Source organism: Eucalyptus grandis, chromosome 7 (genome assembly GCF_016545825.1).
Source record: "Eucalyptus grandis isolate ANBG69807.140 chromosome 7, ASM1654582v1, whole genome shotgun sequence".
Lineage (NCBI taxonomy): Eukaryota > Viridiplantae > Streptophyta > Magnoliopsida > Myrtales > Myrtaceae > Eucalyptus > Eucalyptus grandis.
This window is the reverse complement of record NC_052618.1, coordinates 8,935,410-9,007,498: the sequence shown is the minus strand read 5'-3', so window position 1 is coordinate 9,007,498 and position 72,089 is coordinate 8,935,410. Positions and strand designations below refer to the sequence as shown.

At 38.0% G+C, this 72,089-nt stretch overlaps 4 protein-coding genes and 3 pseudogenes across 4 annotated transcripts; 4 read left to right on the top strand and 3 right to left on the bottom strand.

Moving 5' to 3' along the window:
• Positions 1-21,417: 21,417 nt before the first annotated feature.
• LOC120295809 (ethylene-responsive transcription factor 13-like) lies at positions 21,418-22,044 on the top strand. Its single transcript, XM_039317386.1, has one exon. It carries the CDS (start codon positions 21,418-21,420, stop codon positions 22,042-22,044), a length of 627 nt encoding a protein of 208 aa, XP_039173320.1.
• A 2,549-nt stretch (positions 22,045-24,593) lies between these two features.
• LOC120295808 lies at positions 24,594-25,806 on the bottom strand (annotated as a pseudogene).
• A 9,539-nt stretch (positions 25,807-35,345) lies between these two features.
• LOC104454897 lies at positions 35,346-36,200 on the top strand (annotated as a pseudogene).
• Positions 36,201-44,830: 8,630 nt separating this feature from the next.
• Positions 44,831-45,685, top strand: LOC104454896 (ethylene-responsive transcription factor 13-like). The gene has a single exon (XM_018877069.2). It carries the CDS (start codon positions 44,831-44,833, stop codon positions 45,683-45,685), a length of 855 nt encoding a protein of 284 aa, XP_018732614.2.
• Positions 45,686-46,985: 1,300 nt separating this feature from the next.
• On the top strand, positions 46,986-47,834 carry LOC120286028 (ethylene-responsive transcription factor 13-like). The gene has a single exon (XM_018877475.2). The coding sequence runs from the start codon at positions 46,986-46,988 to the stop codon at positions 47,832-47,834; it is 849 nt and encodes a 282-aa protein (XP_018733020.2).
• Positions 47,835-50,521: 2,687 nt separating this feature from the next.
• Positions 50,522-52,432, bottom strand: LOC104452606 (annotated as a pseudogene).
• Positions 52,433-52,687: 255 nt separating this feature from the next.
• On the bottom strand, positions 52,688-54,255 carry LOC120295807 (ethylene-responsive transcription factor 13-like). Its single transcript, XM_039317384.1, has 3 exons — positions 53,914-54,255; positions 52,923-52,952; positions 52,688-52,738 (listed from the first exon to the last, which is right to left on the bottom strand). The coding sequence occupies exons 1-3, from the start codon at positions 54,253-54,255 to the stop codon at positions 52,688-52,690; spliced, it is 423 nt and encodes a 140-aa protein (XP_039173318.1).
• Positions 54,256-72,089: the final 17,834 nt, after the last annotated feature.

Here is a 72,089-nt window from a genome sequence, read left to right as displayed (position 1 = left end):
CATCCGCTCTAGGTCTTCTCGGGAAGGTGCAATATCCATGTTGAATTTGTATTGCTTGAGAAATGTGTCAGCCACTTCATTCCAAGTGTTGAGAAGGTTCACATTCTTCATGACATACCAATTCAGTGCAGGCCCAGTCAAACTTGCATGGAATGATTGGATCATAAGAGGCTCGTTCTTGACATATTGAGCCATGCGTACGTGGTAGATCTGCAAATGAGCTTTTGGGCAGGAAGTGCCATCGTATTTCTCAAAATCCGGCATTTTGAATTTCTTTGGCATCTTGACTTTCTCGTACACAGACAAGTCAAACGGGAGTGAACTTTGTGACTCCTGCAATTGTTTCACTTTCTCCTCCAGCTTTGCAACACGCTCATCCTGATCTGTCTTGGGAATATTGTCTAGCTTGGCCTTCCCAACAAGGACCACGTCATCTTCCAACTCAGGCATTTCATCATCATTCATTTGGGCCCTATTTGCTTGCCCCGGGACTACTATCTCAGGGAGAGCAGGTGGAGGAACCGGATTCACTTGGAGGGATTGAAGTTGAGCTGTTATAAGCTCCATAGAGGCAGCTAATTGTTGGAGTCGGCCTTCCACGGAGGACATGCGATCGCGCATCTCGCTTTGGTCGGCCATTCTTGCTCTTAATCGCGTGATAATAGGCGAGCGTGGAGAATCCGTTATCACCTAATTTAAATGGATGAAAATGCATAAGTATGAGGTGAATCAATCCATGACAATGATCTATCAACTTTTTTCTTTTTTTCTTTTTATGAAAAGTTCTTACAAGAAGAGAATTTCTAAAGAGAGCTAGAAAAGTGGATACCTTAGCAGGATCAATTTTTCTAGACATGAATTGAAAACAAATTCTCCAAAGTTTTTTATTTTCCAAATGATTTATTGCATGGCAATTTTCTCATTTCATCTCTAAAGTTAGATTAATGATTGACCTGAATTGTCATGGACTGACCAAAACATTACAAAATAAATTGCATGGTATAAGAATAGAAGACTTACTTCACCAAGGTAAAACGACGGCAGTCACATAGACAAGCGCATGAAGTGTGAGGTTCGATTTCTAACTAGAAAGGCTAAACAAGGTGGAGTTAAAAGGGTGGGATGACTTAGTTGCAGCCTCGCATACTAAGTCAAGTCCTCCTAACTCCGGCTCAGTCAAGAATGATACCCCAATGCGACGCAGCCTCGCGGGCAGAGGTAAACATTCTTGACACCAAGAAAAACTTTCGGGATTGAGTTGGGCAACCTCTACTACGCGGCCTCGCGGTCGAAGTCGTATCCAACTCAATACCATCCTAAGTGTCCTATTGCGGCCCAGGTCCGGCGGCGGGTTGTGTGTGCAAAAGTGTAGTGAAAAATGCAAAGCATGCACAACAATTTAGATCAACCATCACTTCAATAACTTGAATTTAAAACATTCATCCCCAACTCCAACCTGCAAGACAAATGTTAGCAATCACTACTCCCCTTATACCTCCCAATCTGCAAAAACATTTAACACCTAAATGTTAGGGACATACCTGGAATCCTTGCTGCCAAACAAAAACATTTTTCAAAAAGAAGAAAATTGGCCTAAGTCCACTAAGTGTTTTAACACAAGTCCCCAGCGGAGTCGCCAAGCTGTCGCGACCTATTTTTTCGGGGTTTGAACCACCTAGGGTTTTGGCTAATGGATTGTTAAGCTTAGACTTAACTCGGGCTCTCCCAAGCCCATACCAATTCGCGACTTAGGTTCAAGTTCTTAACATGCAAATGATTTTCAGTCAGGGTCGCCACTAATCTATTTTTGGTGGGTCGATTAGAAACCCAAGTAAAGTAACGGGAGTTTCACTTTACTCCTACGAACCAGAAATTTTGGGTACGGGGACTTGGTTACAATAGATTTCTCTAATGCCCTTTCGGTACCATTTCTTTTTAATTTTCAAAAAAATGTTTTTGCAGACAGTTCGGATTGATTTTAAATCTATTTTCTAACATGTGAGGTGATCATACGGGTGCGCAAACCACTAATTTAACACCCAAGAAAACAATGAAATAATAATAAAAAATGCGGGGACTTACCTTATAGCAACGAAAGCATCTGCATGGTTAGATTAAAAATTCACATCATCAATCTTAGATATGATTTCTAATTAACACGCAATTTCTTTTATTTATTTTTTTCACTTAATTAATGAGAATCAGGCAATAAGCAATGCAATATTAACTAAATGACCTAATTCTAATGTCATGCAATTTCTAATTAAATGGATCTAATAACAATTCCTAAATGGCGTGCATTGTATGAAACTAATTCTATATGACGTGCACGTGATTTTTATTTTCCTAATAAGCATGCAATCTATTTAGGAGAAATTATCTAAACCTATAATATGCAATCTTAACATGCAATGACGTGCCAAGAATGCCCTAATTCTACATGACATATGCATAATGACTTTTTTTTTTTTGTGTTTTTCCTTTTTTCCCTTTTTTTTAAATTAATAATTGCCATATAATTAAACATGCAATTAAAATCTAGCAACCTAAATTGATTTATTTGAATTTGGATTTTTTTTTATTTTTCTCAAATTTGAAATAAAATTCCTATTCTAAACATGTAAACCCTAAGACATGCAATATTCTAACTCAAATATATCTCGAGATAAACAAGGCAATTAAAACGAGACGATTCATTCAAAATCATCAAAAATCGCACATCATTCGGATCAAGAGATAATATTTCGCTAATAAAATCGATAAATTGATCTTAAGCCTTAAAGATCAAATTATCAATTTTACTCCCACTTGATTAATTATTTCATCTAAAGCCTTATAGATGAAATAAAAAACCACAGCGCGGTTGCGAATCGGATGATATATTGGGATTTTCAATTATGCATAGATAGATATTCCAACCAAAGAAAACAACATATAAACAAATAATAATAAACAAATAAACAAAACCTAAACTTGCCTAATAAAGTAAAGTAAATCTACCTAATTTGATTTTTTTTTTTTAATAAAAGAAAATCTTGACCACCGGTTAGGGACTCGGCGAAGGGTTCCGGCGAGGGAGAGCTCGTCGGCTAGGGTTCCGGCGAGGGCAAACCGGTGGCGGAAGAGCTCCGGCAACAAGAGCAGGCGGAGACCGGCGTGGGGACTCGCGGGTCTGGGTGCGGGTGTCGCGGGCGAGGGACTCCGAGCGCGGGCTGGGCTTTCTGGCGTCGGGGCGGTGAGGCAGCAAGGAGCGTCGCGGGTGGCACGGCGAGAACGGGCGGGAGACCTCGAACGCGGGCAGAGGCAAAGGCGGCGTCGGGCTGCGTCGGGCGGCGCAGCGAGACCGGCGGGCGGCGTCACGAGCGGAGCGGGGAGGCTTCGGCGTTCCGGCGAGGCAACGTCGGATCCGGGCGATCTGAGCAACGGCGTCGGGGGCAACTCCGGTGCAGCGGATTGAGGTTGATGCGGCAAATCAGCGACGGCGGGGGGCAGCGAAACGTCGGATCGTCGCGGGATCTGGAGTTGCGGGCGACGGGACCCGATCTGCTTGGGTCTTCGGGCGCCGGGGCTCGCGGATGAAGATGCGGCGGAGGAACGTCGGGGGCGGCTCGGGCGCGGGCGGCGTCGCGGCCGGGCGGACTGGCGCGAGCACTCGCGGACGGAGGCGGCGGCGGTGAGCGGCAGCGGCGCCGGCTGCTCTTGGGAAGATGAACGGTGAGCCGATTAGGGTTTCGGCTACTTTTTTTTTTTTACTTTTTCCTCTCTCCACTCACTTTTTACCTTTTTCTCTCTTTTTTTCCAACGGAAAAGCACCCCCCTTTTCCACCGTACGCAACTCCTTTTATACCTCAAAAAAATTGTATATTCGTGATATATTTTACTGCCAATTTTGCTCGCGTAAAATTTCATCGAATATATTATTTCACCCCGCGCAATATTTTTTGCATATTCGATCAAAAAATTCCCCTTTTTGCGCAAAAACACATCCGAGTGTATATTACCTAAAATCTTAACGGAATATAAAACTTGCCTAAACTATATGCCATGTGATTTAATTTTTTTTTTAAAATATTATTTAGCAAAAATTAACCCCAAAAATTTAGGTGTCAACAGGTTTCCTTCAAAAGGATTAGTGGCTAGCCTTTGACCGTTCCACTGTTATTCTGCATTGGACGGTCATGCTAGCCAACCCCAGAAAAGAATATGTCACTTGCAGTAACAGATAAAATCTCGGAAAATGATATTTGATGAATCATGAAGGAAGCAACCAATGACATACAAAGGACACCGGGCTGTCTTCGGATCGAACAAAAAATAGGCGTCATCTCACCTATATTTCTCTGCGACATCTCGTCAGACGTGAGCAATATCGAGCGAGGGTTCTGTTTGCAACGTTATAGTAATGTTTGGATCTGACACCATATCATCGATGGCCCAGGCAAAACCATGAACAAAAGCTTCAATATCAGTCAGATTTCCTGCGAACATTACCATGACGTTATTTATTTTATTTTATTTAGATCAAAGATGAACCGAGATAACAAGTGTTTGGGTCGCACCTGTTCTTTTGCTCGCATCTCCATCTTCTTCGGACGCCACAAAGAGAGAGAGAGAGAGAGAGAGAGAGATGAGCTCTTCCGTTTTTGGGGAGGCTTCGAGGACTATGGTCATTTGAACTTGGATAAGATAGGTTTCTCTGTTGAGATTTCGTGGGTCAAAGAAGAAAGAATCTCGGATATGGCTGCGCCAACTGTCACGGGCTGAAGACTAAATTGGACCGAACTAACGCCCCCGCCCCCTTCTTTTTAATGTATGCTCTATTAATCTACAAAAATTCAGATGTTAATAGTAATTTTTGTTTTTTGGTCGAAAGATGTTAATAGTAATTTGTTGAGCACTAATGTTGAGGATAAATGCTGTGGGTTTAGGTGTAAGTTATAGGGCTGTGAAATACTTGATCGTGAGTGACTGTAACTTTGAGATTCTCTAATTTATCAATAGATTTTTTTGTTGGTTTTCCCGTGGATGAAACCTTTTTTTGTTGATTTTCCCGTGAATGTAGGTTTCGATGTTCGGATTGAGGCACATGTAAATTTCTTGTGTCCTTTTCATTATTCCTCATTTTATTTTTATGTCAATTTTTATAGCTTCTGATTTAATTGCAGAGTTGCGATTGCTGTGTCGCCAAATCACAATGCAAAGAAATAAGCAGCGATGTTGCCGGAGATTTTAGAAAGAAAGAAAGAATAATTGTGTTGTTTCTTGATGATGCGTGGAAGCATTTTAGACTCCAGGATGTGGGAATTCGTGACGGAGCTGGACTCAAAGGTGGTCCTAACAACTCGTTTCTCTAAAGAATGCTCTCCAATGGATCGTGAAGAGATTAAAATCCAACCTTTAGATAAAGGAAGAAGCGCGGAAATTTCTCGTCGAGGAACTTGGGCCTAAACCGCTAGCCAATACACGAGCTGAAAAAGGTTGCACGAAAATCGCGAATAGATGTGGAGGTTCGCCACTCGTAATTGACACAATGTAAAGGAGCATGAGGGGAGAGAGAATGTTTTTCTATGGCAAGACACATTGAATAAAGTGGAGAGATTCCATAGAAAAAAATACAAAAGAGATGGGAGATAAAGTCTTGCTGGCGTTAACACTCAACCTCGTCAAACCCAAACCCTTAAGTTTTCTTTTTTGGTCAAAAAAGAGGATATATTTCTATTCAAGTTGGGAAATAAGAAGAACCCATTAGTAAGGCTTCATTACAAAGCATGTCTAGCATAACTTGAGGTGGATTAGTAGCCCAATTTGGTGAGAGGGATCCATGTCCATGGGCCTTCGCAGCCCAGTTGGCTAGGGCATTTGCATCTCTTCGACAGTGCTGCAGCTTGAGGTTTTGGAAACAAGATAGCATAGCTTCAGTTTCGGCGAAAAGTGCGCAGCATTCCCATGGTGGCACACAGTCCTGGTTGATGACTTCAATGAGAATGAGGGTATCGGTCTTCAACAACAGGTGGGAGCAAGTTTTTCGTTGTTTTGAGAGGTCCTTGAGGGTGCATAACAGTACTTGAATCTCTGTCTCGAGTGTAGATGTTGCTAGAACACTCTGGGTGAAGCCTTTGATCATTCAGCCTGTATGATCTCAAGCAATACTGGTGATCGCGCCTATTTGATTGGCTATAGGAAAGGCTCCGTCAAGATTTACCTTGATGATACCTTGTTGCGGTGGGATCCAGGTGCGATTAGGGTTTGGCCAAGGACGTTTACTTGATTGTTGTTGCTGAGTTCTAAGATGGAGTTGAGCAGAAGCGAGAGCTGTTTCAACAAGCTGGTTGGGGTGGGTTTGTTGATGGCAAAAGACAAAGTGATTTTGGGCTTTCCATATCTGCCACAATAGTACTGCAATTGTCTCAAAATCAGGTACGTTGACTTTCTGTGCTATTAAATCAGCTAGCCAAGCGTCGATGCGATGTGTGCTATAATCTGAGATGTTAATCTGCACTTAGGGGTGGTTCCAGATATATTAGGTCCCGGGGTAGAACAAAAATAGATGCTCTGTGGTTTCAGGTAAGTGAGAAGAACAAAGTGTACATAATGGGTCGGGGGTAATGCTTCGTCGGAATAGATTAGCTTTGGTAGGTAAGGTGTTTTGACATATGGACCCAGAGAAAAGTGCGTATTTTTGAGTTTGATGACATGTAAGATTTGACTAGTGTAATAATATGAGATTTTACTCTTCTTTTGTTGTAGTTGTGTTAGTTTTGTATTTTGTTATATTAATCTAATTTAAAGGATGATATATTTGTCACCAAGATACCAATTTTGGTTTTGGTACTCAAAAAGTTAGTTTGGAGTAAATTTGTTATAACTGTACTAGTTTATAGTTTTTTTTTTTATAGTCATTTAGGTTAAATTTATCAATGACGTATTAGTTTAGGGTTTTTTGTGGTTAAAATTAATTTTGGGTAAATTTGTCAAAAATGTATTAGTTTTGGGTTTTTTGTGATATTAATATTTTTTTTCTTTGGGTTTTTGGACTTTTTCCTGGCCATATATAGAGAGGGGCGTGACTCGCCTAGGGTTGGCAAAGTTCAGCTGACCCTCACTTGTGGCTGGCAAAATTGAAAGGTTTTGAACTAAATTAACAAAATAGTAATAGGTTTATGACTTTTTGAACAATTTTCCCGACATGTTTGTCAAAAAACATTTCGGTACATAAAAATAATCAGCAATACCTCGATTTATACTCGTAATGCCTAAAGTAGGTGTAATTCCAACATGTAAATCTTGGTCTTTGCAACACAATTTTTGAATGAAGCAAAAAAGTTGGCACACCAAAAAAAATAATCACGGTGTAATTCCAACATGTAAATCTTGGTCTTAGCAACACAATTTTTGAATGAAGCAAAAAAGTTGGCACACCAAAAAAAATAATCACAAAGACAACCCGTATGACAACTGCAATTCCAACCTTTTCATATGTCGCCTTCATTATACCATGTGGGGTTAATACCAATATTGGTACCGTGTAAGTCACCGCCGCGAAAATTATAGCTACCCAGATTATTAATATGCAAATTTTGTACATATCGCGTTAACGACATGCCGCTAATGAGAAGCAGAATTGTTGTAAATGATGATAGGATACAAATGGTATTGTATGACACAAAAAAATGTATGCTCATCATAATACTAGTAAACCATTATGGCGATGCCCGCGTTGTAATGTTTTTCGGCTACGGAATCCTCCTGCCATACGCCTCCAAGAGGACTCATTGCCGCTTGAAATGCCATGGTGGCAAGTAAGATTGCGACGACCATCATAGGCTACATACCTTTCTACTAATTTATGTTTTCTTTGCCTCTTATTTGGTTGTGCTACACGCGGACGATATTCCCCCTTGGAGGTGGCCATATCCTCCATAAATAAAAATTACCTGTTTGTGAACTTCTAAAGAGGAATAACCTTTCTTTATCATTTCACAAAAAAATGTAACTTTTATTTTTGTGGAGACATAGCCACCTCTAGAGGGAATACCGTTTTTGTGTTAGACAACTAAATGAGAGGCAATAAAACAATTGTCCATAGAAAGGTATGTAGTTTTTTATGGTCGTCGCAATTTTACTTGCCACCATAGCTTCTCAAGGAGCAGTGTGTCATCCGGGAAGAATTTGGTAAGCGGACCTCATGGCCGAAAAGCATTACACAACGCATATTGCCATAATGGCTAACAAGCATCATGATTAGCATACATTTTTTGTGTCATGCAATACTATTTGTTTCCTATCGTCATTTACAATAATTCTGCTTCTCATTAGCGGTGTGTCGTGATGTGCACAAAACTTGCCTATTAATAATCTAAGTTGCCATAATTTTCGCGGCGGTGACTTACATAGTACCAATATTGGTATTAACCCCGCATGGTTGAATGTGACATATTAAAAAACTAGAACTATAATTATGATATGAGTGTCTTTATGATTATTCTTTTGATTTGCCAACTTTTCCGCATCACACCTATTTCTAACACGCCCCCCTTTGCAATTCGCAGTCACAATGTAGAATGTCCAATGGATAGATACTACACACATCCAATGCACGACTTCTTTATATTGCGTTGACTATTGTGTTGATCGGTTTCATAATATTACTAGTTTTCGCCATCTACCTTTGCCTACTTATTAGGTCTGAATACCCCATATTGAAAGTCGTTGGATTGACTGTGTCCAATCTCATAGTCAATACATCCACCAAGGGCGATTGGAAAGCTGCCCTCTTGGTGGAAAAACTAGAGACCTACGAGAGCAACACTTGGCATTGGCATCAACGGAGCCATCCGTGCTATGGGCTGCTGGTAGGATTATTATAAAGGCGAATATGATGGAGAGGCCTGAAGAGGCAGTGTTTTAGGACATGGATTAAGAGTGGAGGTTTGTGAGGATAGTGGCTATCGAATTGGGTATGAGGATGCAAAGCATTTACGTGCTTGGGTCATGGTGGAAGAAGTACTACTGCCTCATTAAAGCACACCATGACAACTTGAGGGTAGCTTTTGCAAAATTTAAAGGGGAGGAAAGCTTAGTCATTGGTGATAATCTTTCGTCCAATAATTTTTCGTCGTGCTTTTATATCAATGTTGATTCGATCCATCCACGACCCCTACTCTTAGTTGTTGCTATTGATGTCAAGGTTTATGAGATCGGCGTGTACTATTTTTGCCCATAGAGATATTTTTCTTTTCCATCTATAATTTAGTGTTTATGATTTTTTTTTCACTTCTACTTTATTGTTAAACGATTGTGTGGCATTTATAAAATGCAGTGAATATTCTAAGACAAAGTCCAATGTTATATAAAATTGTTAATTATGGAAGATGAGTATCCGTTGCGTGAAGTGCATCACGCTTACCAAATTTAACATTTGTCTGATGTATATCAATGAATTAAGATTTGAAATATTATTTAAATCGCTAGTATTTTGCCCGATATATAACTTAATTAATTTTTTAAAGTAAAATTTAGTACTTGTGAATCTCAACAGATGAGATAGCTTGCAAGTTACAACCTGGTCCCATTTTGATATATATATTTAGTACTTGCAAATTTCTTATATCATTCAAAAATCACGGATCACTAAATTATATGAAAAATAAAAAGAACATTATGGCCAATAAGAATTCAAAGGTGGGCTCGTAAATGTTACTATCAATAGCAGCTCCTAAGCTGGGTCTGTGGATGGATTCAATCAAAATTGTTATAAGAGCACGACGGAAGATTATAGCCAACGACTAAATTATTGCTGGAAACTAAAGCTTCACTCCCCCGTAACTTTGCAAAAACAACCTTCATGTTGTCACAATGAGCTTCAATGCCATCATAGCCCTTCTTTCACAGCCCAAACACGTATGTGCCTCGCCTCCTCAGACCCACCCTGACAACCACTATCCCTATGGACTTCCACTCATAATCCACCTCCGACACCACTGCCTCCTTAGGCCTCTCTATTGTCATCTTCGCCTTTATCAAGGCCTGTTGGCCAACCGTAGCACGATTGGCTCTAATGCCAAGGATTGCACTGGATCCCGATGATAGTAGATGAAACACTCGACTTCACGGAAATACAGGTTTTCGTAAATCTCTGATTTCACCACCAAGAGGGCGGCATTTCAATTAGTCCTGATGGATGCAATGACTGATATTGAACATAGTCAGCCCCACGACTTTCAATATGGGGTAATTAGGTCCATTAGGGAGGTAGAGGAAGATGGCAAAAACAAGTAACACTATGAACTAGGTTAATATGACAATCAATGTGCAACAAAGAATCCATGCGTCGGATGTGTCTGGCATCATTTGTCGGACATTTTACTTGTGTAATAGTACTGTTGCTTTCGCCGAGTAACAATAGAATTTGAATTCTTCTTCTTCTTTAATGACTAGAGCCTAGATACTTACTTCTTGTAGAAAATGATTACTTTTGCGTGAGTGCAACATTTAAAGAAATAAACCCAACGACATTATTCAGAAAAATAAAGTTGTAGGGTAATTAACTGCAAATTTTAGATGGTGAAATATAAGTTCTAAATAAAATAAATAAAATTTAAGAGTCCATAACTAGAGAAAATTACATATCCAATATGTAAATTATCTACATATATATTAGACTTTTTTTCAAAGTTTTTTTATATTAGGTAAGGTATACTGGAAAATCAAGTGTATTTGACACAACACCTTCTCCACTGAGGAAAGGGATAGATTTAGAGGTAATGTCAAGTTAGGACCAACAATCCTTGTTCAGTGCAAGTTCTCCCAAATTCTTACCTCGCACAATGTTGAGATATTAAATTTTGATTTACCCAACTAAAATTTTATATTAGGAGTTGAGATCAACAAGAAACCAAGTTAGATATTGGAGTACACATCACTTTCTACATAACTAGAAATCTAGAGTCTTAGACTTGATTACACTTCTTTACTAACTAGTGCCATTCCAAAACTTGATTATTTGTTAACTATGTATCACATGCAGTTTTTTTTTTTTTGTTCAATCATTACTCTTAAAGTTTATGTCCAATAAGTGTCCTATGTAATGTTTTTATATTTATTATGGCCCTAAATGTAATCTAATCATTCAATTAAAACAGGAAAATCACAATAAAAAAAATAATATACAAGAATTACAATCGATTCACTCAAAGATAGTAGTGAAAGGATAGCCAACGAATGAAGTGCAATAAAAAAGCCCGATAAGAAATGGGCAAAGAATTTAACAGTCTTGTTATGATGAGCTTAGTTCGAATTGATTTCAATTTCTTTTCTAAAGGATTGACCTTCTAAAACTAAACTATATCAAATGTGTCTACTAAAACCCTGAACCATGTGTACACTAACTAAATGAAACTTCTAATTTTCTTTATTAATTTATTTATTTTATTTTATTTTATTATTTATTATTTATTTCTAGATATGGGCCACGGATACAAGTTAGGGCTCTCATATCAAGCCCCCTCAATCTAATTAACCCATATCCCTAAAATTCAAATTCAGCCCAAATATATTTTAATGAAGTTAAGCCCAAACTTTCCGACACCGTTCAAGCCCAAAATTCATTATTGAACCTTAATCGAGCCTATCTTGAAGGACGACTGCTCCAAGAACGCACTCTAATTCTGTTTTCCAATATAAAACCCATCCTCTTATTCTCCCCCGCCCCCCTTTTTTTTTTTTATGGTTTTATCATGCAGTTGCTATTATTATCGTCCATCGTTTTAGTATCATTACCAAGAAACATTGATTACTCATTTTTCAATCTCAGACAATTAAAATTTCAACAATACTTCATATCGGACTGGAAATTGCAAAATTTATCAATGGCCACTGCCAATCTCTGAAACATGATTATCAACCACCCCCATGTGTTGCCAAATAATCGCCGCACTCGTTGGTCAGCATCATCCACCCATCTCGATTTTCTATTAACTCAATGATATCTCATTGATAGAACTCGAAATGTACAGCTAATGTGTAGAGAGACATACCCGCGCAAACGAGATCGGAGCACAGAAATCGGACCGTAATGATTGAATCGTTTCCTCCGGACGCCCACCGCAGAACCACGACAGCAGGCAAACCATCCGGAAATAAAAAAAAAGAATATGTCAGTTGCAGTCAACAGATAAAATCTCAGAAAATCGTATTTGATGAATCATGAGGCAACCGATGACATACAAAACAACATCGGGCTGTCTTCGGATCGAACGAAAAATAGGCGTCATCTCGCTTATATTTCTCTGCGACATCTCCTCAGACGTAATCAATATCGAGCGAGGGTTCTGGACGGAACGTTATAGTAGTGTTTGGATCTGACACTATCGCATCAACGCGGATTTCAGGTCAAACCACGAACAAAAGCTTCAATATCAGTCAGATTTCCTGCGAACATTACCATGACGTTATTTTTTTTTATATTGTTTCAGATCAAAGATTGAACCGAGATGAGGAGTACTTGGATCTCACCTGTTCTTTTGCTCGCATCTTCATCTTCTTCGGACGCCAGGGAGAGCGAGAGAAAGCGAGAGTTAGCCACACAGAGAGAGAGAGAGAGAGAGATGAGCTCTTCCGTTTTTGAGGGGGCTTCAAGGACTCTGGTCATTTGAACTTTGATAAGATGGATTTCTCTGTTGAGACTTCGTGGGTTTGAATGGGTCAAAGAAGCGAGAATCTCGGATATGGCAGCGCTAACCGTCGCCGGCTGAAGACTAATCGGACTGACTTAACAACTCTATTTCTTCTTCTTCTTACTTTTTTCTTTTTTTTTAATGAATGCTTAACTGATCGACACAAATTTAGGTGACAATGATAATTTATTGTGTAATAGTATTGAGGCTAAACATTGTGCAATTCGGGTATAAGTTACAGGACTAGGAAACACTTGAGATGAGGGAGGAGTCTTTAATCTTTGAACTCGAAACTTTTAGGCTGATTCAGGTTTTTTTTTTTTTTTTTTTTTTTTTTTTATCCAAGACCTTGTACTTAAGTAAGTATCAAATACATTTCATAGTTGACTTAATAAGTGTCGGTCCAATTTGTGTAATTGACTAATCGTCGAAAAATAAACTAATGAACCAAAACTCATCAACTTAACATTATTTTTATCTTTAAAATATCCCCAATTAAAAAATACGTGGTTTTTTTAGAAACCTTAGTTTCACTTTGGTTGTTTGCTAAATAAAATTTCTTTAAAGTACAAAAGCTTTTTTTTTTTTTTTGGTCGAAAAGTACAAAAGCTAAATCAAAATTAGGAAATAAAACTAAGTTAAGGATAAGCATGTGTGTTTCGAATTAAAGTTTTCGTTCTTTTATTGTAGTGTCTAAAATTTAGTGAATATCAAGGGAAGCTTATTCAAGGAATAAATTAAGTTATCCTTGAAATTATCTTGATCTAATTTTGAATTTAACTGAAAAATAATGCATTAATCACATTATTAACCAGAGTTATATTTCAAAATCTGAGTATCATTCATGTATTAATATATATATATATATATATTTTTCTTGTTTTGACTTCATCACAAACTACACGGATAAACCAATATATTTGAAGTTCCTTCATTTTTAGAGAATAAAACCCCAAATTATACTCATTATAACATATTTACCATAATTTTTTTTTTTGTGTGATACAATAAATCCTAAACTTATACCCATGGGATACATTTACCCCTCGTCAAGATTTCACAAATAAACACCACTAAAATCTGCCTTGACATTGCCCTCATGTGGCTTCATGACGTCTTTTTGGCTGAAAAATCAAATATGTCCTAAGGGCAGAAGTTTGGAGTTTTTGATGTTACAAGATAAATTTGGGATAGATGTGCTCCATTGGGCATAGAATGAGGTGTTTTCTGTTATTTTTTTTCCTTATTTTTATATGGTTTTTACAAATTTAAAATCAATGAGATGAATTCAAAGATACAAGTGTTTTAGAAGGATTATAGAAATTTATTTCAAAATATTTTATCCTGATCTTTATCAATATTATTGATCAAATACATTTAAAGATGATTTTCTTTATTTATTTTCAGTTTTAATTTTAAATCTAAAAAGTGATAGATGTGTAAGCATGACAAGTCACTAAACTAATCATACTTGGTTGAATAAGTAAATAGTGCTCAAAATAACTCAAAAAGGAATAATGAATAATAAATAAATAAAGATATATAACGAATAAAAAATAACAAAAAGGGCAATTCGATCTTGGTCCAACTCGCACAGTCGACATCCGCGTGCTTAAGGATATGATTTTCTATGCACAAAAAACATAAGAATTGAGCAAAAATCCTCTTTCTGGTTCCCTCTCCTTTGCCGATCACCCCCGGTCACCAGCTCTGACAGCCACAACCTTATCATCGATCGTCGCTCACACAATGGAGAGAGACCCATTGAGACATTCCAGAGAGTATTTTTTGAGTGACATCACCAAAAATTTCTTTCAGAGGGTTGACATCCAAAAGAGTTCTTTCTCATTTTTGATTCATCTTCGTGCCCAAGGTGACTTAGCCATCATCGGACCGCTACTCCGGAGAAGCACCTGTTCTTCTCTGTCTTCTTTGTCATGAATATCCAAAGAGCTTGGATCCGTGTCCAAAGCCTTTGTTTGGGCGCCAATCACTGTTGACGAAGTCTCACAGGTTACGGTTGCTAATTCGTTCACCATTCGCGACCTGTGATCACATCTTAGCCATTGCGGATCAAATGGCTGAAAATCGTGAAATACTCAACTTAGATTTTCAAAGTCTTTCACCACCGATTGTTGCCACCGACGTGTTTGGGACCTCCTCTTGTCAGTTCAACAGTCAATCGAGCTTGGCCGGGTGAGGTCTGAATCCTAAGCATAAGGTTTGGAATCTGAGTCTTACCGCAAAGATCCCAAGTTAGACTCCACGGATCTCGATTGTGACCTCGAAGTCTTGGTTCGAGCACTAGAGTGCTAGGTCCGCCCAGCAAAGTTCTAAGCTGGGTTCTAGGGTCCTATGTTTATGCTCCGGACAATGACGATAATCATGTTGGTGGGGAGGTCAAGTTGGGATTTTAAATATTGAAAATTCCAATCCTTAGGAGACGTAAATTACCATCGTAAATCCTTTATGGTAATTTACGTCTTGTTATATTTTTTTTGTAGATTCAGAAAGGAAAAAAAAAAATTCCAGTCCATCTTTTTACTTTCAAAAGATATCAAAAAGAAAAAAAAAAATGGAGAAACATTTTCGATAACCGGATTATATGAGAAACAAAGTAAAATGACGTTTTTTAAAATATTATGTCACTACTACAATCCTCAAAGCACTCGAGTCATCTCCTATACTTTGTTTGTAATTTTTTCATGATCAGCACTTCTCGTTTTCTTCTTTCGTTCTGCCGCTACATAATGTACGTTTCCGTGCCACCAAAGTTTTCTTTCTTCTCAAGCGTCAGTCATTGGATCCATGAAGCAACCCTTCAGATCGAAAGAGCCACTATCCTCGCCCCCTAAAAAAGGAGGAACGTGCCCTTGCTTTGGCTTTTCAATTCAGAAAAGGATAAGAATAAAGTATATCAGTTTCTGTCTCTCCTGGATAAAGAAGTCTAATTCTGCATTTGAAACATGTGTTGAGAATCTCATCAGTCATCAGTCATCAGTCATATGTCATCGATGACTACATGGCACTTTCTCAGAAGCTCCATCCAAAATATAGCTCGACCTATATAAAGCTCTCTCTCTCTCATGGTCTTTTCAATTTCACTGCTTCAGAAACCAAATCATCCTTTCAATCTTCCACATCCAGTGACCTCAAAGCTGCAAATTCTAGCCCAAAGCGAAAATGCTTCAGAAAATCTTCAGTCCCTTTGAGACCGATCCATGCGATGCTTTGAAATCCATCTGTCAGCATCTTCTTGAAGAAGATGATGATGACCATGCGGTCAACGTATCATTTTCTACACAAACTCCAGCAAACATGTGCAGGAGGTGTTCAGGCTTCAGCAATCTATTACTGATGGAGAGTTGGAACGAGCTGCCCCTAAACGTCGATGACTCGGAGGACATGGTGGTGTACAGCGCTTTGTGCGATGCGCTCAATTCCAGGTGGACAGTGCCTCAGGCTTCGACCCAAGAACTGGATTTCGAACGGACGACCATTGATTGTAACAGCGTTGGTCTGGCGACAGAGGAGAAACAGGAGACAGTGGAGCGTGAGGTAGAAGTGCCGGTTAAGAAGACGCATTATAGAGGAGTGAGGAGGCGGCCGTGGGGAAAATACGCAGCAGAAATGAGGGACCCCAAGAAAAATGGAACAAGGATTTGGCTCGGCACTTATGAGACGCCCGAGGATGCGGCATTAGCCTATGACCGGGCAGCTTTTAAGATGAGGGGGTGCAAGGCCAAGCTCAACTTCCCTCACCTCATCGACTCCACTGACTACGAGCCCATCAGGGTCAGCCCGAAACGTCGATCCGCCGAGCCTAGCTCGCCGTCCACGTCTAGCAGTGAAAGCTATCTGACAGGGACGAAGAGGAGAAAGAGAGGTTAATGTAGATGCTAAGGTGGATTTTCAAAGTCCAATCCCCTTTCCCATTCTAGATGTGGGCTTGTTGAGTGTGGATGAACAATTTTGGTTTTGATTGTGGAAACTACAATTTAGTGTTCTTATCCCATTCCATTAGGGTTTGTACACAGGAAAAGAGAAGGAAAACTTCTTTGCAATAGATTAATCGACAATTACCCTTTTTATTGGAGAAGTTCCAAACCCGGCTATGGTTTAAGCCAAAACGATGTCATTTTAGACATTAATTCTCATTCAAGTTAAAATTAAAAAAATTTCGAAAGAAAAAGTAATAAAAATCCCCACTAGTATTTTCCCTTGATTAAATTGAATGGAGTTAATAGGGATATTTTTTTTTTACCAAAAAAAATAGAGATTTTCTCGTATCAACTGTAAGTTTTAAAACTGAATTTGTGTATTTCGGATGTTTAAGAACTCAACCATATTTTTGGATAATTTTTAAAATTTTTGGTACACTTATCCTTAAATTTTTCAATAACCTTTGGACAGCCACTTACCCTTACTGAAACTTAATAGCACTTAAAAAAAAAAAAAATCTGTACATTTGAAGACAGAATAATACAGCTCTACAGTTTTCTTTTTATCACATGCGCATGTGATTGGACCTGTACGGCACGACACATCAGATCTAAAAATGTTACTTTATATACAAAAGCATGCGCACATTATTGTCCTTCCCCAATAAAATAAAAAGGAGCGCGTCCCATGCTTTGGTTTTTTTAATTTAAAATGAATAATAAAAAAATTAATTCATGTCTTTCGTGAATAAAAAGTCTTATTGAGCATTTTAAACATGCCCTTTCTCAGAAACTTGATCTAAAATAAATGGGAGCTAAGAATTAAATCATTTATGTTGAAATCACCACTAGCCAAGCAGTCAATCTCAACCTACCTATAGCTCCCACTTTGCTGATCTTTTCAACTCTTCACTTTTCCAAAACCAAAACATCCCTTCAATCTTCCAAAATCAGTGACCACAAAGCTACAAATTTTAGCCAAAACGAGAATGCTTCAAGAGGGACTAATCATTCCGATGTTTTGCAATCCATTTGTGAGTATCTTCTTGAAGACGATGATGATAGTGTCAATGCAACATCTTCTGCAGCAACTCCTACAGACACATACACAAGCAATTTGAGCTTCGACAATCTATTATTAATGGAGAGTTGGAACGAACTACCCTAAAAGTTGACGACTCAGAGGACATGATGGTGTACGGAGCTTTGTGCAACGTGCTTAATTCCAGGTGGACAATGCCTTTGGCTTAAAATCAAGAACTTGTTTTGGAAGTGACGACTGTTGACTATAACAGCATTGGTCGGGCTTCAAACCAAGAACTTGATTTCAAAGTGATGATCATTGATTATAACAGCATTGGTCTGGCAACAGAGAAGAAACCACAGACGGTGGAGCATGAGGTACAAGCACTAGTTGAGAGAACCCGTTACAAGGGAGTGATGAGACGATCATGGGGAAATTATGCGATGGAGATAAGGGACCGCAAGAAGAACGGGGTGAGGATTTGGCTTGGGACTTACGAGACACCTAAGGATGCAGCATTGGCCTATAGTCAGGCTACTTTTAAGATGAGGGGGTCCAAGGCCAAAGCTCAAGAGCCCTCGCCTCGTTGGCTTAGCCAAGTACAAGCCTATCAAGGTCAGCTGAATGTCTGGTCCGCTGAGCCTAGCTCGCCATCCACATCCAGCGGTGGTGAAGAGGAGAAAGAGAGAGGTGAATTTGGAAGTCTAATGCCCTTTCCTGCATTGGATATTGTCTTGTTGAGCGTGGACGAACACTTTTTGTCTTGATTGTGCAAATTGCAAAGACATTTAAAAGTCAATCCGCAATTTATCTCGCAGAAAGATCAATTGGTACCTTTATTCCATTTCCATAGAGTTTGTCAAAAAAAAAAACCAAAGGCCTATTCAGTCACTAACTCCATCATAAAAAGACCCTTATTTCGTACACATGAAGAGACTGAAAAACTGACCTTCACATCGTATAAACCTCACTAATTACATAATAATATTACTGATGATAGATCAACCAACGGCTTACTATTTAGGTAACAATATTTCTAATGATAGATCATTAGCTCTTATGTTAGCATACTTGAGAGATGAAACATGTCTAGGAGAATTTTCCCAAAAATCCTAAACCTATTGTACTTTTGTCAATTTAATTATAAACCTTTCAACTTTGCCATTTAAATCCTAAACTTTTTCACATTCTATTAATTTAGTCCATTCAACCAATTTTTGCCAGAAATTACTAACCTAGATGGCTAGTTCTAATATGGACATTGTTTTTTTTTTTTTTTTTTTAATAATCTTTTAATTTTTTTAATTTTTTTAATTTTTTTCTTTTGTTTTGATTTTTTTTAGAGCCAATGAGCATGGCTGGCCAACCCTCATTGGCCTTGGGTGATAGAGGTTGCGCCCCTCCCACGGCTAGGAGAGGGGCGCGACTCGCCCAAGGCCGATAAAGGTCAACTAGCCCTTGCTTGTGGTTGGCAAGGGTTGTCAACCCTTACCTATGGCCGATGAGGGTAAGCTGGCCACCTTCGCTAGCCCTAACTCCAAAACCAAAAAAATAAAAAAAATAAAAAAAAAAAATAAAAATTCAAAATATCATGTCGATCAATAATTTCCAGTCATAATTGGCTGGATGAATTCAACTGGTGAAAAGGTAAAAAAGTTTAGAACTTAATTGACAAAATTAAAAAATTTAAGACTAAATTGGCAAAAATAGAATAGGTTTATGACTTTTTGGATAATTTTCCCTGCATGCCTATCAATTTTGGTACATGAAAATAGTCAACGATACTTGGATTAGTCCCCATAATGCCCAAAATTGGTGTGATGCCAACACGTACATCTTGGTCTTATCGACACTATTTCATTAAGTACTTTTAGGAAAAATGAAGTAATCTCGGTTGGACTTTTCCAATAAGGTAGAACTCTTTTTCTTCTTTTCATTTAGATACTAGAAAACTTTAGACAAGCTTTTTGAACGATACACCATATTTAAATGCACAATGACAAGAGCCTCTAGACTCAGGACTAGTGCTTGAATTTAGGACAATGCCTGGATTTGGGATACTAAGGGTTGAGCCTAGGACCGAAGGTTGGATCTAGAGGTCCTAATCCTCGACCTTGGAAGTTTACCCAAGGATTTACAAGGGTTTGAAATGACCCAACAACTAGATCCATGAGATTACGACTTGAACATGGCACCTAGGCACCTAGAGTTGAAACTAGGATCTTGATGCCAAAACTGTAACCTCAGAGACTTGATGGAGGACAGTGACCCTGTACAAAATCCATGTTTAAGGGGCTAGAATTCGATTCATAATCCTCATTGTCTCAAGTCGGGTGTCAAAGTCTAGAACTACCAGAGGTTCATAGGTATACACTCAAGTATTTGAGCTCCATCGCTGGGGTCAAGTACTGAGCCTAGGTCTCGAGTCTTGGCCCCCAGGGCCAAGGTGTATGGCTTGTGGTCCTAGGTTTGATGCTCAGTTCCGGAGTCCATGTGTTGAGGTCATGTATCCGGGCATCAAAGATTTGCGTGATTCAAACTGCTAAAGCTCAATAAGGAAGCCGATCGATGGATCCATTTCTGGAGGTCACGGTTTCGATCCTGGAGTCTTGGATCCAAGCACTAGGGTGCTAGGTCGCCTATCAAGGTTCGGGGAGTGGACGTAGAGGCCGAGGTTGAGGCCTCCCGTTTGGGCGCTACGGTCTTTAGGTCACAGGCTCTGGCAATGAGACCCTTGCGGCGGCTGGAGAGAGGTCAAGGTAGAGTTTGAAAATTGAATTTCGTTTTTATAAAAGCGTAAATCATTTTCTTTTTCTAATTTATGGGTAGATAAAATTTTTGTTGATGGTGAATCTGTTTTTTCTTGACGCATCTTCAAACGATTCCATGGATGATACGGACCAAAAATTATATTGAACGTCCGGTTATACATGCAAAACAAATTAAAACGAAGTTTCTCGTAAAAAAAATATCACGCCATCATTATGAATTCTAATAAAAGTTATAATTGCATATAAGTACCTATAGGTTACAATAAACTTTTCATAATATAGTTGCCTGTAAATAATTTTTTTATTACAAATATCTCTTCAATCTCTTCAACACTCACTTACAATTACCGAAATATACTAACGCGAAAAAAAAAAAAATCCTTATACTTGAACCTGCAACAATACAATCCTGCAATTATTTTTTATCACGTGGATATGAGATTCGATTTATAGGAACAACCATCAGATCTAAAAACCTTAATTTAGATACAAAATGTATGCAAACATCGTTGTCCTTGCCCAATAAAAAAGGCGGAGAGTGACCCATGCTTGGTTTTTTTTTTTTTTTTAATTCAAACGGATAATAAAAAAATATCAATTTATTCCTTTCACGATAAAAAAAAAAAAAGTCTAATTGAGCATTTGAAGCATGTGTTGAGAATCTCATTAGTCTTCACCAAATGCACTTTCTCAGAAGCTCCATCCAAAATCATCCCTTCGATCTTCTGCCAATAAAGCAGTCAAGCTCAACCTGTATATATAGCTCCATCTTTCATGGTCTTTTCAGCTCCACTCTTACTCCAGAAACCATCTCATCCCTTCGATTTCAGTGCTCCCAAAGCTTTAAACTCTAGCCAGAAACCAAAATGCTTCAAGAAATTTTCAGTCCTTTTGAGACAGATCGATTTGATACTTTTAAATCCAGTTGTGAGCATCTCCTTGGAGATGATGATGGTGGTATCGACGCAACAATTTATGCACCAATTCATGCACTGACTACTGCCAGCATGTGCTCAAGGAATTCAAGCTTCAGCAATCTTTTACTGGAGGAGAGTTGGAGTGAACTGCCCCTAAAAGTCAACGATTCAGAGGACATGTTGGTGTACGGTGCTCTGTGCGATGCCCTCAATTCCGGGTGGACCATGCCTTCATCTTTGAATCGAGAACTTGATTTTGAAGCAACCACCAGTGATTTCAACAGCATTGGTCTGGCGACAAAGGAGAAACGGGAGATGGTGGAGTGCGAAGTACAACTGCCGGTTGAGAAGAAACACTATAGAGGGGTAAGGAGGCGGCCATGGGGAAAATACGCGGCGGAGATGAGGGACCCCAAGAAGAATGGGGCAAGGATTTGGCTCGGGACATATGAAACGCCCGAGGATGCAGCATTGGCCTATGACCGGGCCGCTTTTAAGATGAGGGGGTCCAAGGCCAAGCTCAACTTCCCTCATCTCATTGGCTTGGCCGAGTATGACCCTGTCAGGGTCAGATCCAAGCGTCAGTCCACCAAGCCTAGCTCGCTGTCCATGTCCAGCGATGATGACTCAACGACAAGAACGAAGAGGAGAAGGAGAGAGGTCGACATGAACGACAAGAACGAAGAGGAGAAAGAGAGAGGTCGACATGGATGCTGAGGTGGATTTCGGAAGTCCTATATCCTTTCCCATATTGGATATGGATTGGTTGGGTGGGGATGAACGGTTGATATTGTGATTGTGCAAACTGCAAAGATATTGTATTGATCAATGTAAAGTCAATCAGGTAACTCATCTTCTATAAACTATCAGTTTAGTGTTTAAGCTTGAGCAATCTTTCACCGACGGAGAAATCCAGCCTGCGGTGCGACGTGCAATCAATGTTACTGCTGAAGAAATCCTAGTCATGAGGTATAGTCAGAGAAATGTAAAGAAAAGCTCAAGTCACAGGCGATATGGTCTTGATTATTCTCAAGCCCTAACCGCATTCATAAAACCCTTTTCCATTCACTGTTTTCTGCTCTGGCTATTGTTGGGTCAAAGATTGTACATTCATAATTGCTTCAAGACATCAAGTTACATATCCTTTATCAATTCAAACAAACTTGGCCTTAGTCAAGCATTGCCATCATAAAAAGAAAAGTCGATATAGACTGAGGAGTTGGCTCGTGGTAGTTTACTTTCTTTATAAAGTACAGTTTTGCACTCAAAGAAGACTTTCCATCAATTGCATTGGTTACATGGTCCAAGATTATTATCTAAAACCAACAAGAATGTGACAGAGCTGTTGGTTTCTAAATTCGTACAATATATATAAAATTGACCCGGAAAGAAAAGAGTGCAATTTCAAGAGTTGAGTCCTTCATTGCGGCCAGAGAGAAAGTGCGAAGTGTAATAGTCTAGGGAGTTGACCAGTCAAAGAGTCAAGGGTCAAAATAAAGAAAGAAAGAAAGAAAACAGGCGGCATCAGTTAAAAAGGACGACCGAGAACTGCATTAAAGGAAGAAGGGCTTCGCCCTTTGAAGAGGAAAAGCGAGAAAATGAAGGCAAAAGGGAGAAAAAAGTAAAGGCTTGTGCATGTAGACGATGCCGTATCAACGGCGAATTGTGGTGCTTCATAGGTGTCCAAGCCTATTTTTCGTCTGTCCAGAATAATATTCGAAGCTAGGACACAAATTCAAAGTTATGTCAATTTTGAGTTGTGACGTTAGACTAAGGAGCTATTGAGTTTTAGAATTATATGGAAATGATAATTATGTGTGTTGTGGAGTTGTGGGGTTTGACAAAATTTGATTTTGAAATACAATTTGATTGAAACGAATTTATGAAGCTTTGTGTTCGAGTTATGCGTAGTAGATAATACAATTAAGGTAATAGATGAATGTTTGCTATAAATAAATTTCTTTCTTAGCACATTAGTGTCGTTTTATTGGCTAATAAGCATATCTTAGCCGAGCTATTAGTTGGAATAATGCATTCCTCAGTTTTTTTTTTTATATGACTTTTCAATTACTTATAGAAATTTGAGTGTGTCGGCTCGAGTAACTATCATAAATTAGTTTTTGGCTTTTCCTAAGTAAGTGATACTATCTCTTTTTTTTAGTTTGTACCATTCATATTCTAAAAGTAATATAGATTATGCATAGTATGAATTATGAAATGGCATTATTATTACATAAAAAGTCATAATAATTATTGGTTATTTATGAATGTTCTAGAAAAATGTGTTATGCAAGGTAATGTGGAAGTTTATATATACGTATAATGTTGCAAACTAGTTTATCAAAAAATTTCTAAATGATATGAGAAATGCTTTACAGAGGATATTTCTGGCGGATTAGCTATGTTGCGAAAATGTTATTTATTTGGTTTGTAAAATATATATTGGATTGGATTTCTGATAATAGAGGATGATCATTTGATACTTAATATGATTGTGAACTTAGTGAAGGGTTCGTGGGTTGCATATCAATTTAGGATATCCTTTTAGGCCTATGATGTTGTGTCATCAATGGATGGATTACTGACATATGATTTGATAAAGCCTAATCAATGGACTTAACCATTGATATTGGAGTTATGATGGTAGATTTAAATGAGTATTTTTTATTTGTACAAAGCTTTGTTGGAGTGGAACAACTCATATGTAATTTGATATATATTTTATACTTTGAGTTTGGATTATGAGTTTCTAGTATCACATCATATACATGCATAGTAGTTGCTTGATTATTTAGAAGAGATGAACTATGATTGCTCACTGCTCTTTAACTATGGTATGATGAACTATGGTTGCTCGCTACTCTTGAATTATGGTAGCTTACCCATAGCGGTCAAAAGAGCGAAAGTGACATGAATTGGGATTTCCGGGAGTTGAAAATAGCGTCTTTCGGGTGGAAAAACGGCAGTATCACCCCATGCTTGTAGAGTTGGGGGTGTGACAAAAAGTGGGTCAAATTGTTTATTATGGAAACCATGTGCTTAAAATATTATCTAATCACCCATGAAATTTCTCCGAACTGCCAAAATAACAAATTAAAAAATAATCCTTCGTGGAGTAGTTTAATCCCTTTATTACCCTAGTCCAAGTGACAGATGTTCAACGAAGAACATGATTCGGTGACAATCATCCGCTTTGATGTCAGCTCTTACGAGGGGTGGAAAAAAGTCATTATAATAGACAAATTCGAATAAATTTGGAAAAATAATTAGTAGCGATTGCCGGCGTTGCAGTCGGTGCGGACCTCGCCTTCGTCGCCGGTGAGCACCTGGACGTTGCCGAGCTTGGCCATGGAGACACTGAACTGGTAGTTGAAGACGTCGCGCCGGGTGGCGAGCGCCGCCACGAGCGGCCCCATCCGGGAGTCGGAGTAGAGGTACTGGTCGGTGGAGAGGAGGCCGGTCTTCCTCTGCAGGTTCTTGTAGTACGCGTTGTCGAAGGCTCTCGGCGTCGTCCTGTCGAGGTCCACGTACTCCGATGCCCACCGGCACTTCCGCTTCAGGTACTTGACATACGACGGTCAGGTCGGGTCGGGTCGGGCTTTCCGTGGACTAGTAGTTGTAGAGCCGTGATTGGACGGGCCTGCAGGCTCTTCGCCCTATCGTGTGCGCGCCTACACCGAATTTGTAACAGTTTTTACGACTTTATTGTGAAATGCAAAAATCAAGAAGAAAGAAAAAATAATGATAAAAATGTACCGCAAAATTTCATAAATTATTCCTTACATCCATTCGAAAATCACCCTTGAGACTAACGTTGCAATATAAATGATAAATAATCAAATTTCATCTCACTTTCATCTGTGAGTAAATGGAACATAGTGTTTTAGATTTTATTATATATTTTTTTATTTATTCTTTTGATTTTTGAAAATAGAAGCAATAAAAGAAGTTCACCTGAGAGAACAACCAAGTCAAGGACATTTAATCCTTGGGATTGGAAGAGCTGGAGGAGCGACGTGATGTTCTCGTGGCCCATCGGCACCTTGTCGGCCTCCCTGGCGACGGAGACTCTCCCGTCCTTGCATCCATACGGCACCATCCAGTATGGCCCGCCGGCTGACACGGTGGCGTCCCTCACGGCTGTAGCCAGACTGTCGACGCACGATGCTGTCCTCAGGCAGCTCTTCTCGAGCTCCGTCTTTATGTCGTCGATTATTTCGAACCCCCTAAGGGTCTTGCTCACTTCAGCGCTCCTCTCGCTTCCCTCATGGTTCAACAATATCGACGCGTTACATCCCTATACAAATTAATCATAATAACCAAGTTAAATGAAGTCTGGAAAAATTCAATCATTCACTTTCTTGATAGCAATCAAAATAAATAGCAGCTGGACAAACTATGTACCCTAACGACGCAGTCAAGGAAATGCAACCTCATTAGGGCAGGCGCTAATGTATAGTCCTTGATCCATTCCTTCATCATTGATCCATTCCTTCACCTTCCTGCCCACGAAGGCCTCGAATTGGGGGCAACTCTGCTGGTATTACTGGAACGACAGCCCGTACTCTTCTATCGGCACCGTCCCGAGCAGCCCTCCAGCTTGGACCGCGGCTGAAACCAAGTGAAGAGCGACCAGAAACAGCACTGATGATGCGAGAACTTCCATGATTCGACGCGATTGAGACTGACGATCGTGTGAATGTCGACCAATCGACGAGAGATCGATCGATCGATATTCGATGCTGCAGATGGTGCCTGCCTCAGGGATTTATATACGATCCCACGTTTCTTTTCAATTGAATTAGTTGGATGAGGTGTTCGAGAATCAAAGTACGTGACATCCACTCCCGGCGGTGCTGGTATGACATGCCGGCATGCAGAGTTTTGGAGTAGAATTGTAGGTTTTTCTCTTCTATCTATTTATCAAATTAGTTTATTTATTTATCGATTTAGTATTGTGCGTAGAGGATTAAATAATTAAAATCAATATGAGAATACGGGTGTGGCCAACCAAATTGACCAATGCCGTATTGGGGGACCACTACTCAGGATGAAAGCTCAATCGACGGTTTTCTAGCAAAAATGGAATAAAACAGAGAAAAAAGAAATAATTCAATCGATGGTTATTTGGACATCTTTGAGACAAACTGACACAACATAAAAAAGCAAATTATGTACATAAATCTATTTACTCCACGTTTGAATTTAATAAATCTAGTAAATTTTTTGCATTACCACGACAATATTTTTTCACCATTTTTTCCTAGATAACAATAAGAAAGACAACCCTTTTGCTACCCAACATTATCCAAAGTCGCTAATGAAATGCCTAACATATTGAGGTGGGGTTTTCAAATTTAGAGCTTCCTTCACCAAGTCTCTCCTCATCATCAACAATCTAATCCGTTCCTCAAGAAGGGGAAAAAAGGCATTCTCACTGTCGTTTGGAAGTTGGAGATGTTCTCTTTATTATATAGAAGAAAACAGTCTATGAAAGTGAATACATGTGGCATCCTCATTAAGCAAAAAAAAATCATATATCAATATGTGGAGAAAAAAAAAGTCATAAACTTATTATATTTGTGTCAATTCAGTCATAAATCTTTCAATTTGACTAATTTAATTATAAACCTTTTTAAGTTTGGCCAATTTAGTTGTAAACCTTTCGCAGGTTTGCCAATTTAGTCCGAACATTTTCACATATTTGCAAATATAGTCCTATACCTTTTGATAATTTGTCAATTTAGTCATTTTAGCTAATCTTGATGAGAAATTGCTAACAAAATGGTCTAGTGACACCGACTATTTCATGTAACATGGCCGACACTAACGTGAACAATTTTTGCAATTTTTTTAATTGCTAAATTTTGGAAGGAAATAGCAAAAATTGTCTATGTTAGCGTAGATCACAACGTTAATGATTCTCAGTTAAAATTATCTAGAATGACTAAATTGACAAATCATTAAAATGTTTAGAGTTAAATTGACAAATTGTCAAACAGTTTAAAGCTAAAGTGGCATAGTCAAAAGGTCTAAGATTAACTTGGCAAGTTGTTAAAAAGGTTTATGACTAAATTAGCTCAATTGAAATATTTATGATTGAATTGGCCGCTAACTAATAAGTTCAAGACTTTTTGAATTATTTTCCTTATGTAAGAGAGAGAATAACAAAGAAAAGCCCATAAGCATTTTTTGTTAGCATGACTCGAGGGAATTAATAGAGGCACTTGATTGATAGAATTTTGCCGGTTCCAATATTTGAAAATTTGAAAACTTAATTGCAATTTGGTGATAAAATTTATGACTTCTAATGTATGCATTCCTCTTTCTTACTGATAGTTTTTTTACGCTTACCAAGACTTAAGACACTAACATGCACAAAAAAAAAAAAATCATATATTTGAATTCAAACAGTACAATTCTGCAATTTTCTAGTTATCACATGCATATGTGATCGGATATTTCTGGCACCCACACAGCAGATCTAAAAACCTTAATTTATATATGAAAGCATCCGCAAACGTCATTGTCCTTCCCAAACAGGATAAAACGGATCGTGCCTCACGTCTCGTCATGACTAAAGCAGACAAACTAAGCATTTGAAACGTGTAGAGAATTTCATCAGTCGTCACCAAAATGCAGTTTCTCTTAGGTTCCATCCCTGATCATCCCTTCAATCTTCCACATTCAGTCATCTCAAAGCTACAGATTCTAGCCAGAAACCAAAATGCTTCAGGAAATCATCAGTCCCTTTGAGACTGATCGATTTGATGTTTTGAAATCCATTTGTGAGCATCTTTTTGAACATGATGACGATGGTGTCAACGCAACGTTTTGGGCACTAACTCCTGCGAGCATATACTCAAGGAGTTCAAGCTTCAACAGTCTTTTCCTGACGGAGAGTTGGAGCGAATTGTCCTCAAAATCAATGACTCAGAGGACATGTTTGTGTACGGCGCTTTGCGAGATGCACTCGATTTCGGGTGGACGATGTCTTCTGCTTCGAATCAATTACTTGATTTTGAAGTGACGACCATTGATTACAATGGTATTGGTCAAGTGACGGGGCAGAAACCAGAGACAGTAGAGCGTGAGGTACAAGTGGTGGTCGAGAAGATGCACTATAGAGGGTTGAGGAGGTGGCAGTTGGGAAAATAAGCAAATGAGATTGGGGACCCTAAAAAGAACGGAACAAGGATTTGGCTCGGGACATACGAGATGCCGGGGGATGCGGCATTGACCTACGACCGGGCTGCTTTTAAGATGAGGGGGTCCAAGGCCAAGCTCAACTTCCCTCACCTCATTGGCTTGGTTGAGTACGATCCCGTCCGAGTCAGACCCAAACGTAGGTACGCTGAGCCTAGCTTGCTGTCCACGTCCAGCGATGACGACTCGATGATGAGAATGAAGAGGAGAAAGAGGAAGGTTGACGTGGCTGTTGAGGTGGAGTCCGATCCCCTTTCCCAATTAGATATGGATTTATTGAGTGGGGACCAGCGGTACTTATTTTGATAATGCAAACTACAAAGACATTGTCTTGATCAGTGAAAACTCAATCAGGCCATTTATCTTTATCCTTACTCTGTTTTTTTCTGGTTGAAATTTTTATCCTAACTTAAGGAACAACAAAGATAGATAAGAGATGGAAAAGGAGTTAATTTCATAAACATTTTTTTCATTCACTGGTCTCTCCGCTGGCCAGTGTTGGGTCAACATATATCACTGACCCACACATGTTGCGTCTATTTACAGCAGCAGTTTGCTGAAGAACTTGGAATTTCTCTTGTAAAGACAGGTTCCATGTTTCTCCTGCGGTTTCTGTGTGTGATGTAAACATAATAATAGCCATAAGAATTCACATACCAGTTCATATGATGAACGTTCTATTTCCAATCAAATAGTCTCTTCGTGTGCTCACAAAGCGAACTTCTAGAAAGCGTAAAAGGACTGAAGCAAATAAGGCAACGACGTAAGAGAAAAAAAGGAGAAAAAGTTTCTCCATAACAGTCTAGTGAAAGAACTGCTTGATCGCGACAATTACCGTGCAAACGGCGGCAACCACTCACATCAGAGTGGACTCCAATGTCCTCTCTTCTCCTCCTGGCTTCATTCTCTTGCTTTCAATGCCTCGATGAGTCTTAATCATGCATTGATCTAAGGAAATGAGATCCCCATCAATGGTTGAGTTTTGTCAAGATACCGAAAGAAACAGTGTAGGGTAGGGAATAAAGACCATCATAATTGGCGGCAGATTACACGTACATGGTTCATCGGCTACGGCTATGTCCAGACAGTCAAGATTTGATGTACAAATTCGTTGCTCTCAAACAATCTAAGAGTTTAGAACACAATTCATCGGATGCTCAACTTGAATTCAATATCAGAGTAAAAGACCTACAGTTGGATCTCGTGCATCCTTTTGGCATGGGGTGATTCACTCGAGCGGGCATAGATCTCGTGTTTTGAGAGTACCTAAGAACTTCCTGATTCGACAACAATTTCTTTTGGAGCACCTCTTCCGCTTGTAAATTTGTAATTGCTTTAAAATATCAAATGACATATTCTTTATCAATTCAAACAAACTTGATCTTACTCAAGCATTGTTACCATAAAAATAAAAATAAAAAAGTTGGTATAAACCAAGGTGCTAATTCATCGTACTTAGCTTTCTTTATAAAATACTGGTCAAAGAAAAATACAGTAGCTGTAAAGAACATGACAGAGTTGATGGTTTCCAAATTTGTAAAATATATGTAGAATTGACCCAGAACGAAAAGAGTGGAATTCCAAGAGTAGAGTTGTTCATAGCAGCCAGACAGAAAGTAAGCAAGTGGGTCAAATTATTTATCATGGAAAACATGTGCTTAAAATAATATCTAGTCACCCATGAAATTTCTCCTATCTGCTAAAATAGCATACCAAATAATCCTCTGTGGAGTAGTTTAATGCCTTTATTCGCCTAGTCCAAGCGACAGATCGTCAACAACCTAAAGGCCAAAGCTTAAGCAGTCCCCTGCTGACCTATTGAATGGAAGAATCAAATAACAATAAGTAAAACGACCCTTTTGCTTCACAACATTATCCAAAATTGCCATTCGGTCGTTTGATAGCGATCGCATACATACGGTCGAGAGATGTATAAAATGCCTCACTCAAATTATGACGCCAAATTGCAGATATCGATATAGTGTAATAGTTGCGTATAATACTGTGAGAAGAGTATTTGCTAGTTAACTCGCAATATGTGAGGTTATTAAATATTATATGAATTCTCTGTAAGATTAATAGATCTATTAGAGATATGGAGAATATCTCTTAAATATCTAAGCGGTATTCTCCATATCTCTTCTTTTGATTGTGCATAGTCATATCTCCCTTTGATTGTCACAACCTTGATTGATCTTTTGACCTTAAATAGTCATTTGGTGAAGCCTTATGAATTCTTCTTTATAATATAAACACAGTAATATACATGTTTTTTCACATGTTTCTTATTTAGATCAACGTAAAAAGATAAAAGGAGATAACTAAAAGGAAATAGAAAGACATGACACCAAAAGATCTAACAAAGTCCATTTTCGAGAAAATTATTCAAAAAAGTCTTAAACCAATTATAGTTTAGTCAATTTGGTAATAAACTTTCCAATTTTATAAATTTAGTACTCAACCTTTTGACAATCTTTCAATGTAATCTTTTTGGCCAATTTTGATTTCAAAATTACAAAATTGGTGATCTAATCAATGTCAGCCACACCACATCACTAACTGTTTTCTTTGTAGGTTTAAGTAGTCCCGTAACGACTTTAAGGATACACTTTCCGGCATGTCAATTTAGTTCATTCGTGTATTTGATTCTATACTGTTTATATATAAAACCCCAAGCCAAATTCGAGGCCCCTACTCTTCTTGGGGTATCTTATCTCCACCGTGTATTTGCCCCACGACCTCCTCCTCAGTCCCTCTCTTCCGCCTTATTCGTAGGCCCCTTCTACGCCATTATCAACCTGTACTGCCATCTCGAAACCAAGCTGTTGATAAAGGGACCCACCTTAAGTATAGTGTGTCTCGCACTGAACTATCCGCAATCACCTAAAATATCATAAATTTACGTGATTCGATCCAAAATATCTATATCTACTACATAGTAGAGCCAACATCAAATAATATATTGTAATTGAAGGATCAAAGTTTCAATCATTTACAAGCTTAAATGTTCTACTCAGCTAAATTAAGTCAAAATCCACAGAATTTATAATTAAACAATTCAATTTGAATGTCAAGTTGACGGCCCAAAATCCACGCGTCCAAGCACATCCGCACCCGCACGGCCAAAGAAAGGGAACTCCGGAGCTTCTATACTTTTTTAACCCAAAAAGCAAAACTTTTCTTTTTACTCCTTTCTGGACACTTTTTGGCCCTGTACTTAAAATAGATACTATAGGATTTGTGATCTCTTCCTTTTGTACGGTTAAAGGAGTCCACGTGGAGCACTTTGTCAAATTCCTCTTCTTGGGTCAAACCTTGAAGGATTATCTCCCAAAAAAAAAAAAAAAACGCCCAAGAAAATCCAAATTTAATATAGATAAATGGGCATATTGAACCAAAATCCTCTAAAATCTCATACACGGCTCAAATTTGAAACACAATTCAGCAAAATTAGCAAAGCTCGAGCTCTGACGGTATATGTTACTGTCAATGTTGATGTCATATTCAAGAAGATGATAGTGAATGGAATCCAGAATGTCAAAATGAAAATGGGGGTCTTCTGAAAAATTAATTTCCGCAGGCATTTTCTTCCCCGTTCCTTGTGTGTTGTTTTCTTGAGCGCGTGTTTGGTTGCATAATTTCGGTAGGTGACCATGAGTGGACGGAGCAAGAGAAGTACATATGATATAGGTTGAGGACGTGGATCAAAGCAACCATAAAATGTACTTTTTCTTAATTTATTTATTTTGGAGTTTTCAAGAAGCTTCACACTGGAACACATGTTTCAAATGTTGATATTCTAGTTATTTTATATGACATATTATCAGCTATAAATCAATGTAGTCTAATTCTTAATTATCCTATGCAAAAATAAAAAGAGAAGTGATGGGTGACGTTCCTTTATTTTGAACAAGGACCATAAAGTACAGGCATGCGTTATTACATAAAAATAGTATAATATCAAATATCAAGATCCTCGTATCTGGTGGGTGCCGTTAATGTGATGAAATTTTTGGTTAATATACAATCATGCAAAACATAAGGTGGAAAAAATATTTAGAATAAATACATATTTTGATAACGTAAATCTATACAATAATTTCTTTATACAATAACTTTTTCCGATGAATCATAACTAAAAATTACAGTGAATTGTAACGATGTGACATTGAATGAGCAACAAAACCGTAATCAAGAGAAAATTTAAAGATCTGAACCTTTACAATATTTTTCTAAATCTGTCGCACCTTTTCTATGGTCCTAGATTGAGAATTTTCCAAATAAAAAGTTATGATTTATAATGACAATTTCTTGGATCATTGTGAAGCGATAAGACAGCATGCGAAGTCTAAGCTCTGATTGCAAATACTGCTTTATGCATGCTTTCTACATGAAAGTTTACAGCCCTGCAACTCTAGTTTGGTCGATAAACTTGACTCACGAGGGCTTTAAATATGTCTAAGTATGAAATGAGTACAGAATCAATCCACAAACTACATATTTCAGATGCATGTTTTTGCATATATGCATAAGTATCAATAAACGACGCGGGTCAAACGTTGCCACGCATCGCACACGAGGTTGACTTTGTGCCTGCGAGTCGTGTCTTAGACTAAGGATTAGATGGAGAGGAGCAAAGCCAGAAGAAGGTGTTCTTCGTGTGTCCTTGAACGAGGCTCCGACCATCTAGAAACACGTACAATTGGACTTCAATCGTCTTGATGGGGTCAAATATGATCCATCATTACATGCCATTAGTTTAAAGCTTTGTCACATTATCATTTTCTGATATAGTGAATGTACATTGTTGGATTATCATAATTACTATCAAGTGACCATGGCTGCAAGCCCAGAAAGCTCCAGCTGCCATGGCCTCGAGCGCCAAATCTCCACTGCTCCACGAGCTCGATGAAACTCGAGCAGTCATGATCGCGGTTGACGAAGCTCAAATGGCCATGGTTGCGAGCTCGAAGAAGCTTCAATTGCCATGGCGCGAGCTATGGAATCTCCTTTGCTCTGCTCAAGCACAAGCCGAAGCTTAGACCAATCTGACTTCGACTCTCGTGATTGCAACTTTATCCACAACATAGGCAGCAGCTCTTCATCCCATGGGAAAATTGTTCAAAAAGTCTTAAACCTATTGCATTTTTGCTTTAGTCTTAAATATTTCAATTTTGCCAATTCAATCCTAAACTATTTTACTTGTTATCAAATTGAGTTCATCCGATTAATTTTAGCTATAAATTACCGACATGGTCAATCAATGCTGATGTGGTGCTTTTTAATAATATTTTAATAATTTTTACCGTCATGCCCTCACTACATGAAAGTGAGGACTCACAAGGGCCACAACACCCTTGTCGGATTTGGCAAGGCGAGGGTGGTCCTCGCCTTGCCAAATCTGTCAAGGCATCGTGGCCCCGCCCCAAGCCTGGTGAGGTGGCGATCGGCTAGCCCTCTCTTGTGGCTGGCAAGGGCCGTCAACCCTCAACTCTAGCTAGCAAAGGTAGGCCGATAACCCTTGCTAGCCCTAACCCAAACCCCCCAAAAAAAAAGTAAACAAAATTCAAAATTCAAAAAAATTATTAAAAAAGCGCCACGTAAGTGCCGCTTGGCCATGTCAATAATTTTCGGCCAGAATTGGTCGGATAGACTCAATTGGTAAGAAATGAAAATGTTTATGACTGAATTGGTAAAATTGAAAGATTTATAATTGAATTGGCAAAAGTGTAATAAGTTTATGATGTTTTGGACAATTTTCCCTCCCCTAGATAGTCCCTAGCAAGGACAACTTACTAAAGCTCCAGTCTCCCTCTCCCACACCTCTCATCCACAATTTGGCCAACGTCTTCACCAAGAAGGGGGCGATGAAAAATGATAATTCAAGCAAGGTTGTGATTTGGGAAATTAACGCTATTATTTTAGACATTGGTTCATACTTGAGTTAAAGTTAATAGTCACGTAGATTCAACTAAAAATAAAAACACCAACATTGGCATTTTTAATTAGCCAAATCAGGCAGAGTTATGTGAGGGATTTCATTGCACAAATTTAGTAAGTCTTATGATTTGATTGTACTATTTTGAAAGTTTAAAAATTTAGTTGCACTTTTTTAACGATGTCATTTTAGGCAATGGTTCATACTTAAGTTAAAGTTAACGATCACATAGAAAAAGAGAATAATAGCAACAGCCACGTCGGATTTCTTAATTAGCCAAATCGGGTAGAGTTAAGGGAAGGACTTTATTGTACCAATTCGGCAAGTCTTAGGACTTTTGCATTTTAACGACTTAGGCCTTCTGGAGCGCTTACCAACTTTTATGAATTTACTAGCACAAAAAAAAAAAAAAATGTGATTGGATCTATACGGCACCCGCGCATCAGATCTAAAAATCACAATTTAGATACAAAAGCATGCGCCAATATCAGTGTCCTTTCTCCTACCAAAAGAAATATCAGTGTCCTTCCCCAATAAATTAAAAGGGAGCGTTCCCCATGCTTTAGCTTTTTAATTCAGTACGGATAACAAAAACGTATCAATTTATGTCTTTCTTAATTAAAAAAAGTCTAATTGAGCATTTGAAACATGTGTTGATCATCTCATGAGTCAGCAGCAAATCCAGTTTCTTAGAAGCTCCATCCGAAATCTATCTTAAAGTCTTCCACCACCCAAGCGGTAAAGCTCAACCAATATATATAGCTCCCACTTTAATGTTCTTTTCAGCTCTTCACTCTTATTTCAGAAACCAAATCATCCTTCGATCTTCCACATTCAGTCATCTCAAACCTACAAATTCTAGCCAGAAACAAAAATGCTTCAGGAAATCTTCAGTCCATTTGAGACCGATCAATTCGATGCTCTGAAATCCATTTGTGAGCATCTTTTTGAAGGCGATGATGATAGCGTCGACACAAAATTTTATGCACCAACTCCTGCAAACATGTACTCAAGGAGTTCAAGCTTTAGCAATCTCTTACTGATGGAGAGTTGGAGCGAACTGCCCTTAAAAGTTGACAACGCAGAGGACATGTTGGTATACAGCGCTATGTGTGACGGGATGGATTCTGGGTGGACAATGCCTTCAACTACGAATCAAGAACTTGATTTTGAAGTGGCGACCATTGATTACAACAGCATTGGTGTGGCTTCAAATCAAGAACTTAATGTTGAAGTGACGACTGCTGATTATAACAGCATTGGTTCAGTGACGGAGGAGAAACTAGAGATGGTGGAGACGGAGGTACAAGTGCCAGTTGAGAAGACACATTATAAAGGAGTGAGGAGGCGGCCATGGGGAAAATATGCAGCGGAGATAAGGGACCCCAAAAAGAACGGGGCAAGGATTTGGCTCGGAACTTACGAGACACCCGAGGACGCGGCCTTGGCCTATGACCGGGCAGCTTTTAAGATGAGGGGGTCCAAGGCCAAGGTCAACTTCCCTCACCTCATTGGCGTGGCCGAGTATGAGCCTGTCACGGTCAGCCGCAAGCGTTTTTCTGCCGAGCATAGCTCACAATCCACGCCCGGCGATGATGGTTTGGTGACCAAGACGAAGCGGAGAAAGGGAGAGGTCAATGTGGATGCTGAGGTGGATTTTCGAACTCCAATCCCCTTTCCCGTATTGGATTTTGGTTTTTGGAGTTGCGATGAACAATTGGTCCTTTAATCATGCAGACTCCAAAGACATGTTTTGATCAATGAGAAGTCAATCAGGCAATTTATGTTGTAGAAACTATCCATTTAGTGTTCCGATTTCATTTCCTTTGGAGTTCATCTTCGTCATTTGTATATTAATTTTTACATCTTCTTTTTAGATTTTTTCCGCCTTGATGATTTGTTTGCTTAAGCAAAGCGAAGTTAAGCAACAAATTGACAACGTGAATTGCTCAAAACGGATTTCCTAATAAGCATTGATTTTAGAAAGATTCTTAGGTATTTTGCTAGACCATGTACCAAGTCACGCAAATCAGGATGGCATGCCGTGATTGATTTGAGCAGTTAATTACATTGTGTTCCAGGAGAACCTAAGTACTTTTCCCAAGAAGAGCCTCTTACTGTTATAATTGCTCTAGGACAAAACTTTATGGGCAATAATGAATTTGTGGTAAAGAATCCAAGAAACATCTGCATTCTATGTTCACATTAAAATTTTGGGAATTCCGAAATATTTTCTCCGACATTGAGATTGCATGATTAGATAAAGGAATCTACCTTAGTCAATGTAAATTTGTCTTCAGAGGAGGGTTGTCAGTATGCAAAGTGTGCAAATTAGTTGTCATTTTGATTGAGCTGAATGTTAAGTTAATGACGATTGGGTATGGTGCGAGATTAGTACCTTTAGCCGAGGATCCATTGAGCTTTAAAGACTTATTGAAAAACTCATCTATCTCATAATGACCAGACCTAACACATGTTACACAATGTAGATTCTTAATCAATTCATACATGATCCAAGCAATCCCATATGAATATAGTGTTGAAAGTCATGAAGTACTTGAAAAGATGACTAGGATTAGGAATTCTTCTATCTTGGGATTATAATATTGACATGATGGCTTATTATGACATAGACTACTCGACTTGTCCTATGAGCAAGGGATCTACTACTGGACTTTGTGTTGAGCCGGAGAATCGTTGCTTTCATAGAAAATGAAGAAACAATCAACCATTTTATTGTGATAAGCTAAATGTGAATATTGAATAATAACTAAGGGTCTATTTGTTTCGCGGAAAATTGGTCATTTCAGAAAAATATTTTCCCGAAAGTCATTTTTAAGGAAAATGACAATATTTTCTGGTGTTCGGTTAAAACTTGAAAATGTTTCAGAAAATATTTTCCGGTGTTCGGTAAGGAAAATATTTTTTGCTCTCCAGATTGGTGAGCGCGAGCATTAAGCTCGAAGCTTGCCAAATTGACGAGCGTGAGTTTGAGATTGACGAGCTTGAGGTTCACGTGGTCCGACGACTAGCCAAGAAAGAATAAGATAAGAAACAAAGAAAAGAAAAAGAAAAAAAGGAAAAAAAGAAATTAAAAATAATTGGAATTAAAAAAGAAAAATAAAATTAAAAAATAATTCGAATAAAAAAAGAAAAGAAGAATGAGAAATGGAAGGAGGAAGTGAGGATTTGTAAAGGTGTGAGATAAAAAGATCAAGTGAGGAAAATGTTTTCCGCTTTTCAAAAGTGGAAAACATTTTCCTCTACTTTAGAAGGACTTTTTCCTTTGATGGATAATATTTTTCCCAAGGAATTCATTTTCCGCGAAACGAACGTTGAAAATTTTGAAAAACGTTTTCCCAAAAATTATTTTCTGCGAAACGAACGGAACGTAAGACTATTTATGAAATGGTATGTATGCAATGTCAAATTTATGGTCTTGGCATATGGGTAAGAGGACCAACTACCTTGTTTTGTGATAATTATATTGCTTTTAAACTTGCAGCAAATCCAACAATTCATTAAAAAAAAAATGTAATATATAGAAGTTGATTGTCATTTCATTAAAGACAAAATTCAGTAAAGAATAACCAAGACAAGATATATGTCGGATGACTCGAGATGATATTTTCTCCAACATCAAATTTTCTGCAACCAAATTAAAGGAAATGAAATCAATGATTCACCGCATACATATGGATAGACTGATCCGATCGTGCAAAGTTGTACCCATGCCCTGCATTTTATGTTTCTGAGAGTAATATAATCAGAAGTTCAGGAACAAAAACCACTCTAATGAATCAAAATGCAAAACTTTAGATTTTCTTTTCCTTTTTTGGTTGGAGTGCAAGCGAATATATTTGGTGGCCATATAATGACGTAGGAAAACCTCATTTCCTCAATCAAGGTAAATCCACTGACATTTGCTAGCAAATTCCTAACAAATGCACTTAGTACTACGAGTCACATGGTAAATAATTTCCCATCAACTACAATTGAATGTTGAACTTTCAAAAAGTGTATTTAGTTAACATTACTAATTATTCTATTATTAAAATATTTAATTGTCCATGCTATATTCAAATGAGTAATGATAAGCCCGATCGAAATGCATATTCTTAGCTTATGCATGAGGTGAGTGGGGCTATAGGTTTTGGTACTTGAAATCAAGTCTCTAGTACTACTGGTTAGAAGTAGAAGTAGTTGCATTCGACAAGTCTCTAGTACTTCTGGTTAGAAGTAATTATAGCAATGTTTCTATGGATTCTGATGGTGTTCGGCTCACTGTGGAGTTGTAACCAGAAATTTCTAAAATAATGGATATTAGTTAACAAATTGACAAATAAGGTACAGGGAAGTAATGCCTTTAGATTTAATGGTTGCTATAACCGCTGAGTTTGACAATGTGCATGTTCAATCTCTTGACATACATAGATGCAATAGTGGTTTTTCTTTATGTATAGTCAAATAGATTGTCTCTAAGAATCTTTGTGCAGTAATTAAATGTGCAAGTGGAGTTGGTGCTCTGATTAGGTCCATAGTAATGGCAAGGTTCTAATGTGGCTTAGATTTGGAAGATATCTATGGTGAATGAACCCATTAGAGGCTGTAGAAGAGTAGTAGTGAAGTTGGAATGTTCAATGAAGCAATTGTAATTTGACTTAAAGGTCAAGCCAAGACGGAGTTATTCTAATGTGTTTCGAATTTGAACGGTGAACAAAATTTAAGTCCAGATAAACTTTAAGGAAATCCGATCGATTAGAAGAAAGTTCGAAAGTTAGATTTTGGACTTGGATATCCGAATTGGATTACTAAAGGGAAACTTTTGGACTTGGCGTAGAGTCAAACTATTTAGTCGGTCAAGAAAAAGATAAAAAGGGAAAGTCCACGATTTGGGTTGACCGAAATTCCAACCGTCGGTGGATTTCTTTTTCTTTTCTCGTTAAAGCTGGCCACTGAATTTCTTTCTGGGCTATTATATTGTTCATAGTCTTTGGTTTTCGTGTGGCCATTTCTCGTTAAAGTTGGCCATTGAATTTCTTTATTGGCTATTTATATTGTTCTTGGTCTTTGGTTTTCCTGTGGCCACTGAAGCGCCGTTTGAGTGCTTGGTAGTGGGGAATCTTTATGAAAGCACTCTTGCACGATTTATCATATGTAATTGAGGTTAAGAAACGTTAAGAGTATTTGATTAAGTTGAGTGTAGTTGTAATTTTCATAGATCGCTTGACTTATTCTGAAATTCTTTACTACTCTTTCCATAGATATAGGTCACACCGATTAAATTACATAAACCTAATATTCAATCTATTTCTTTATTCTGTATGTTTTATTGTTCGATCTCTTTTGTGACAGGATGATTAGACATATCGAATTTTGAACAAATCAAAATCCTCTAAAGTTTTGTACTCAGCTCAAACTTGAGACACAATTTAATAAATCCAACGAAGCTAGAGTTTCAACAATACACTGTACACGTCATCGTCAATGTAGATTTAATTTTCAAGAAGATGATAGCTAATGGATTCGAGAATGGCGAAATGAAAATGGGGCTCTTCGGGAATATTAATGTCAGCAGGCATTTTCTTGCCCTTTTCTCGTGTGTTGCTTTCTTAAGAGAGTGTTTGGCTGTAGTTGCAGATTTTCAGCAGATGACCGTGAATTTTGCCTAATTATTTTAAAAGCTTAAACTATTAGCTCAATGCATAGTTTAATATTAAATATTCTAATACTGCCCTTCATTTGTGGGGAGGCAAATTTCTTACTTCTTTGAAAGAAGTATGTATAGGTTGAGGATGTGGAAAGCAACCATAAAATGTAATTTTTATTAATTTCTTACTTCTTTTGGAGTTTCCAAGAAGCTTCAATTAAGATTGAGGCTGGAACACATGTTTCAAATGTTCATATTCTAGTTATTTAATATATCACATTATCAGCTATTATTCGATGATTCTTATTCGTAATTATCCCATGCAAAATTAAAAGAAAAGTGATGGGTCACGTTCCTTTGTTTCCATTTTATTGAACAAGGATCATAAAGAACCGAATGCTTGTATTCGTGCATTATTTTATAAAAAAATTTTAATATCAGACATCAAGATTCTCGCATCTGGTGGGTGCCATACGCTTCCACCCACTAATGCATAATGTAAGGAAAACTTTGGTTAATAATATAATCATGCAAAACATAAGGTGGATGGAATATTAGAAGAAATACAAATTTTGTTAATGCAGATTTATACAATAATTTCTTTATACAATAACTTCTCCCAATGAATTCTAACTAAAATCATGGTGAATTGTAATGATGTGACATAAAACAAGCAATAAAATTTAATAAAAAGAAAATTTAAATCTCTGAACCTTTATAATTTGATTTTCCTAAATCCGTCGTATCTTTTCTACAGTCCTCGATTGAATTATGGCCAAATTAGAAGTCTTGATTAACCAGGAAATTTTTTTGGATCATTGTGAAGTGATAAGACAGCTCTTATTGCAGACGCTGGTTTATGCAGGTAACTCATCCAAATAATTATCTTTAAATTATAGGCAACATTAAAAAAAATTAAAAAATCAAGTAAAGTGCAGTTGATATTGAAGAACTTGCTTGCCTATCTTCCACATGAAATTTTACAGCATTGCAACTCTAATTTCGTCAATAAACTTGATACGCACAGACTTTACATTAGTCTAAGTATGAAAAGAGGACAACATGGAATCCACAAACTAAATTTTTTCAGATGCACGTTCTTGCGTGTTTGCGTGAGTATCGAACAACTTGGCAGGTCAAATGTTGCCCCGCATCGCGCACGAGGTTGACTTTGTGCCTTCGAGACGCGTTTTAGACTTAGGATTAGGTGGAGAGGAGCAAAGCCAGAGGAAGGTGTTCTTCGTGTGTCCTCGAAGGAGGCTCATACTCTCTAGAAACACGTACAATTGGACTTCAGGCGTCCTCATGAAGTCAAATATGATCCATTACATGTCATAAGTTTTGCTTTACCTAGCTATCCATTTCTGTTAGGATGGAAGTCACTCAGAGACCCGCGAAACTAGCATTGCCATAACCAAATGACAGAGAAATGAATTTACAGGGAGATTTCCCACAAAAAAAAAGGAAAAAAAAAGAGAAAAAAAGAGAGTAAGTTAATGAAAACCCTGACTTCATGAAATGCGCTGGTCGCAATCTGGATGGTCTATCTTTGGTCGTATTGGGAGGACTTTATTCGGTGCATAAAAACTGACCCAAGATATCACCTGACCACTCCACCTAAAAAGCAAAAGGACAATTATTAAATAATTAAAAACTATTGGAGGATTTATATCGTCACATATCATGTTTCGATTAGTACTGATATGTCGAGTGAGATTCTTATAATTTCTTTGACAAATTATGAGGATATATGTTGGATGACCCGAGACGATACTTTCTCCGGAATCAAAATCTGTGCAACCGAATTCAAGGAATTGAAATCAATGATTTACCGCATAACGTATGGGTGGACTGATCCCATTGGGCAAAGTAGTAAACATCAAATTTCTTTCTTTCTTTCTTTCTTTTGGCCACAGTGCAAATTACAATATTAGGTTGCCATATAATAACATAGGAAAATTTTATTTCCTTAATATAGGTAAATCCACTTGCATTTGCTTTTGTGGAAATTATAACTAGTTTACCTTAAATTCTTTTCTTCCCCCGAACCAATTATCTTAATTCCAAACAAAGTTCGACGCTGATTGCGGTCATCCTAAAAAGATTGTCATCTAATTCCTATACTAAAATACCAAGCAATTGCTTAAAACCTAATGTCATCCTCGAATTAGTTCTCAGTATAAACTGAACCATTTATTTGATGTGGACCTAATAAACAAAATATTCATAACTGAAATGTTTCATTAAGGAAAAAATGGTCATTCATGAAGTTAATTGCTTTTCTTCAACAACTAATGTGGACGATACTGCTAATTTTCAACGACACAAAGCATTTTCTCTACGGTTAGTTTTGAATGACATGAGCATTTTCTTTGATTTAGTGAATGTACATTGTTGGATTATCATAATTACCATCAAGTGACCATGGCCATAATCTCAAAAAGCTCTAGCTGCTAAGGTCTGTAAGGATTCGGCACACTTTCACAAATAAATCGAGAATGAAAGTAAGAAAAAGAATTTTGAGACCCCCATGTCACTATGTCGATGGGGAATATGAATCACACCCCAGTGTGATCATGAGCTCCAAATCTCCATTGCTCCATGAGCTTGATGAAACCTGAGTGGTGGTACAATCAGTGCTGACGTGAACAATTTTTAATAATATTTTAATATTTTTTTCTTATTTTCTTTTTCTTTTTCCTCTCCTTTTTCGTTTTTCATTTTTTTTCTTTCTTCTTTTTCTTTCCCCTCCTCCTTCCTCTAGCCGATCATCAAACCTCGACAACCACCAGCGCGACGGTCAACAAGATCAAGGTTGGCCTTGCTGGTCTCTAGCGAGTCTCGCCAAACACTAGCGAAGCTTGTTGGAGGGCTGCCTCGTGCTAGACGGTGAGGCCACCCTTGCGGCTTGGGCAACCTCATTGGAGGCCGAGCGAGGCTTGACCCTTGTTAGATCTAATGAGGGTAAGCCTTGCCCATGGCCGGTGCAAGGCCGCCTTCGCAACCTCTAGTAGGGGCTCAAGCCTCGCCGTGGCCAGCAAAGCTTGCCGAGGTCAACCTCGACCTTGCCGACCGTCGCCTTTGGCTAGTCGCCGAGGTCCAATGACCGGGCTGGAGTAAGGAAATGGAGAAAGAAAAAAATAAAAAAAAAAAAGGAAAAAGAAAAAAAAAAGAAAAACAAAATAAAATAATATAATATAATTCAAAAAATATTAAATTATTAATAAAAGTTGTCCATGTTAGCAGTGATCGTGCCATGTCAGCCGACCAACGCCTAGTCAACAAAATCCGGTCAAAATTAATAGAAAATGACTAAATTGGCACAAAGTGAAAGGTTTATGACTAAATTAGCACCAATAAAAGGTTTAAGACTAGATTGGCATAAATGCAAAAGGTTTAGGATTTCTTGGACACTTTTTCCTAGTTAACAGTCATGTAGGAAAAAGAAAATAATAAAACCACCCACGTCGGCATTTTCAATTAGCCAAATTGAGTGGAGTTAAGGGAGGGATTTCACTGTATCAATCTAACAAGTTTTAGAATTTGATTACATTTTTTTTTAATTTTCAAAACTTGATTACATATTTTTAACATCATCATTTTAGGCATTGGTTCATGCTCAAGTTAAAGTTGACAGTCATGTTGGAAAAAGAAAATAATAAAATCACCCACATCGGCATTTTTATTTAGCCAAATTGGACAAAATTGAGGGAGGGATTTCATTGTACCAATTTAACAAGTTTTAAAACTTGATCGCTACAACATCATTTTGGGCATTCATTCATACTTGAATTAAAGTTAAAAATTATGTAGGAAAAGGAAAATAATAAAATCATCCACATCAGCATTTTTAATTAGCCAAATAGGGTAAAGATGAGGAAGGGATTTCATTACATCAATTTAGTAAGTTTTAGAATTTGATTGCATGTTTTAAAGTTTTAGAACTTTATTACATGTTTTTAACAACATAGTTTTAGGCATTGGTTCATACTTGAGTTAAGATTAATAGTCACATAGGAAAAAGAAAAAGAAAATAAAAACACTCTCATCGGCATTTTTAATTAGCTAAATCGAGCGGAGTCAAAGGAGGGACTTCATTGTGCCAATTGGACAAATTTCATGACTTGATTGCACTTTATGACTCATTACATTTTCACGACTCAAACCCTTTTAAACGCTTACTAACATTTATTAAAATTTACTAGCACAAAAAAAAAAAAAAAAAACTGTATATTTGAATAGGGAAGACGTTATGCAATTTTCTTTTGAAGCACATGCACAATATGTGATTGGATCTAAACGGCACCCGCGCATCAGATCTAAAAACCACAATTTAAATGCAAAGCATGAACAAATATCATCGTCCATCCCCAATTAATTAAAAGGGAACGCGCCCCACGCTTTAGTTTTTTAATTCAGTACGGACAACAAAAACATATCAATTTATGTATTTCATTATTAAAAAAAAGTTCAATTGAGCATTTGAAACATGTGTTGATGATTAGTCATCACAAAATCCAGTTTCGCGGAAGCTCCATCCGAAATCTTCCCTTAAATCTTCCGCCACCCAAGTGGTCAAGCTCAACCAATATATATAGCTCCCACTTTCATGTTCTTTTCAGCTCCACTCTTACTTCAGAAGCCAAATCATCCCTTCGATCTTCTTCATTCAGTCATCTCAAAGCTACAAATTCTAGCCAGAAACAAAAATGCTTCAGGAAATCTTCGGTCCCTTTGAGACAGATCAATTCGATGCTTTGAAATCCATTTGTGAGCATCTTTTTGTAGGTGAGGATGACAGCGTTGACACAACATCTTATGCACCAACTCCTGCAAACATGTACTCAAGGAGTTCAAGCTTCAACAATCTGTTACTAATGGAGAGTTGGAGCGAACTGCCCCTCAAAGTCGACAACTTGGAGGACGTGTTGGAATACAGCACTATGTGCAACGAGCTCAATTCCGGGTGGACGATGCCTTCAGCTCAGAATCAAGAACTTGATTTTGAAGTGACGACCATTGATTATAACAATATTGGTCTGGCTTCGAATCAAGAACTTGATTTCAAAGTGACGACCGTTAATTATAACAGCAGTGATTTGGTGAAGGAGAAGAAATTGGAGATGGTGGACCAGGAGGCACAAGTGCTGGTCGAGAAGACACATTATAAAGGAGTGAGGAGGCGACCGTGGGGGAAATACGCGGCGGAGATAAGGGACCCCAAGAAGAACGGGGCAAGGATTTGGCTCGGGACTTACAAGACACCCGAGGACGCGGCATTGGCCTATGACCGGGCAGCTTTTAAAATGAGGGGTTCCAAGGCCAAGCTCAACTTCCCTCACCTCATCGGGTCGGCTGAGTACGAGCCTGTTAGGGTTGGCCGCAAGCGTTTGTCTTCTGAACCTAGCTCACCGTCCACGTGCAGCGATGACGGCTTGATGACGAGGATGAAGAGGAGAAAGAGAGAGGTCAATGTGGATGCTGAGGTGGATTTTGGAACTCCAACCCCCTTTCCTGTATTGGATATGAGTTTTTGGAGTTGCGATGAACAATCGGTCCTGTAATCATGCCAACTGCAAAGACATTGTTTTGATTAACGAGGAGTCAATCAGGCATTTTATGTTGTAGAAACTATCAATTTATGATGTTTTACCCAAAAAAAATATCAATTTATGGTGCATTTAGTAACGTTTTTATTCAAAAATTGTTTCAAGGAACAAAAATAGAAAAAAATATTTCTATTCCGGGGAAGAATTTTTTTTTTAACAGAAGAACATGTTTGGTAAACTTGTTCTTGGAATAGAAAAAGAACAGAAACACGTTTGGTAAACTTGTATAATTTTTTAAATATTTTTGTTCTTTTTTTTTCTTCCTTTTTTATGTGGATTCTAGAAGACCTTAAACATGCTTTTTGAACAATATAGCCGGTTAAAGTGTTGGGGTCTTAGGTCCCGGGTTTGGATGATGGGATACTCATGACAACAATGGGGAGATTAAATTAGAATTTGAAAATTAAATTTTGACTTTTAAGAAGTGTAAATCAAGAATATATAAATTTTTTCTTGATTATAAAAATGATTTTTCTTGAATTCCTTTCAAGCGGTTCCAAAGGATGATATTAAAAGTAATTATTTGTTGATGTCCAATTTCTCGCGTGATATAAACTAAAATGAAGTTCTTCTCATAAAGATGTCATGTGACAAGTATTGTAAATTATACCAAAAAGGTGGCAATTGCATAAAAGAGTTGGTAGATTACACCAACTATTTACTTAAAATAAAGTTGCCAATCATTCAACCAATAATTTTTGTAAAACTGACTAATCCTTATTGAAACTTATTAAAAAAAACATCTGTATAGTACAGAACAATCCAATTCTGCAATTTTCTTTTCATCACATGCACCCCACACATCAGATCTAAACACCTAAGATTTAAACGCCAAAGGGTGCACCGACATATTATTGTCCTTCCCCAATAAATAAAATGGAAACTGCCCATGCTCTGACTTTTTAATTCAGAACGGATAATGGAAATAAAAAAATATACCAATTTATGTCTCTCGTGATTAAAAAAAGTCTTAATGGAGCATTTGAAACATGTGTTGAGAATCTCATGAGTCATCGCCAATGCACTTTCTGAGAAGCTCCATCCAAAATATATTGGACCTAAGCCGTTTGATTGGTCATTTATATCATATAATATAGTAATCAACACGCTCCAGCAGTCAAGCTCAACCTCTATATATAGCTCCCACTTTTTCATGGTCCTTTCAACGATTCCTCCTGCTTCAGAAGCCAATCCATCCCTTCAATCTTTCTACAATTAGCTATCTCAAAGATACAAATTCTAGCCAGAAGCGGAAATGCTTCAAGAAATCATCGGTCCCTTTCAGGCCGATCAATTCGATGTTTTGAAATCCATCTGTGACCATCTTCTTGAAGATGATGGTGATAGTTTCAGCGCAACATATGCTGCACCATCTCCTGCAAACATGTACTCAAGGAGTTCAAGCTTCAGCAATCTATTGCCTACGGAGAGTTGGAGCGAACTACCCCCAAAAGTCGAAGACTCAGAGGACATGTTGGTGTACGGCGCTCTGCGCGATGTGCTCAATTCCGGGTGGACCATACCTTTGGCTTCGAATCAAGAACTTGGTTTCGAAGTGATGGCCATTGAGGACAACAGCAATGGTCTGGCTTCGAATCAAGAACTTGATTTCGAAGTGACGGCCATTGATTATGATAACATTGATCCAGTCACAGAGAAGAAACCGGAGATGGTGGAGCATGGGGTTCAAGGGCCGGTGGAGAAGACGCATTATAGAGGAGTGAGGAGGAGACCGTGGGGAAAATATGCAGCGGAGATAAGGGACCCCAAGAAGAACGGGGCAAGAATGTGGCTCGGAACTTACAAGACCCCCCAAGATGCGGCATTGGCCTATGACCGAGCCGCTTTTAAGATGAAGGGGTCCAAGGCCAAGCTCAACTTCCCTCTCCTCATAGGTTCAGCCGAGTATGAGCCTGTCAGGGTCAACCCCAAGCGTCGATCTGCTGAGCCTAGGTCGCTGTCTTCATCCATTGATGACGGATTGACGAAGAGGACGAAGAAGAGAAAGGGAGAGATCAATGTTGATGCTGAGGTGGATTTTGGAAATCCAATCCCTTTTCACATATTAGAAATGGGTATCTTGAGTGGAGACGAACAATTTTGATTTTGATTGGGCAAACTGCGAAAGACATTGTCTTGATCAATGAAAATCAATCCAGTAATTTATCTTGAAGAATCTATTAGTTCATTGTTTTTAGCTTCAGCCATCTTTAACTAGCAGAGAAATCTCGCCTGCATTCAACATGCAATCAATGTTACTGCTGAAGAAATCCTATTCATGAAGTATAGTCAGAGAATATAGTCTTGATCCTAACTTGAGGAAGTCAATAATGCCGAAAACTCTTGAGATCATTTTCAAGCCCTAACTACATTCATAGACCTTTCTTTCCTTCACGGTTCTCAACTCTGGCTATGGTGGGGTCAGCATACATCACTGCCCAATCAAGATGCATCAATTTTCAGAAGCATTTTGCTGCCGAACTGAGAATTTCTGAACTTTAATGATCAGTTCCATGATTCTCCTGTGGTTTGTGTGTGTGATGTAAACACAATAGCTGTAAGATTCGCAAACCAATCTGATATGATCCACATTCATTTTCTAAGTAGATAACCTCTTCATGTGCTCGTAAAGTAAACTTTGACGTAAATGCCAAAAGGACTCAAGCAAATGAAAGCGACGGAAAAAAAAAAAAAAGAGTTTCTGGAAAACAGTTTAGTGGCAGAGATTATCGTGCAAACACTGGGAATCACCCACGTCAAAGTGATGTCCAATTCCATCCCTTCTCTTCCCCGTTCATTCTCTTGCTCTCGGTGCCACGACAAATCTCAATTATGCAATTGATCCATGGGAATGTGGTCTCCATCAATGGTTGAGTTTTATGAAAATATCAAAAGAAACACCGTGCCGGATAGAGAGATTTTTCGTTAATTACATGGTACAATGTTCCAATCCATGAACGCAGACCAAGTTGGCACGTGCTGATTCGCTCGAGTGGGCAACAATCTCGTGTTTTCGGGAGCACCTAAAGGTTCCTCCGGTCCGACCAAAGAATTCTTTGGGAGCACCTCTTCCGCTTGGAATTTGCAATTGCTTCAAGACACAAAGTATTAATTTCTTCAACAATCCAAACGAACTCGTTGTTAATCAAGCATTGTTAATATAAAAAGAAAAGTCAATCCAAACTCAGGAGATGGTCCACCGCACGTACTTTCTTTTAAAAGTATAGGTCAAAAAAGACTTCCATCTTTTTTGTTGGTAGCGCGTGATTGGTGGACAAGATTACTAGCTAAAAATAACAACAATGTGCCCTGCGGGTTGGTTTCTAAATTTGGAAATCACACGTTAGATTGACCCAAAAAGAAAAAACAATGGGAATTCCAAGAGCTGAGTTGTTCATAGCAGCCAGACAGAAAGTAAGAAGCGGGTCAAATTATTTATCATGGAAATCATGTTTTTAATTCCTTTATTCACTTAGTCCAACCGACAGATGGTCAACGACGTTAGGGCCAATGCTTAAGCAGTACCCTGTTGACCCATTGAATGGAGAATCATATCGCAATAAGTAAAACAACCCTTCTTTTTCACATTTTTTTTTTCGAAATTGCTATTAAATGGTTTGATTTGATAGTTTCCATATAGTCAATAAATGAGTAAAACGCATAATTTAAGTTATAACAGTCAGATTTCAAAGAGTAATATAGTGTAACCGTCACTCATGTATGATGTTGTAAAAAGAGTATCTATAATTAACTAGCCATGTATACCGTTACCAAATGTTTATATGATTTTGATTTGGTAGTTTGTAAATGAAGCTCATATCTGATTAAGCCGATCCGATGAATTGAGGGACGTTGTGCTTGGTCTTGGACCCCTGCATTTTAAAAGCAGCCGTACTAGGTCAATGCCGCATCGTGAGGTGTCTCCTAGCGCGTTTCTTCCCACCCCAAGTCGAGTGCATCTCACAGCGCACCGTACACGATCATGTCCTCGGAGTCATCGACCCTTAGCGGGAGGTCTTTGCTCCAACTCTCCGTCAGCAATAGACCAGTGTTGCCATAAGTAGATAAACGATGCAATGTCCGGCCGGATAAAAGGTGCAACGGAAAGGAGATAAACGTCAATAGGACCTATAAGTAGCTGATTTCGGCTTCTGCTCCAGCTTCTGCCGGACCGTCCCGCAAGCAGACGGAGAGAACAAGATTCCTGCCCTTGTTTTTTGTTTTCATTTTGTTTATGTAGAAAATGAGTGCATTTCGGGAAGGAAGCCTCTTCAGAAGAACCAATCCTAGAAACAAAAACATGGCAAATTGAGACACAGGTGAGTGAAAAACGTGCAGAAACCAGGAGAGGAAAAGAAAGAGCCTTGGCAGTGCTGCGACAGTATTCAAACAATGGAAATCCGACGCGCGCGACAATCGAAATCCAATCCCAATACCTTTTCATAGTGTGAAATTTACCAATCAACCTAAAACTTAATTAAGCTCGAAGACAATAAAAAAATGACCCTGTATTAGCCACATTCAGTGTAGTGTTACACTCAACAGCTCTAATGAAACAAGATCAATACTTGAGGAACAAACTTATATAAAAAAAGGAAAACAAAATACAACCAATTCTACCCAGCTTGCATATAGCCGACGTCAAGAAAATTTATAGGAGCTCATCCTACTGATGCTCAAACCAAACACCCTCATGGAGATCATGAAACAATTTAATCCTATTGACAACCCTCCGCTTCCGCAAACCTGCGTCCTGGAAAAGATTCTCTTCCGCCGGCAAACTTGTGAGTCTCAAAACTGGCAAGAAGTCCCAAGCCTCTCTGCCTCTGCCTTAAGGTAGCAGACTTCCTGTTGTCGAATGCTGGATGCAGCAGCTCCTGGAATATCTCCAGGAACAAAAGCCATTCATCCTCCCTCATGTCCACGAGATTCACAAAGCTCGCACTTGCAGGAAGCTGCTCATTTGCACTTCTGTGCCCTGATGACGTGTTAGCCATGAAGCCGTTTTCCTGCATCATACCAGAATATTTGGGTTGCTTTGGACTCTTTTTACCCAAGACGGCATTTTTCAAGGGCATGGAAAGTTTTGACACTGAGGGAATCCTCTCAAATGCCTCGACCCCAGCAACATCGTCCCTCTTCTTCTCTTCTTCCTCCTCGCTTCCCTTCTCCAGTCTAGACAGAGGATTCCTGCCATTGCTACCTATTCCAAGATCGAAATGTGCTCTGTACATACAATCATCCATGGTCATCTTTGGCATGAAGCCTGACTCAGCAGAATCCTCAGAGTCAATATCAAATTGAAACTCATCATCTCCCAGGTCTACCTTGGGGAACAAAAGATCCCTATCAGCTATAGACCTTCTCGCCTCAATGCACACGACCTCCAGTTTACTTGGTTCTTCCTCACCACTGTGAAATTCTCTGCTCATCATTTCACCAATTTCAGCAAGACAGAGGCCATATGCAGCAGCTCTCTTCAGGAAAATGGTGCAGAGGGTCAGCACGCGGAGACAAGCCTCTCGGATCATGGGAAGCTCCTTCTGAAGCATTTTCCAATCATCTCTATAGTCCAGCTTCTCTATGTACTTCAATTCACCCTCAGAAAAAGGAATTGAAGCCTGAGGCCAGTGAAGCCACTCAAAGTATGGGTCCTCCAAAGTTTCAGGCAAGCAAAGGCCATGATCAATAGGAATCAGTTCCACTTGATCAAACCTTCCCATGCTGTCGAGTTTCCTTACTAAAAGGTTCCCTGCATGCCTGTCCGTGTTAAAAATTCTAATGTCTAATATTCCAATTCGATGCACAGCAGAAACAGGAAAGCTTGAGGTCCCATGATCGCTGGCATCAAAATCATGAGGTATGAACTGCTGAAAAGATGCTATCTTGCTAACCACTTTCTTTTTATTTGGCTTCTTAAGATTCACTCCATCATTAATATTGAAGACATGGTGAGTGATCTTCACCAGAGCAGTTGGAGGAACGTTAGCAAAATGTTCAGAGTCTAGAAGATAAGCTGCAACCTCTCTTATCCCAGTTTCTCCAACTCGCACGGATCTTTTCACACCAGGTTGTCCTAGAGCTTTGCCGACAAAGCCTTTAGGATTATTGGGGGCAGATGGTTCTTCATCAGTTGGCTTGATAATAGCAACACAATCACCTCTACTATTTCGGAAGTAGTACGCACCTCCAAGACCACCGTGAACAGGAATTGGATCAACCCCCATGTCAATCGCCTTGACAACATCCTTTACCAATTGCTTGATTATATCAAATCGATTTGACCGGCCAAGTATTTCTATCGAACCACTCTCATCTCTTTGCTGGACATCCCTCCTGGTTGGTGAAAGACAAGGTGTCGATGAGCTCCTAGAAAGAAAATTCCGTGTAAGGAGAAGTGGGGAATCGTTTAGGACAGCACTGAGATCATTTTTCAGTACCTTGTCCCCAAAAGTCAAGGAGCACTGTTCTACAGGGATATTTAGAGCTATCTGCAACCGCCTTTTCAAAGTGTGGGCATTATCGCCGCGATCCAGCTCCATACCCAATACACAACCCGTTTCAGTCTGTACGAAACCCGTCTCCTCCCCTGTAGGTTGCTTCCCTCATTTCTGTTTGTCCCGCCATCCTCCCTGCTAAGAGAGCTCTTGAAAAAGCCACAGCCATCTGAGTCTGGACGGGGCTGTCTAGCTCGCAAGACATGAAATGGAGAGGGAGAGCTAGAGCTGCAGCCAGCAACAGGGACTGCAGCCAGCAACAGGGGCAGCAGCTGAAGAGCAACTCCCTCCCGAGATTGCACCAAACTGCAACGCAAGCGATGAGTGGATGCACTAAACACGGCGTGAGTATCATCAATTGGCAAATCCAAAATCAGATTCCATCAACAATCGATGAAACCACAATCAAGGCAAAGGATATGCCAGCGGTGTGATGACAGGGGCCGCCCGATGCTAATTGCTACATGCAGTGCGCCATCTTGCAGAAGCCCAAATAGAAAGGGGAGAAAATCTGCATCACATGAGAGGAATGATCGTCATTCAGATGGAATGCGAAGCATTTTGACCTGCTTTTATATGAATCGCGGCCGAGAGTTCCACTCATCGAGCAACTAAAATGCATGAAGAGTGCACGTATATCAGAGAGCAGAGTGGGCGAACATCTAGCTAGTAACATTCACACATCAGTTACATACCAGTATCAGTTCACACTTCAAGAAAGGTAACTGCAACATTTCCATCACGAGTTCGTCAATGCAGCAAGCACCAAATTACACCGCAATAAACACCACAATAAACACCGCATAGCAAAAACATACTAACTAGAAAAACAAGCAGTCCAGAGACACAGCGGCCGAAGCACAAGTTCAAATGCTAACCATCTCACAGTCACGCTAATAACAACATGGGATCAACTCGAGAACAATCTCGTCGTGCTGACATTCCACCAGAACGGTTTTCTTTGGATGTGTAAAATGCCTCACTTAAATTATGACTTCAATTTTCAAAGAACAGTATATTGTAACTGTCACGTGTGATGATGTGGGAAGAGTAATTACTAATTAACTCAGTCATGTATAATGATACCGACTGTTTTTATGACTTGAATTTGATCTGTTGTAATAAAGCTCGTGATTTTACTTGAAGTGCTTCCAACAAAAACTGAACACTGATTTAAGTTCTCTCCTCAAAGCCATTTATTTTACTTGAAGTGCTTCCAACAAAAACTGAACACTGATTTAAGTTCTCTCCTCAAAGCCATTTCTCACACCGCGCCCCAGCTTCCGTTGCCGATGACTCTGACATCACCTTATCCACAGCAATGCCCCCACACCAGCTGTTCACTATTATATTTTCTCGGGTGTTTCAAGTCTAGAGACCGCTTCACCAAATCTCTCCTCATCATCGACTTGCTATTATATTCTTTTCGTCGAGAGGGAACCGATGCACTCTCACTGTCGTTTGGAAGTTAGAGATGTTCTCTTCATTAGATAGAAGATAGTCCATGGTAGTGATTACATGTGGGATACATGTTTTAAAGAGAAAATTTTTTTTTTAAAAAAACAGTCTGCTTTCGCTGAAAAACAAAAATAGACAACCTGCTTAATTATTGCGTGCAAAAAGGTAAAATAATGCTACATTGTGGAAGCTGGAATGGAATGATCATCAATCCACCTATAAGCATACAGAGACCCGTCCATCCACCTTCAATGTGCCTCCATCCAAAATCGGAAATGTTGCATTGAAATCCGGCTTGGCTTGGCCCCTTCGCTGATTTGAAGTCCTAAGCAAGCCATAATCGCTTGATGTGGCAGACAGCAACTGAGGGTCGGCCAACCGGCACTTGGGGCTGATTCTAATGGGCTCGTACTCAGCTAATCCGATGAGGTGAGGGAAGTTGAGCTTGGCCTTGGAGCCCTGCATTTCATAGGCCATTGCTGCATCCTCACGCGTCTCGTAGGTCCCAAGCCAAATCTGGGCTCCACTCTTCTTGGGGTCTCTTATCTCTGCTGCATATGACAGCCTCATCCTTAAAGAAAAAAAAAAAAAGTTAGAAAAGGATTGTTGGGAAAGAAGTAGAAAAAAAAAAATGAGATATCGGGTTTGGACGCCAATTTTTTTTTTTTGCTCAATAACACAATGAGATTTTAAACCAGGTGCGTGTAAAGTCTGATGGATTAATTTTGAGTACGATAGTACATACGAATTTATTTCCGAACGCTTTAAAGAAAAAAAAAAAAAAAGTTGGAAAATGGTTGTTGGGCAAGAAATTAAAAAAATAAATAAGATATCGGATTTAGATACCAATTTTTTTGCTCAATAACATAATGAGATTTTAAATTAAGTGCGTGTAAAATTTAATGGATTAATTTTGAGTACAGGAGCATGTACGAATTTATTTCCGAAAGCTTTAAAGAAAAAAAAAAATGAAAAAGGGTTGTTGGACAATAAATAAAGAAAAAAAAATGAGGTAACGGGTTTGGACGCCAATTATTTTTTGCTCAATAACACAATGAGGTTTTAATCTAGGTGCGTGCAAAGTTTGATGGATTAATTTTGAGTACGGAAGCATGTATGAATTTACTTCCGAAAGATTTAAAGAAAAAAACAAGTTGGAAATGGGTTGTTGGGCAAGAACAAAAGAAAAAAAATGAGGTATCGGGTTTAGACGTCATTTTTTTTTTTGCTCAATAAGACAATGAGGTTTTAAACTAGGTATGTGCAAAATTTGATGGATTAATTTTTAGTACGAGCACGTACGAATTTATTTCTGAAAGCTTTAGAAAAAAAAAGTTGGAAAATGGTTGTTGGGCAAAAAATAGAAAAAAAATGAGGTATTCGGTTTAGACGTCATTTTTTTTTTTTGCTCAATAACACAATGAGGTTTTAAACTAGGTACGTGCAAAGTTTGATAGATTAATTTTGAGTACGGGAGCACGTACGAATTTATTTCCGAAAGCTTTAAAGAAAAAAAAAGTTGGAAAATGGTTGTTGGGCAAGAAATTGAAAAAAAAAAAAAAAATGAGGTATCGGGTTTGGACGCCAATTTTTTTTTTTTTTTTTTGCTCAATAATACAATGAGATTTTAAATTAGGTGCGTGCAAAATTTGGTGAATCAATTTTGAGTACGAGAGTACGTACGAATTTATTTCCAAAACTTTAAAGAAAAAGAGTTAATACCCTGAAAAACCAAAAATTGGTACACATATGACAAATTTACCCCAAATTATTTTTTTGACTATGAAAAACCCTAAATCGTTATAATTGTGACAAATTTACCCGACTAACCATAAAAAACCCTAAACTAGTACATTTACAACAAATTTACCCAAAACTAATTTATTTGACTGAAAAAACCCCAAACTGGTAAATTTGTAACAAATATACATTCTGTTAAATTGGATTAACATCACAAAAAAAATCATAAGAATTGTAAACTGTGACAAACGGAACGTAAAATCTTTACCAAAAAAAATAAAAAGACAAATGGAACGTAAAATCTCAGATTGATATATCAGTCAATTATAGTGTGTCATTTTACTTAATAATTTTACGATAAAATTTAACGAAAACTAACAGACGATAAATTTATCACAACTGTACTAATTTTGGGTAAATTTATCAAAGCAATACCATTTTGAGGTTTTTCATGATTATAAAAATAGTTTAAAGTAAATTTGTCACAAGTGTACCGGTTTATGATTTTTTAGGGTATTAACCCAAGAAAAAAAAAAGTTGGAAAATGATTATTGGGAAGAAATAAAAAAAAAAGTAAGGTATCGGGTTTGGACACTAATTTTTTTTTTTTTTGCTCAATAATACAATGAGGTTATAAATTACGTGCCTGGAAAGTTTGATGGATTAATTTTGAGTACATGAATATGTACGAATTTATTTCCAAAAGTTTTAAAGAAAAAAAAAAGTTGGAAAAGAGTTGTTGGGCAAAAAATAGAAAAAAAAGAGGTATCGGGTTTAGATGCCAATTCTTTTTTTGCTCAATAACACAATGATGTTTTAAATTAGGTGCATGCAAAGTTTGATAGATTAATTTTTAAATACGGGAGTACGTACGAATTTATTTCCGAAAGCTTTAAAAAATAAAATGGTTAATACCTTGAAAAACTCCAAACTTATACATTTGTGACAAATTTACCTCAAACTATTTTTAATCACAAAAATCCCAAACTGGTATACCTTTGATAAATTTACCCCAAACCAGTACTATTTTTATCCTCTATTAGTTTTTGTTAAATTTTACTATTAAATTATTAAGTTAAATACACGTAATAGTTCACCGGTATACCGATTTGGGATTTTACGCTTCATTTGTCACAGTTTATAACATTTGTAATTTTTTTGAGGTATTAATCCAATTTAGTAGAGGTATATTTGTCATAAATTTATCAGTTTAGGATTTTTTGCCGTCGAATAAATTAGTTTGGGATAAATTTGTAAAAAATGTACAAGTTTAAGGTTTTTTTTATTATTAGTTAGGGTAAATTTGTCACAGGCATATCAGTTTGGGGTTTTTATGGTAAAAAAAAAATAGTTTATGGTAAATTTGTCACATGTGTACCAGTTTATGATTTTTTAGAGTATTAACCCAAAATAAAAAGTTGGAAAAGAATTTTTGGGCAAGAAATAGAAAAAAAATGAGGTATCGGATTTGAATGCCAATTTTTTTGCTTAATAACATAATGAGGTTTTAAAATAGGTGCGTGCAAAGTTTGATAGATTAATTTTAAATACGGGAGTACATACGAATTTATTTCTGAAAGCTTTAAAGAAAAAGAAAGTTGGAAATAGGTTGTTGGGCAATAAAAAGAAAAAAATGAGGTATCGGGTTTGGACGCCAATTTTTTTTTTTTTATGCTCAATAACACAATGACTTTTTAAACTAGGTACGTGCAAATTTTGATGGATTAATTTTAAGTACAGGAGCACGTACGAATTTATTTCCAAAAACTTTAAAGAGAAAAAAAGTTGGAAAATGGTTGTAGGGCAAGAAATAGCAAAAAAAAAAAAAAAAAAAAAAAGTATCGGGTTTGGACGCCAATTTTTTTGCTCAATAATACAATGAGGTTTTAAACTAAGTGCGTGCAAAGTTCGATGGATTAATTTTGAATACGAGAGAACGTATGAATTTATTTCCGAAAACTTTATTGAAAAAAAGAAGTTGGAAAATGGTCGTTGGGCAAGAAATAACAAAAAAAAAAAAAAGTAAGGTATTAGGTTTGGACGCCAATTTTTTTTTTGCTCAATAATACAATGATGTTTTAAATTAAGTGCGTACAAAGTTCGATGGATTAATTTTGAATACGAGAGAACGCGAATTTATTTCCGAAAACTTTATTGAAAAAAGAAGTTGGAAAATGGTCATTGGGTAAGAAATAACAAAAAAGAAGTAAGGTATCGGGTTTGGACGCCAATTTTTTTTTTTTTTTGCTTAATAATACAATAAGATTTTAGACTAGGTGCATGCAAAGTTTGATGGATTAATTTTGAGTACGGGAGTACGTACGAATTTATTTCCAAAACTTTAAAGAAAAAAAGTTGGAAAATGGTTGTAGGGCAAGAAATAACAAAAAAAAAAAAGGTATCGGATTTGGACGCCAATTTTTTTTTTTTTTTTTTTTTTTGCTCAATAACAAAATGAGGTTTTAAAGTAACGCGTGCAAAATTTGATGGATTAATTTTGAATACGAGAGTACGTACGAATTTATTTCTGAAAACTTTATCGAAAAAAAAAAGTTGGAAAATGGTCGTTGGGCAAGAAATAGAAACAAAAAAAAAAAAAGGTATCGGGTTTATACGCTAATTTTTTTTTTGTTCAATAACACAATGAGGTTTTAAATTAGATGCGTGCAAAGTTTAATGGATTAATTTCAAATGCGAGAGTACGTACGAATTTATGTCCGAAAGCTTTTAAGAAAAAAAGTTAGAAAAGGGTTGTTGGGCAAGAAATAGAAAAAAAAAAAATGAGATATCAGATTTGGATGCCATTTTTTTTTTTGCTCAATAACCTAATGAGATTTTAAATTAGGTGTATGCAAAGTTTGATGGATTAATTTTGAGTACCAGAGCATGTAGGAATTTATTTTTGAAAACTTTAAAGAAAAAAAAAGTTGGAAAAGGATTGTTGGACAAGAAATAGAAAAATAAATGAGGTATCGGTTTTGGACTCCAATTTTTTACTCAATAATACAATAAGGTTTTAAATTAGGTGCGTGCAAAGTTTGATGGATTAATTTTGAGTACGAGAGTACGTACGAATTTATTTCCGAAAACTTTAATGAAAAAAATGTTAGAAAGTGGTTGTTGGGCAAGAAATTAAAAAAAAAAATGTATCAGATTTGGACGCTAATTTTTTTTTTTTGCTCAATAATATAATGAGATTTTAAAATAGGTTTAAATTTGATGGATTAATTTTAAGTATAGAAGCATGTACGAATTTATTTCCGAAAACTTTAAAGAAAAAAAAGTTGGAAAAAGGGTTGTTGATCAAGAAATAGAAAAAAATTAAGTATCGTGTTTGGATGCTAATTTTTTTTTGTTTAATAACACAATGAGATTTTAAACTAGGTGCATGTAAAGTTTGATGGATTAATTTTGAGTACGGGAGCATGTATGAATTTATTTTTGAAATATTTAAAGAAGAAAAAGTTAGAAATGGGTTGTTGGGCAAGGAAAAGAGAAAAAAAAAAATAAGATATCGGGTTTGAACGCTAATTTTTTTTCCTCAATAACAGAATAAGGTTTTAAATTAGGTGCATGCAAAATTTGATGGATTAATTTTGAGTACGGGAGCACGTACGAATTTATTTTCGAAAGCTTTAAAGAAAAAAAAATGTTGGAAAAGGGTTGTTGGGCAAGAAATTAAAAAAAAAAATGAGGTATCGGGTTTAGACGCCATTTTTTTTTGGTTCAATAACACTATAATTTTTTTAAACTAGGTGCGTGCAAATTCTGATGGATTAATTTTGAGTATGGGAGCACGTACTAATTTATTTCCGAAAGATTTAAAGAAAAAATAATGAGGTATCGGATTTGGATTCTAATCTCTTTTGCTTAATAATGCAATGAAATTTTAAATTAGGTGCGGGTAAAGTTTGATGGATTAATTTTGAGTATGGGAGCATGTACGAATTTATTTCCGAAAGTTTTAAAGAAAAAAAATATTGGAAAAGAATTGTTAGGCAAGAAATAGAAAAAAGGGCAAATCTGAAAAAAAGCGATACACATGACAAATTTACCCCGGGTTATTTTTTTGCCACCAAAAACCCCAAACTGGTATACCTTTGACAAATTTACCCTAAACTGGTACACTTGTGACAAATTTACCCTATGTTAGTTTTCGTTAAATTTTATTATCAAATTATCAAGTTAATGGCACGTGACAGTTAACCAGTATACCAATTTAGGATTTTATGCTCCGTTTGTCACAGTTTACAATTGTTTTGATTTTTTTGTGGTATTAATCCAATTTAGCATATGATATATTTGTCACAAATTTACCAGTTTAGGGTTTTTTGCAGTCAAATAAATTAGTTTGGGGTAAATTTGTCATAAGTGTACAAGTTTAGGGTTTTTATAGTTAGTCGGGGTAAATTTGTCACGGTTTACCAGGTTTGGGGTTTTTTATGGTCAAAAAAATAGTTTTGGGTAAATTTGTCACAAGTGTACCAGTTTGGGGTTTTCTAGGGTATTAATCCTAGAAAAAAAAATGAGGTATTGGGTTTAGACGACATTTTTTTTTTGTTCAATAACACAATGAGTTTTTTAAATTAGGTGTGTGCAAAGTTTGATAGATTAATTTTGAGTATAGGAGCAAGTACGGATTTAGTTTTGAAAGCTTTAAAGAAAAAAAAAAGTTGGAAAATGGTTATTGGGCAAGAAATAGAATAAAAAATGAAGTATGGGATTTGGATGCTAATTTTTTTTTGCTCAATAACACAATGAAATTTTAAACTAGATGCGGGCAAAGTTTGATGGATTAATTTTGAGTACAGGAACATGTACGAATTTAGTTTCGAAAACTTTAAAGAAAAAAAAAAAGTTGGAAAATGGTTATTGGGCAAGAAATAGAAAAAAAAATGAAGTATGGGATTTGGATGCCAATTTTTTTTTCAATAACATAATGAGATTTTAAATTAGGTGTGTAAAAATTTTGATGGATTAATTTTGAGTACAAAAGCATGTATGGATTTATTTCCGTAAGTTTTAAATAAAAAAAAGTTGGAAAAGGGTTATGGGGGGAAGAAATAGAAAAAAAAAAATAAGGTATCGGGTTTGGACGCCAATTTATTTTTTTTTAATAACACAATGGGGTTTTAAATTAGGTGTGTGCAAAGTTTGATGAATTAATTTTGAGTATGGGAGCACGTAGCAATTTATTTCCGAAATTTAAAGAAAAAAAAAGTTGGAAATGGGTTGTTGGGCAAGAAAAAGAGATAAAAATAAGATATCGATTTTGGACGCCAATTTCTTTTCCTCAATAACACAGTAATGTTTTATACTAGATGTGTGCTTAACTTAATGGATTAATTTTGAGTATAGAAGCACGTACGAATTTAATTCTAAAAGCTTTAAAGAAAAAAAAGTTGAAAAATGATTGTTGGGCAAGAAATAGAAAAAAAAAAATTGAGAAATCGGGTTTGGACGCCAATTTTTTTTTTTCTCAATAACACGATGAGGTTTTAAACTAAATGCGTGCAAAGTTTGATTGATTAATTTTGAGTATGTGAGCATATACGAATTTATTTCCGAAAACTTTAAAGAAAAAAAAAGTTGGAAAATGGTTGTTGGACAAAAAATAGAAAAAAAAATGGTTAATATCCTGAAAAACCCCAAATTGGTACATCTTTGATAAATTTACCCTAAAACTATTTTTTTTTTGCCATAAAAAACCCCAAATTAGTTCACTTGGGACAAATTTACCTCTACTAACCATAAAAAAATCATAAACTGGTATATTTATGACAAATTTACCTCAAACTAATTTATTCAACCACAAAAAACCCCAAACTAATAAATTTGTGACAAATATATCATTCACTAAATTGGATTAATACCACAAAATAATCACAAAAATTGTAAACTGTGACAAATGGTTCATAAAATCCCAAATTGGTATATCAATTAATTGTTACGTGTCATTTAACTTAATAATTTGACAATAGAATTTAACAAAAACTAACAGAGGGTAAATTTGTTACAAGTATACCAGTTTGGGGTAAATTTGTCAAAAGTATACCAGTTTGGGTTTTTTTGTGGTAAAAAAAATAATTTATGGTAAATTTGTTACAGGTGTATCAGTTTGGGGTTTTTTAGGGTATTAACCAAAAAAATGAGGTATTGGATTTGGATGCCTTTTTTTTTTTTTTGCTTAATAATATAATGAGATTTTAAATTAGGTGCATGCAAAGTTTGATGGATTAATTTTAAGTAGTACGAATTTATTTCCGAAAGCTTTACAAAAAAGTTGGAAAAGAATTGTTGGGCAAGAAATAGAAAAAAAAATGAGGTATCGAGGTTTGGACGCCAATTTTTTTTTTTTGTTCAATAACACAATAAGGTTTTAAACTAGGTGTGTGTAAAGTTTGATGGATTAATTTTGAGTACGTGAGCACGTACAAATTTATTTCCAAGAGATTTAAAGAAAAAAAAAGTTGGAAATGGGATGTGAGGCAAGAAAAAGAGAAAAAGAAATGAGGTATCGGGGGACACATACAGCAAATGAAGTTTTATTTGCAAAAAAAGGTACCTAGATCATATACCGGTGATCTCTACAGATATCAGAACCAGTAGTTACAAGCATTTAATTAAGAAATTCTACATACAGAGGAAAATTGAAGGAACCATTAGCCAAAAGGAACTCAAATGCTCAGAACTCAGTCCCTAGAGAATGCCATTTACAGGTGATGTGCTAAAAACTGGCTTGTCTTTGCCAGCTTCATACATTGCGGTGCCATTGCTACTGCTCTTCCTCTGAGGCTTCACCTCTCTGAGCATGGTTATGACATTCCTTATGCAGGGCCTATCTCTCGGTAGCTTTGCGGTACAGAGGAGCGTTATTCTGAGCACCAAAAGCATCTCTTCCTGCACATGCTTGCAGTTTCCTACATTGGGGTCTAGAGCTTCTTCTAGAGCTCTATTGTCCCTGATTTTCCTCCGTATCCACTCAACAATGTCGACGGATTCTCCAAACTTGAGGTCTAGAGGCCTTTTGCCTGCGAAGAGCTCCAACAGTATGACACGGAAGCTGTATATGTCTATCTTTTCATCAACCTTCATGGTGTATCCGTACTCTGTCAGCGAACATCAAAAAATTACAGCATTATTAGCTAAGGAAAGGTGATGAGCATATGTGATACTTTCATCACTTTTTAGCATTGACCAGTAGCTATTTTGCAAGGGTAATATGGTTATTAACTGGGACACTGGAAAGTTCTGATAGTTGATCAATTCGATGGAAGATTATGAGAGTAATAATCAACTTACCAGGCACAATGTATCCATAGGACCCTGCCACTACCGATACTGTTTCGTTCTTTCGGAGCATCATCAGTGGTCCTTCAAGTAGTCTTTGGCTTGGGCTTAATGTGCTTCACGCGTGAGTACAGAAAAGACTCCAGCAAGGGCCACTCCCGTACCTAATAACATCACCACAATGAGAAAGATAACAAAACCATAACCATGAGAGCAAAATAATCTAAATAGCAATGACAATAGTAGTATTATGGAACCAAGCTAAACCGGTTGATTAACCAATAAACAGATACCATATCTCATTTTCCCTAGAAGCAAATGCCATTATATGCTTTCTCGCTAAGGTTTGGGGAGGGAAGGGGAAGAAACAAAAGCCAAGAAAATAATAAACTTGGAAAAAGGCTGTTCAGATGGTAGCATAAATCACCTAGGGAATTTATGGGTGAAACTAGAGTTCGGAAGAAGAGAACTGAGCTGACAATGACCACAACACGCTTCACGCAGTTTCCTATGAAGTGGGTCACTGGCGATACCCTCTGTAGTATCGTGTAAGAGACCTGCACAAATTCAACAATTAAGGTTGGTATTTCCCCCATTAAAAAGTACTATTGAAGACCTGCATGACTGAAAACAATCAATTCCTTCTCCTGCGTGTACTTCATTGTTCTTGTGGGCACGAACACTATGCACATTAGTGCAGATATTGTGGCATATCGTGATTAATCCGAAGCAGACGATTATCCAATTCTATAGACATGTAAACAAACAACATTATAGAGTTTGCTGATCCAATAAGAAGATCAACAATATCATGGGATAATTGATCCGATGCGAGATGAGTTAAAAATCACTATTGCCCCACAGTGATTTTCAATTGATGTCACAATGATGGAGACACAGCTGTTTCATTTCTCAAAAAGTTTCAAAATTTTTTGACTAGTGATGTCACAAATTGATCCTTTCGATTTTCTGCCATCCAGTAAATTTGCTTATCTAAACTCGATGTCCTATAGAGAAGACTCAAGGGGTTCTGAGTGCTTAAAGTAATGGGTCACAGTTATAGATTTGACGATGAATGCCAAAAGCAATTATGAATGAGGCACACAACATAGCTAAAGATTTAGATCGTCAAAGAAATGTGTGGCCCATGACCCAAAAATAATGAAAATATTGCATTGGGCAAAAAGCCTCACCTACTGGTATGCATGGAAGCACAACACTGCAAGGAAGGACCTGGTTAATACCTGCTGGACATTAAGGGTGCGCATGGATTTATTTCTGTGCTTTTTTTGTTCCTGGGAACAGAAACAAAAAAAAGTGTTTCTGTTCCGGGGAATAATTTTTGAACAAAAGAACGCGTTTGGTAACGTTTGGTCCGGGAATAAAAAATGAACAGAAACACGTTTGGTTAAATTTTATTATTTTTTTGTTTCTTTTAATTTTTTAAACATTTTTTATTATTTTTTATTTTTTCCTTTCTTTTTATTTTTTCTTTTTTCCGGCCGGTCACCGGCCTCCGGCGACCGGCCGACGGGGCGCAGCCTCGCCCAGCCACGGCGAGGCTCGCCGGCCCACGGCGAGGCCGAGCCGAGCCGTGGTTGGGCGAGGCTCGGCCTCGCCTTGGCTGGGCGAGCTCGGGCTCGCCCAGATCCCAGGCGAGGCCGAGCGTTGCCGGCCCGGCGAGGCTCGGGCTCGCCGGATGCTGGCGAGCTCGAGCTCGCCCAGCCATGGCGAGGCCGAGCCTCGCCGGATCTGGGCGAGCCCGAGCTCGCCCGGCCAAGCGAGGCTCGGCCTCGCCGCGGGCCACGCCGAGCCTCGCCTTGGCTGGGCGAGCTCGGGCTCGCCCGGATCCGGCGAGCCCGAGCCTCGCCATGGCCGGGCGAGCTCGAGCTCGCCAGATCCGGCGAGCCCGAGCCTCGCCGGGGCCGGCGACGCTCGGCCTCGCCGGATCTGGCGAGGCCGAGCCTCGGCGGGCCGGTCGCCGGCCATGGCCGAGGCCGGCGACCGGCCAAAGAAAAAGAAGAAAAAAAGAAAAAAGAAGAAGAGAAGAAGAAGAGAGAGAAGAGACGTTTTTTTGTTCTTTTGTTTCTTCCGAAGTGTTTCTTTTCGGAGAAACAACTTTTTTTGTTTCTTTTTCTGTTTCTATTTCGTTCCAGAAACAAAAAAACAAAAAAAGAACAAAAACGCAACCAAACGCGTTTCTGTTCCTTTTTTGTTCCCGGGAACACTTTCCGTACAGAAGTGTGCCGGAAACACTTTTTTGGAGTGTTTCCATGCACGCCCTAAATCCCTGTTGCGCCTGTTGTTAAGATGAGAAAAAAGGCATATCAGAAAAACTACCATATACAAAACCCTTTTGAGCAATTATTAAAGTTTGAAAGAACACTCACTGCGGCTTGTAGGGATGCAGGAGTGAATAATAAAACAAATGACATCATGGTTATAATCGAAAAGAGAGTTATATTGTCCAAGGATTCCTGTACATAAGTAAATTCAACTGCCAAAATAAGAGAACAATCGCATAATGTAGCTTCAAATACTTAACAGTCTAAAGATGAAGACAAAACGATTCATGATACCTCCTTATTGACCATGACTTTCTTGCTGAGCACATTACGAGATAGATTACTCAGATTCGAGGACATTGCGCTCCAAAACCCAGCCCTTAGAAACGATAAAAACCAAAGTCATGCGCACCGAACAAAAATAAAAGACCTAAATTATGACTCTTCCACCGATGAGCTAGCTAGAATACATATCTGAAATCAAACATAAAGTTTAGGCTATATCCATTTTTCTACTCCTATATCTTTAGCATTTTACTAAAGTTTCTCACCAGTTAAAGGAAGACTCTGTCATTGATGCAAGTGCAACTCCACCAACGATTGGTAACAACCCAGATGGTCGGAAAGTGTAGGGGCCAAAAATGACAAAAAAGTTAAAATGGGAGGCGGATATTAAATGCTACACCATGAATCTCATTAGTCTCTTGAGATCACGAGAAAATTAAGAAACATGAACCTTAAATGTTAAGTTCAACAGGTAACCATATTAACTCAGCAAACTAAATGGTTGCAAAAAATTACGAGCTTTACAACAACTCACAATAAAATGGTGCATCATTTAGTAACCGAAAAACTACATCAGAAGTGAAAGTTGGAAATAAAGGGCAAGATCTATAAGTATTCGCACCTCCCCAAGAAACCTAGCCAATAGATGGACAGAGAAAAATGGCTCCATGCCGACAGATTATCTGAACTCGGGGTCTAGAGGCCTTTTGCTTGCGATGATCTCCAATAGTACGACACCGAGCAGACTAGAGGTTGCGAGAGGGAGGCGGAGGGGCGTCGGCGTCAAAGTCAGGTTCAGGGGAGGAGGCGGCGTTGGAGTCGAGGGCAACTGAGTCAACCGGTGGAGGCAGAGGTGGAGGGCCATTCGCGTCGCGTTTCACTGGAAGAGAGGCACGACTTCGCTGAGGGGGGAGAGGGAGAGAAGAGTGGACGTCGCGAGATGGAGGCGTCGGCGTCGGCGTTAGGGTGGAGGGGGCGATGGAAGCAACCACCAGAGGCAGAGGGGCTTCAACCTTTCTTCTCCAGCAACCTCGCCTTCGAGCCTTTCAGTGTGTGGGGTCTTGCTTGGCGGGCGACGCTTTCCGATGTTGAGGGAGCTCGAAGAGGCATGCTCCTCCTCCGCGTGCTGCATCTGCGATCCCGGGAACGCCGGAACGAACACGACAGAGCAGCAACGAGCCGTAAGAGAGAAGTCAGCGAGCATCGGAGTAGGGGCAGCCATAATGTAGTTCGTCGGCGACGGCAGGGGAACGGCCGCTTGATGCATGGCGAAGCAGAAACGAGCGCAAAGAGAGAAATTTTCAGATTCAAATTTTCTCTGAGGATTGTATGGTTGTAGACTTTCAGTTGGTGACCATGGATGGATGAAGCAAGAGATATATACTTTTTTCTTTAATTTATTACTCCTTTTGGAGTTTCCAAAAAACTTCAATTAGTGGCTAGACTGGAACAAGTGTTTTAAATGTTTATTTTCTAGTTGCTTAGTATATATTTGCGGCAGTTGTTAATTAATGTATTTTAATTCCTAATTATCCGATGCAAAATTTGAGAAAAAAAGGTCTGGGTCGCGTTCCTTTATTTTTTATTTTATTGAACAAGGACTATAATGAACCAAATGCGTGCATGCATGTATAATCGAGGAAAACATAAGGTGGAAGAAATGTTACTAGAAATACATAGGTTCTTTCTATAAATCCATCCAATAATTTCGTTATGCAATAACGGGGACAAGATCATAATAAAAATAAATAAATAAATAAATAAACCTTTACAATATGATTCTTTAGATTTTACGCCTTACCCCTCTTTGAAAGGAGAGCTCATAGAAGTTCTCTATAATGATTTGGGATTTTGGACCTTCAACTAATCACCCATTCAAGTTTATTCTTTGCCCCTACAAGTTATGAGTCGGTTTGCACAACAATGATACTTTTGAAGTGATGGGGAATCAACACTTGTAGGATTCAGGAAACTGCGATCATCCTTGCTAAGCATCTTGTCACCTACAAAGGAAAAGAGTGGTATTAATCAAGCTAAGTTTAGGCATGAGATACACCATTTTCTTCAAAAGTTAGGTGATCCTTTTGTCTCGGTTCCTTTATATCTCCTCGTTTGCCGATGGCTTGCCCCCACTTTGTTACTTGTCAGTGGTGTGCATGAAGTTTTAAGAGCGAACACTTCTTAACACTCTTGGAGATGACATCATGCCCGATCGATATAAGATTAGCCCTCACATTGACTCTATCTACCTCTGTAAGTTTCTTTCTCAAGGGCGTGTGTGGAGCTGATTGGTCTCCGCCATGCTATTGGGTTTATGTAATCTACATTAAGTACAACATCATACGTTAGCATATGAATGAATAGTGCGGAGTTAGAAAAAATGGGACCTGATGGCAATCCTCCCTTATTAAATCGTATCCCGAAGGTATGAATATTTCCGGGCAGTCTTCCAACTTGGTTTGCACAGAAAATGGGTTCTCTGAGCATCTATAAAATTCAGGGCTTTATTCCTCCACTAGATCATCGGAATTTGTCTTGCCACCTAAGGTGCATTATGAAGTCACGAGTTTTTATATTTTATTTTTTGAGATGTATTGAAATTTTTGCCTTGGATAAATTTTGGAAGGATTGTGCAGAAGCCCAACCTTCAAAGAGATTTGATGATAGGGCAAATTTGACGTGCTTTCACATGCCTTCAAACACATGAAAATTTCTCATGAACTTGCAATTTACTGAAAGGAACGAGTTACATTATTGAAAACGAAAAATTGAAATCCAAGAAAGTAGAAAAGACTCCTATGTAGAGGAATATGTGTATAATTAAACATGCCCCTACTCTCGGCAATTCAAACTCATTCTATCATCCAAATCCTCGTCAATGACAATGCTAGTATCATTGGTTGCCTGGACATTTTTATCACCTTCAGCTTTGCCGGTCGAATTAACATTAGTGGGCTTTACCCGGTTCGTTGGGTTTGACCTTGGAGGAGGACGTCGAGTCGCAAATACCTTCTCCAGCTTATCCACGCGATCTGACAAACGTTGCACTACATTGTTCAACTCGTTCATTCGACGTCCGAGGGGTGTCATTCCGTCGCTCTTTCCTTCGAGCGCCAACTTCTTGGTCATTTCTTCGACGCAATCTGACAAGTATTGCTTGATCATGATTGGGAGACGATGTAATATATAAGAATGACAAAGAAGATAGAACACTTACAGGGATAGCGAGGGTAGAAAGATACAAAAGCATGCACATGTACATGTGAGGTTTAACTCCTAAAAGTGGAAAATTCAATAATCAAAATAGTAACAAAATTACTCAGAAAAGAACCTGAAATGCATGAGCAAGCAGGAATGGATGTGTATTTGACACTCAAATGAGACGAGGATTCTGCAAATTTAGACTTAGAAAGCAAACATGCGATAACAAATGCATTTATTAATGAAAATGTTGATGAATTTGACTAATGCATGACCTAAGCTATTTTGAGATAACTAAGATGTAATGTCGATTCATTCTTTGTTGTGTTTTCTTTTTAATGAGATGAACTCCCCAAATGCAATATGGACACAACTCAGATAATGCTATGATTATATGCACTAATCTAACATGCATTGATGAAGTAACATAAAGTCCTAAATGTCATGCTTGCTATGCTATGATGAATTAACCATATGCAATGATACGGGATCAATTCCTAAAGCTAGCGATACGATATGCCGAGAATGCTATGAAATAAGATAGAATTAATCAAGGACTAATCCTAGATGCAAGTTATATGAAATGCTTTTCTTTTTTTATTCTTTTTTTTTTTTTATATTATATGTATGTTAATGAAAACAGCAAATTATATCCTAGGACCCTATATTTGACTTACTGACTTTTGCTAAACGAATATCGACTTAGCGATGCAGTGCTGACTTTTTTCATATTTTTCTTTTTATGATGTGCAATATGAATAATGCATGAAATGTAATAACTAATTACTCCAATCTTCAACACATAATAACCAAAAATGTGACTTTCTAGATGACGTGAATTACGTGCTATAAAACACAAGTAACATTTTTTTTTCTCTTTTGTTTTTTATAAGTAAAAACCATGAACTACCCTAAATCTACATGTACTCTGACACTAAAATGCATTTCCCTATATAACAAATTATGAACTTGCACAAAACCCTAAATATGTATGAGACAATGACAAGCAATATTGATATATTGAAATACACGTTATGATTAGAATTAATCACGTCGTTGATTGGAGTTCGATCTTAGTGCCTAAAGGTCCAAAAGGAAAGGATCGGATCAAATCGTGATAGCATAAGCTTCAATTAACTAATAACATGCATTTAAAAACCATATACTAAAATGAATTCAGACAGACCCAGCTTACCTTGAGCAAAGATTAACCTAAGACAATCGAAGCGAGGAAAGGTGCGACGCCTTCTGGTGGGTATTGGCAAGAGAGTGTAACCGGTGAAGCTATGGCAGCGAGGATTGACGACCGTTGTTCAATGCCGGAGTTTGCAAAAGGGGCTTGCCGGGGGAACTAGCGACTCTTGAACGTAATGGCAAGGACGGATGTTAGCTAGAAACGCCACAGACAATCGCCAATATCGCTAAATGACCACCGGTACCTAGCTGCTTTGCCAGGAAACCTGAAAGCTTGCAAGGAGGTCTAGAAGACCTACTGGGATAACTGGCCGTGGCTGGATTCGCTGGACTTCTCGGCCTAGCTGCTGTGCGTGATAGTGAGGCTCGTCAGCGATCCGACATCATGTCAGTCACTGCGCCTGGAAGTCGCGGCTGAGCAAGGCGGGAGGCGCGGCGGAGCTGACGTCAGCATTGATGAGATGAATGACCACGTCAGGGCAACGTCGCGGATGGAGAGTAGGATATGGTGGCTTGGCTTACGGAGCGGTGGTGGGCAGCGGAGTGCGGAGGAGAGCAGCCGCAAATGAAGATTTGCTCTTGAAATGATGATACCCACGGACGTTAGATGCTGATCACAACTTTTTCAAATAAACCTCTTTTAACAACCGGGAGATGATATCGCATTTCTATGGAAAAATTTCCCAACAGCCCAGACGTCAATTGTGGGAAAAGAGATCACATCAGCTGATTTTTATCGTCTTCCTTAGGGAAAAATTCAATGGCTCAATCTCTAGTTATATATATATATATATATATATATTGTCTTATCTTGATCAATCACCGAAATCCAAGTCTTCAGCTGATTTTGGTCTGGTTCTAAGCGGTTGTTGGTTATTTGACACGTTTGTGGACTTTCATTGTCATTTGTGGAGTAGTGCCCTGTTCTTTTGCGTGTCGTGTGTGCATCCCGACGGACGGTCCTCTGATTGAGCCAACTCCAAGGGCGGATACGAGCCGGCTCATGGCCGTTCGTCTCTTCTGTTTTCATGGGTTTTAGGAATCTGGGCTCAACTAGAATTTGTTGAGTTCGGGTCGATTTGGAGCTATATTTGGACTGGTGATCTTCGGGCCTGATTTGCTTTAGTCTGGCAGAAAACTTGGGCTTAAATTGCTGTGCAGTGTGCTTAGTGCAATTAGAAGAGGAGGCCGGGCCGGGTATATTTGGTCTGGCGAAATAGGTTTATTCGGGCCGAGCCTCGCGGCTGGTCCGATTTCTTGACCCAACCCGGACCTATAGGGTCCGGGTCGGACCCAAGAGACCCGGCCCGAATTCCTTTTTAACAATATTAAAACTCATAAAAAGAAAATCATGAAAAATTGTAAAACATTAATTAATTAATAAAAATCATAAAAATTTAAAAAAGAAATTTTTTATAAGATATTAAATAAAATTCATAGAAATTTTAAAAATTCAAAAACTGCATAAAAATACAAAAATCAAAATAAAAATTAAAATAATTAAAATTTTGGAAAATTAAAAAATTCATAAAAAATTTAGAAAATCCCCAAAAAATTCCAATTAGAATTCCCCAAAAAGCTTTAAAATAGTTTTTGGATGATCTTCTCTTAAAAAGGGTGGATCATTTTTTTTTTTTATCTAAAATTGTGCCCAATTGTCCTTAGAGATGAATGCCCTTGATTACACACTTTCCTTATGTTAATTATGGTTTCCATTTAGCTTAGTTAGAGGCGGCATGCTCCTTATTTGACAATGCTAGATTCTTGCTCTCCTTAAGTAATTTGTCCGATGTCACTTTAGTTATTGATTATTATGTTAATAATTGCGCACTCACTTGGTCGGTACCCAAATGGTATCGATTGTTTATTAGTGTAATTAAGTCCTTAATCTCAAACTCTCTAATTGTGTAGAAAGTGAGGTACAGTCACATGCTTCACTTAGTTTTTAAGCCTATCTCAATAGGTTAGCAGTAACTCCTCATTGAAACATTTTTACAAACACATTAATATCGCACAAGATATGGACTTGGGAGAGTTCGCTCCTAATTATGGCCCGTGGGCCCGTCTTTTAGGTAATCTCACTAAACCTATTCTCTCTCCTGAGAGGTAGGTTGCGACAAGAACCAAAGCCAAAGGAAGGTGTTTTTGGTGTGTCCTTGAATGAACCGTCTAGAAACGTGTACTATTGGATTTCAATTGTCTTGATGGAATCAAATATGATCCATTACTTGCCATTAGTTTAAAGCTTTGTGGAAATAGATATGTATGACTTTGATTGGTGTGTGACTTTCGTTTTACCTAGCTATCCATATGGAAGCCGAACTTCCACACGAAGCTATCGTTGCTATAGCCAAACGACAAAAAAAGGAATTTCTGTCAAGATTTCAAAAGAATGAGCTAGTTAATGAA

Bases quoted from the DNA above. Each gene is read 5' to 3' on its own strand.
- LOC120295809 (XM_039317386.1), top strand. From the start codon at position 21,418: ATGTGCTCAAGGAATTCAAGCTTCAGCAATCTTTTACTGGAGGAGAGT.
- LOC120286028 (XM_018877475.2), top strand. From the start codon at position 46,986: ATGCTTCAAGAAATCATCGGTCCCTTTCAGGCCGATCAATTCGATGTT.
- LOC120295807 (XM_039317384.1), bottom strand. From the start codon at position 54,255: ATGAGGCTGTCATATGCAGCAGAGATAAGAGACCCCAAGAAGAGTGGA. The intron at 52,953-53,913 runs GTATGCTTATAG...GAAATGTTGCAG, and splicing joins AGGTGGATGGACGGGTCTCT to TTACCTTTCTTGAAGTGTGA. The intron at 52,739-52,922 runs GTATGTAACTGA...CATGTGATGCAG, and splicing joins TGAAGTGTGAACTGATACTG to ATTTTCTCCCCTTTCTATTT.
- LOC104454896 (XM_018877069.2), top strand. From the start codon at position 44,831: ATGCTTCAGGAAATCTTCGGTCCCTTTGAGACAGATCAATTCGATGCT.